Source organism: Varanus komodoensis, unplaced genomic scaffold, assembly GCF_004798865.1.
Source record: "Varanus komodoensis strain SLA01 unplaced genomic scaffold, ASM479886v1 scaffold1, whole genome shotgun sequence".
Taxonomy (NCBI): Eukaryota; Metazoa; Chordata; class Lepidosauria; order Squamata; family Varanidae; genus Varanus; species Varanus komodoensis.
The window spans coordinates 124098003-124170091 of record NW_025335268.1 but is presented as its reverse complement, the minus strand read 5'-3'; the positions used below and the strand labels follow the sequence as shown (position 1 = coordinate 124170091).

Here is a 72089-nt window from a genome sequence, read left to right as displayed (position 1 = left end):
TGCTTCTCCTCAAAATTTGTTTTTTGTTTTTATTTCTGGAGGTTTTATGTGAGTAATTGCATGTTTTCTCCTGCAGTGCAAATAACAGTTTCAAGGAAAAGGAGATTCAAATGGAGGGAAAGACCATTTTAGGGTACAATCTGCAGCTGTAGGATTTTTTTCCTATCTAGGCATGCATAGGATTGGCCCCTTAGTTGTGAAAAGAGTTTTAAAAAAACAACTTCCAGGACTGCAGCCACAATCTGAATGTTTCTCTCAAGGGCTGATACTAACTAAAAAGAGATGTGGGAGACCCTGATCACGAGCCTTCCAAGTCATGTTAGTGGTGTCCTTAGGAGTTGTTCTCAGCCTTGCCCAGCCTTAGTGTGCAAGCTCACCTGAGAGCACTTGAGCTTCCCTGTTGCTTCAGCCTCCCAGCAGCCCCTGTAAAAGGAAACAGGAAGAAGCTACTGGCAGGTTGGTCAACAGCTCTCACCAAGAGCACTTTGGCTGTTCCATAACTCTGTTGGCATCTTCTTCTTTTGATTGGAGCAGGCTTTACTTCACCCTACCCCAATGTGTGGTCCTCCAGAAATACTGGCCTGCAACTCTCTTCATCCCCTTCAATGACTGTGCTGGCTGGGAATGATGGGAAGCACTGTCCACATCTGGAGGGCGAGTGGGTGGAGAAAGCTGTGTCACCTGCTCCTGAATTCTGCCAACCGCTACTTCTATTTTTACTCTGCTCCAGCTGTGCAGCCTATAACTTGGCTTGCCCCTTTGAATCTCTCTTCAACATGGAACATGTTCTTCCACTGCTCCCTAACATGACATGGATTCTTATCCGAAGGAGCGCTATCTTAAGTAATTCCAGAACCATGAGCATCAATGCTTTGCTTTGGACTTCTTGTTTAATAGCTGACACATATACTATTCTTTGTGGGATGTCCGTGTAGTGAGGTGTGCCCAATGTTGTTTGAGTACTGGCTAGTTCTGCTTCAGCTTTGCACACTTCTGGGATAAACACACGTTTTACTCCTTTCAAATGAAACATGCAGGTGGTCAGTTGGGCTCGGTCTCTGGGTATCTGTCAATCACAGTGATTGGAACTGACAGTCTCAGTCTTGAAGAGATTGTCAGATTTTCAGGATTATCCTCATTCCATCATACTTCCCTGTGCACATTTTAATATATACATTTTCTAAGTGGTTTTTGTTACTTGGCTGCAGTTGTCTGCATTCCTCCTTGAAATATTCGCATTTGTGCACACTTTTCACCAATCTATGCACATTTTTTGCACATTTTCCCCCACAATGAGTGGCCTTCCAGGCTCAGAAAAGTGCAGATTTTGGGATACAACAATGTCTTGATTCACATATTGGTTCACGGCATATAAATTTGATGCATTCAGCCATTCCTAGCATAAATCAACTCCCAACACCTTCTGTTTCCAGCTGTAACCTATATAGCATTGTGAAAGAAAGCATTGCTCTTCATATCCTGAAAGGACATCATATCCTGTTAGCTGTGGTCTGAGGGCACAGTGCGCAGCAGCTTTCTGTGCTTTCAGTTCAGTGCATCAATGCACAACGGAGAAAAGAAGAATCTGTTCTAAGGCAGGAAAGTATTTTCCTTCCAGGACCACAGTGAGAAGTTGCAAACACAGCCCTCTTTGGGCCAGCAATGACACTTTGAAGACATATAAATTAGAGATGGTTGAGAAATTCACTCCATCATGCATTTTTCTTTTCCCTTTTTTAAGGATTTGTATAGTCTATATCTCCTGGAAACAAATGCAAACCCTAATACAATTTGTTGCAGTTGGAAACTTGTATATATCAGAACTTGCATTTAAAAACATGTGGGGGAAAGTGTATGTATTTCTAAAATGTACACAAATATGATTTAATTAGTGGGAGCATGTGTACAGAAATGCATATATTGGAAAAATGCCCACAAATAAAATAAACAAATAAAATGTCTGTGAGGAGTGAAAAAGAAAAAAACAGGACAGAACAAGCTTGGCAGTGGGAAAATGAGGACCTCTTTGAGAATGAGATTGACAGATCTGCCTGTCCCTGGGGAGCCCAGTACAGGATGAAACCTCCAGAGCATATGGATTTTAGGGGTAGTGTTTTGCATAAGGGTGTCTCTGAACATTCCATTTTCCAGCATGAAGGATATCACTGCACCAGCTGTGTCCTTTCAGAGCTCATTTTGGAGACGTGTCCAGCAGAATAAGAAGTGGCATTTTTCATCTATTTGAGCATTAGGCAAAATATGAGAAAATGTGCAGTACATGACAGCCTTCTCAAGCATAGGGAAAAACAATGCAGACTTGGTTCATAATCTAGTTAGGGATGAGGTTTTAATTTATTGATGGAAAATTTGTCTTCAACTGAATAGTTCCCCATTTTCCATTTGCATCTCCAGGTGTTAAGAAATGTTAAGTATGATGTGACATCCTCATAGAAAATAGCATGCATTCTTGTGTGTGTGTGCGTGAGTGCGTGCGCACATGTGCACACATGCACCTAATGTGATGGAAATCATAGACATTTTCTTACCCTTGAATATATAACACCACACATTACAGTAAGGCCTGGACCTGCCTTAAGTTTGATGTAATATCGACGAAATTGCACAAGAGATGAACTTTGCATCAAAGAGCCCAAATAGGATTTTCTTGTAATCATTATATTTATATACTGCCTTTTTTCCTGCAAGGAATCCATGGCAGCTTACCAAATCCTTTCCTCCATTAATTATCCTCACAAAAACCCTGAGTAATGCGTCAGGTTGAGAACCAGTGATTGTCCCAAAGTGAGCTTCGTGGCCAAATGGGGATTAAAAACCAGATCTCCCGAGTCCAACACTCTCCTTGAAACAGAACGAAAGGTGTATGGTTGGGGAGGACTAAAATGCCACATTGCTTAGCTTCTCTTTCTAAGATGGTAGGATGATGATGGAGCATATCGACTCCATGCGATTATGATCATGTTTTGATGCTTGCAATGCAGGGATGCATTTCCTGAACACAGACTTGCTAAAGGACATGTCCTATTCCGTACTATGACAGTGGAAAGCCATGGGCCACAGTCTACTGGCAGAATGGAATGACATCTTATCTGTTGGGATTGGGATGATCAAACTGCCTCCTGGGCTGCCTGTCTGCTCATGCGATGCATTAAAACTTAAGCAAGGTATTCCTTGCAAACAGAAAGAGATTATATAATTTTATATAATTCCCTGGAACTTTGTCGTTCTTTCTACAGGTAGAACATTCTAGGCCAATGAGGACACTGCAAATACACATAAAGAGATGGATGGCATTCCTACATGAAAAGTTATCTCCACATTGAAATGACCACATGAAGATTACCACACATGATGATTCCAAGAAAAACCCATGTTTAGCTGGGTATACGATGCCATACATGTCCAAAGTTTGTCATGTTTGAGAAGCTACGTTTCAGAGTCACTACCTCAATCTCGCCTAACTCACAGAGTTGTTGTAAGAGCTCCTTGGTGGAAAGGTTGGATTTAAAAGTAATAAAGAAAGAAGGGATGTGTCCAATATGGAAAAGCTTTAGATGTTGGTGTATCGCCATAAAAAGGGACCCATTTTGTCCAGATCAACTGAACACTGTTCCAGATGCCAGGATCCCTGGCCATACAAGACAAACTGCAGCTCCCCGTTGCCAGGCTACAAGTGGCCCACTGTTTCCTTGCTAAAAGCGCTCTCTTTCCCCATGGATCTTACCTCCCAGTGTTGCAAAGAAGCCCTCAATGGCACAGCCGGTGGGACCAAATATGAAGTAGCCATTCCAGGCCGTGGAGAAGGTGACGGTGAAGCCGAAGCAGGCCATGAAGAGGTCCGCTACTGCCAGGTTAACCAGGATATAGTTGAGTGGCTGCCGTAGCTTCTTATGTTTGAAAGTCACAACTAGGGTGAGGATGTTGATGGGCAGCCCGGTGGAGATGAGGAAGAAGATATAGCAGCAAACAATTTTGTATTTCCAGGGTTCTGCTAGGTAATATTGGGGATATTCAAAGGGGCTCCGCACCACCCCTGTTTTATTGGAGAAAGGCACATAGAAATTGATACCTTCCGTCCCATTCATGGTTTGCTTATTTAATCAACTGCTATGATGTTGTTTTGTCCTTCTTATTGTTCTTTTTAAGCCAATTCAATTTTGGGATTGTCTCCCCTTGCCCAACCTTTATTCTTTTATAATTCTAAAAAAATAAAAAATAAAAAAGAGAAAAGCCCCTGAGGGAACGCAGTGCTGGGGCATTTGCCTTCATCTACCTCCTGGGGCTGGCGAAGCCAGGATCCAAAGGGGTTTTTTTATACCCTCTGCCCACTTCTGCTGAAAGAGAGGGAGGAGGGAGGCGGGGAGGGGAGGATTAGGGTCTAGGCTAACTTTATATGACAAGGGCAATGGGATTGAGGGGCTGATGCTTTAAGCATCCTCTAAGTAGCTAGTTGGCCCCAAAACCTGCCCTAAGGCGTATTAGTTTCTATTAAGTGTTTAATATCACTTAAGGGGTTGGTTTATTTAGAAATAAGAGAGATACCTAGCCTAGCAATAGCTAATACAGAGGAAGGCTAGGAAAAAGAGAAAGAAAAAACTTTGCATCCATCTGAAACAAGATACCGTTGCTTCTTTGCCAACATCATCCAGGCACATTATTTACTTCAATTCATATGGCTATGATATTTGCAGTTGTGCCAGAAAAAAGCCTTAGTTCCAAAGAAGAAAATATGCATGTGGCTCTGAGCTTATATCCTAGTGGTTGCAATACAGTGGAGCATTTGAGATAGCACACTCAAGTACTTCCTGACAGTAAGGACCCCGAGGGTGTGGAATGAGCTTCCACAGGAGGTGGTTGAGGCCCCATTGGTGAGGGTGTTCAAGAATGGGCTGGACATGCACATGGTGGGCATATTGTGAGCAGAGCCAACTGGAACCGGAGGTCAGACTAGATGGTCCGGGAGACCCCTCCTGACTCACTCTGTTTCTATGTTCAGTTGAGATCTCAGCCAACCTTGGTTTCCCATTCAGTCCCCATCACACCAACTGCAGGATGGAGATGAGGAAAATAATAACTGTCTTATAACTCTGTTATAAGAAATACTGAGTTAAAGGATGTAAAACAACATTCCAAGGTGACAATCCTATGCCCATTTAACTGGGAATAAACCCCCACTAAACTCAACAGGACTTATTTCTATGTACTTCATACATGTAGTCATATATGGGAGAGGAAAGTACTATATAAATGTGAAATCTCCTTCTTGTTCTTCTTCACCTGCATTGCAGTCCGTAATCTGGAACTGAAGTGTAATTAGTAGTTTAAACAGGTTCTGCCCTGGATCCAGCTTAATAAAGTTTTATCCTTTCCATATCAAGTTGAAAATGTTATCCAAATATTAATTCTTGAGTGGTTCATAAAGGTTTTTAGAATTTCTCCAGCCCATAGTAGAAGAGCAGGGTACCCAACCTCTACAGACATGCTTTAAAAGTGCCATGTGGAATTTTTGGCCCATGTGTACTGAGGGAATTGTGCTTAACCTATCCTGCCCCCAACACACTATTATATGCTATCTATAAACAGAACCCACTGAAAACAGAGAGCATGATAGGAAGTGTTTTCTGGGGGAGGGGATGAGATCAGAGGATTTTGAAATCAACCCTAGTTTCTGGATAAATATAACAATGTTGCTAGAAATCCTGTGTTCCTTCAGAAGAATGAGTTTCAGTAAGTAAATGCAAAGAAACAACAAGGCACTTGGGTACCTTCATCCCTATTTCACATACACAACAATGTTTTCTATTTTCAATACCAAAGCAACTTGATCTACATGTTTTTCTCAATAGGGTAATAGTGGTATCTTGTTCTCCTTTCTGCCTGAGATTTCTTCATGACCTACTTCGGCATTTTATAAAGTGTTGCTGGCAAGGATCCGCTGTTTACTTATTGAGGATCTGCTTTCCGCTTTGTAATCTTATGCTTTGCTGCTTAGTATAATGTGATCGCCTAATTTAGTAGAAGTTGAATCTTTGGCAGAGGACTATAGGAAGTACATCAGAGATGGCCATCTTATTCACAGTCCTGAACTTGAAACAAGGGACAGACCAGCCAGGATTACTGCTTGTGAGCTATAGTTTCATGCAGTGCTGATTCCAGGTTTTGGAGGGCCTCAGGCAATCACCATCACTGGGCCACCTCCCTCCCTCTCTGAGTCCACCTTCTCACTGCCCTTGTCACCAGCTACTTTTGCTCATTATACTCCTTTTTGCTCCATCACTGGTACCACTCACTTGCTTGACAGAGAGCCAGTGAACAAGAAGGTAGAGGCATCTGTGTCATTCCCGTCCCACCATTTCTATTATCTGGGCCAGAGCAAAAGGCAGGGGAGCAAGCAGGTTGCCCCAGCAAAGAGGAGAAGCAAATCCAGGAAGTTATTGGCAGTGGGCCTTTGTTGGGGCATGGGCCATTGGCAGGTGCCCAGTCTTGCCTGTCCTTGGCACCAATTTCATCAATGGAACTCTGCAGTATTATATTTGTCATTTGGTTTCATGTAGCTCCCAGTGGTGAAAACCCTCCTCATTTCACTCAGATGATGATTGCAACTCTCTACAGATCCTGAAGAGAAGGACTCTGTTCCATATTTTGGCCTTCCCTCTGGAAAAGAAAAGAAGGTCACTGGGTTCTCTGAGGAAGCCCCTCCTTTCTTGGATGAAACTTCCACTCCAGAAATGGTATGGCAATCCCTCTCACAGCTTTGCAGGGATTGTGGGTGTTAAGGAGGCTCTTTAGCAACTGTTTCTAAAGCCATGTTGACAAGATGCCATTAAAGACGCAAGAAGGAAAGCTTTTCAATGCGACATTTTGTACCACAACTTCTTCAACCCATCATGCATGTCTGAATCTATCATTAATTGGTTTCTGAGTACTTCACAAACTTTGGAATACGTGTTCTTGCATTCTTGCAAGTATCTAGAAGGTCATCACTAGATCAGGCAGTTAGTTCAGCCTTCCCCAATCTGGTGCCTTCCAGCTGCTTTTACCTGAAGCTCCTATAAGCTGGCTGGAGTTCATGAGAGCTGATACTCCAAAACATCTGCAGATCAGCAGGTAGGGTAAAGATGAATTTGTGTTTAACACACTGCAACAAAACAGGAAATGTAATATAACTGATGCTGCAGGCATACTACCCAAGATTAGAAGGTTGAACTGAGAGCAGTGGGGAGGAAGGACAAGTCTGATGGACATCAGTTCTCCAAAAGAAACAAAGCATTAAAATGGAGATAATTGGGGAGAATTGAACTGGAGAAATTTATTGGGAATATAGTATGTCTAATGGGTACTAGGTGTTTCATCTTCAAGAGAAAAATGTTTGGAAACATGCTTTCCATGTGAACTACCACTGCCACAATAACTGGAACAAGATCTTTTCACCCCTGGTGAAAATAAAATGCCAGTATATACTGAGCACTCTTTTCAGGGCTCCAGGTTGGGCAAGGCTACCTTAATGAATGCCAGACTCTAAAATTATCGAAGCCTTGATGCCTTAAAAGCCAGAAACCTTGGAAAATATGCAGTGCAGCCCAGTGTTGAATGTCAGAAGAGCATTTGAGCATATTCCAGTTGCAGACAAACTGGGAAAAGTTGAGAGGAAGGCAACAAGGATGATCAGGGGACTGGAAGCAAAGCCTTACAAGGACGGACTGAAAGAGCTGGGAATGTTTATCCAGGACAAGAGAGGAGTGAGGGGAGACATGCTAGCACTCTTCAAGTACTTGAAAGGCTGTCACACAGAAGAGAGCCAGGAGCTCTTCTCAATCATCCCAGAGTGCAGGACATGGAATAACAGGCTTATGTTATAGGAAGCCAGATTCCAGCTAAATATCAGGAAAAATTTCCTGACTGTTAGAGCAGTACAGCAATGGAACCGATTACCATGGGATATTGTGGGCTCTCCCACACTAGAAGCATTCAAGAGACAGTTGGACAGCCATCCGCCAGGGATGCTTTAACTTGCATTGAGTGGGGAGCTGGATTCAATGGCCTTATAGGTCCTTTCCAACTCTGTTATTCTATTATTCTTGTTGTACACGTGCATTCTAGCAAAATGCATGAGAGGCTAACCATTTTGGTGGGACTGACAACTCAGAATCTGATGAGATGTGTGCAGAGGAAGCTGCCTGATCTGGCAGGACAGATAGCTCAGAATCTGATAATGAGAGGATTGTTGAAACGAACCCAGCTCCAGCTGTAGTCCAAGGCCCTGAGTACTTGCCCATGCCTGCTAGGAGAGAGATCAGTTCAAGGGCAGCCAAGGAAGAGCAACAACATCTTAGGGAAGAGTTTTAGAGATGGGGAGTCTATCAGATGGGGAACCCCTGCCTCCTAAGCAGATGGACCCAATAGCCTGGCATCACAGTCATAGGGTGGCCCAGCTGGAGTCTCTGAGGGAGGAATGCAGGCATGCCCGGTTCCACAGCATTCCTCATTCCATGGGCAGATGCAGAAGGATTCATAAGGAAAGCTTTGGGTGAAGAATGTCAGAGAGGGTTCAACATTTTGCTTTGTGTACATTTTGGCAAAGAAAAGTGGGTAAGAATATTACTGGCAGGAGAGAGAAACATAGCTCATGACAATTCTATGATCTCCCCATGCCCTTAAAATCAGAGATATATTGATCTCCATTTATAAAATCTACATATAAAATGATCTCTGCTAGCCATTTGAAACTAGCAGGTCCCAAATCCAGTCCCATATATAAGTCCTTTATGTTTAGAACACCTAGGTTCACCCTGAAATCTGGTTGAGGAAGGATCTGCCATCCCTATTATTTAATGTAGAGATGCCAGACTGGTAGGCACAAAACTTTCATTGGCTTGCATCACACATCATTTGAACAAACCTGCACATTTTCCATGGTCTATGGAATTTTGCCCAAACAAATCAGTCAGACAATCATGTGCTTCCCATGGCAGTATGTTTTCTACACTTCCCACTCAATCTTCCCACTCCTGCCATGAATCCTGGCACCCCCTGCAAACAAAACTTCTTTCTTTTCCCTCTTGTTCCCTATGGACCTCACGGTCCACTGAAGTTTTAAGGCAGTTTCTCCCTCTTCTCCCTCCAAGTATACCCGCATCTGTGCAAAGCCAGTCCAGTCACCAAAGTATTTTTTTTAATTGTAATAAACACTTTTGCCATGATTCCATCCTTCTCTGCCATGCACCTCCCCACTTCCTCCTTGTTTCTGGAAGTCAACAAGAAAATGGGCACATCGCTCAGTCAAGAGAAATGAAGTAGGTAATGCTGTGGTGTTGCCTGGATGTTGTAGATGCAGCACAGATTGGATGTCCAGAGCAGCCTTTTCTATTGCTGCCTTTTCCAAAAGTTAGTATGGTGTTCCAGACTAACAATGACAGGATGGAGCTCTCAGGTCCAGATAACTAGAGAAGGTCTGGTGAAGCATGGAAACCTTGATTCTCTCTGAGGTTTGGGGAAACTAAAGGTACCATCTATAAATGCCACCACTGGGTCTAGACAACTTGACAGATCAAAATGGCTCAGAAATCTTTTTTCTTAATGGCTTCTCCTGACACACTGACCCAGCTTTCGTTTGGACAAGAATGTCTATGCCTACTTCACAATACAGAATCCCAAAGCGTTTTGCTCAGTTAACAATTCCTTCTCCCAAGGTACAGGAAGATACGAGGGAAAAGAAAAAACATGAGATGCTCTATAAAATTCCTAAGTATGTGTTTCAAAGTTAAGATACCCTAAGTCTCAAGGGCCTCATTTCCACTTGCTACTTCAGCCTACCCCATAAAAGCCTAGTAAATTCACATCTGTGCAATTGAATAGAAATAAACAGGTGTAATTAACCCTGACGAGACTTTCCTGGGCTCTCTAACACAGTTTCAAAATTTCAGTTTCAAACTGATCATAGTTTAACTCAGAAAAATGATAGCATTTTCTAGCAGAGAGGCTCACTTTTTATGTCAACATGTTTCTTCTCAGTGTTGCTTTTCATCTGACATGGGAATTTGGGCCACCAGCGTTCATAGAAATCTAATTTAGTCTCATAAATAGTGGATGTGAATTGTCACTGATGGATGACATCAAACATTCACAGCTCCCTGTGGATTTCTACCTAATATTCACAGCAAACTAAAAACCTGAGCACCAACTCCCATCCAATAAAATAATAAAAAAGAAGACCCATTTAGATATTCAGCCAGTTCTGTGGCCTCATGCTGTTTTTGTTGTGAGCATATGAAGCTACAGTAGGGATGAATGGATCAATCTGCTTCATTTTCTGTGGCATTTGCATTTTTTCAAGCACACGTTCATTCCATTCCATCTCTGTATCTGCTTGTATATGCATTTGATGCATTTTCATACACACAAGATTTCCACGCACTTTTGTGTACAGTTTTCATAAATATACACAGTTTGTACACAATTACCTCAACATAACACCCTTTTCATCCTTGATTTTACCTCTTTGACCACAGACAAGTACTGTTCAGTAGTCTGTATATTCCACTGTAGAATCATCTCTAAATGTTGTTAGGCTTTTATTAGCATAATTGCATTTTCCTTATCTTAAGTAATTGTAATTTTAGAATTACTGTATTTTCCTTATTTTAACAAATTGTAATTTTGTGTTCTATTTGCTGGTCAATGACCAAATGAAGAATTGATTGATTGAACCTTTTTTCAAGCAATTTCTGCTAATACATGCTTCTTAATATGCTATTTTTCCTAACATACACAATGTACTACACATTTCCCCTAATGTGTAGAATCTTCTACACATGTTCTGGTCAAACAATTGCATCAGAACTTTTGGAGAAGTGGAAAGTTCACACAATAATTGCATTAGAGTTTGCATCACCATTCAGAAAATGCAAAATTGGCTGTTTTATATTCAAGTGCAAAGCAAATGAGTATCTGAGCTAGAGACAAAGATGGAGTGAGAGCTCTTTGGAGTTAAAGGCTGACCCTGTGATTCAGTAATGGAAAACTTGTGACCCTCCAGATGTTTTGGCTTGGAACTCCAATCATCCCTAATGGGCATAGCTTAAAGGGGAAGAGGGTTGCTGTTCTCACACGAATGGTATGCCAATGGGAGAGTCTCAGATATTGCAAGGTGTAGCGAAATAAGAAGTGAACCCCAATCATGCAGGAATGAAGGGAGACCCATCATAACCACACACCTGCTCTGTATTTTGATGAGGAGCTAGAGAAAATCTTTGTGAGCATGCAGGAAATTAGTCAAGAAGAATGCAATGCAAACTTTTTTGTTTGTTTCTATGCAAGCCAAATGCTTCCTGGAGGGAGGAAAAGTTCTAAGTACTCTAAGGACTTAGAACCAAGAGTAACCAGTAAAAGGAAAGAAACATGTTCCTGGAAAGTAGGGAGGACATTTGGAGATTATGTGCAACTTAAGCCTAGAAGCCATTTTGCATGACTTTAGCTGGCCTTTGAAAAAGGGCCAGACCAGCTGAGAAGGGTAAACCCAGATCAAGCCCAAGAAACTTACCGTGTGATACTATGCCTGTCTATTCAGAAGTCAACTCTATTGGCCTCAATGGGACTGAATCCCAGGTGAATGTGTGTAGGACTGCAGTCCTTCTCGCTTTATGCTAGTTGTAATAAGTGAGTATAGCTCTCCCAAGGAAAGATGGTATGAGCCTTTCTCATTGCCCCGTTCACTGTGCTGTGTCACCCATGTGTCTCTCTTTCCTCCCTTTTCCACCCCACCTTTGCAGGGCCAGTCCTACCATTAGGCAAAGCAAGGAAACTGCTTTAGGGAGCACATGCTGGAGGGTTACGGGGAGCAGCAGTGAGAGGTGATACACCTCCTAAGTTATAGTCTGCTGCCTTCACGTGCTGTTGCAGATGCTAGCCCATGGCCAGTTTCAAAGCAAGGTTCAGTTGCTAGTCTGGACAGCTTTCACACACAAAATAGGAAGAGGGGCACCTTCCCCCTTCCATCAGGCAGCAACTGCCTTTGGCCATTCCTGCTCCCTCAGTGATCCCCTGTAAGCTTTTCTTTTCATTATCACGCTCCAAGTAATCCTTGCACCATTTTTTATATATGTGAACCAGGACTGAGTGCCAGCCCCAAAGTCATCTGTTGCCTGCCTGCCACCTGCTCTTTTTCATTACAGGCTTTTCTGCAATGGGAGAAGGGTCCAAAACTTTTCAGTAACGATCTCTCTCTAATCTGCAGCGTACACCAGGTTTGCTTGCCCTGATCTGATAGCTTTGGAAGCTCTGGCCCCTTTCCTTTCCCTTCTTCTCTGCCAGGATGAAGAAGGAAAACATCAATGTCACGTACATGAAGAAACTAGCTTGTCCTCAAAGCTGTGTGAGTATTGAGCAAGGGTCAAAGGTGGTTTTAGCAGAGGCTGGAATTAAGCCTCAGAAGGCCAAGGGGTAGGAAGAATATCTTTATCACCTGCATGCGCTTATCCTTTAGCCATGGTATGAAAGATGCAGAACTAGGACACCTCTGATAAAGCACTGAATAATCAGGCCATGCCACTCAAAGCACAGTTCGCACCCACACACCACATAAGTTTCATACGTAATAAAGCAAGAGCGTAAGAACTCCATCATATGAACATGACTCACACACGTTCAATACATTGCGCTCATAAAATCTTAGAATACCAGGATTACATGCTCTGGATACAAGAGTTCCATAGTTCTCATGTCTCAATGCCATTAACAGAATCATGGTTCTTGTATTTGTCTAATCCTTTAAAAGAAAGTCTTCTAAGCTATTGGCCATCATCCTGTTGCAATGATTTCCGTATGTTGATTATCTTTTATATTCATTCGGTACCAGCTGTCAATCAATTTCATTTCATTAGATGCCTCTACATGCTTCATTTGCTCATAACAATTTTGGAGATTTCTATGGCAAAATTAATTTTGAATGAAAATGCCATGTCCCCTCATGTGTGTATTTAAATTTCAGTAGAGAAATTCAAATCAGAACATTAACATGTTACCCATGTTTGGAGTTATTGTCTTCAGAAAGCAACGTACACACCCAAAGCAATTTTTAATCATATTTCTTAATTCATAAAGTCTATGCATCCAAATAATTCTTGATCAAAATTCTATTCTATAATGGCACGGATGTCTTATTCAGATCTGTGCTTGTATCTAACAAATTTTGCATTCTTGCTTCTTCCATATGCTCACTTTTCAGTTACTAAGAGTACCAGTGGCATGGATGTCATTTGACACAGATTTAGAGGTCTCATCAGGTCTCATTGACTGTCAATGGCTGAAGACCTCAGCTAAACTCAGAACAAGGCAATGATACAGTGCTGGAGACTGGCTTTCCAGTGCATGTCTGGACATGAACTGCTTTTCCCCAACTTTCTCTCCACTAGTAACAGAGTTGAGAAGTGATAGCTTTAATCTGAAGCTTCTTGAGGCATATTCAAGTGTATATTTTAAAGACATTTGAGCCTGCTCAATAAGCCACTCTGTAGGTCTCATGTCTAAACATCTGCAACCATTTTGAACATCTGCTGGTTGAAGACTTTTTTTTAAAGCATGTAATAACAGGAATGGGAAAGGCAGAGAACTTTGAGGGAAGGAAACCAACCTACCACTTCTGCCTTCTTTGTGCTGCTGTACCTGTATTCTTGAATTGTTAAATATTTCTCAGAGGCAAGTAAGGCTGGCAATGAGAGCTGAGCAGGGAACACTCTGCCTCGTCAAATGCTCCAGTATATGCATAGTAAAAGAACTGAGTGCAGGCATGAGTCAAGAAGCATGGAGACAACACTGATTGTTTACCACTGCATATTCTCAAACTCCTTTTGATCCATGTACTGGAGATGGGCAAATGTCAGGCTTACTGGATCCACTTTGCATTTTTACAAGAAAGCTATCAGAGTCTCATGCAAAAGACATGTACTGAAAGACTCCTCAGTATGAGATTTATTTATTTTTCAGTGCTAGGACTAAATAGGGTTCAAATGCCTTCCACAAAATTCTACTCCTGATTTCTTCAAGCTTATTTCAATAGTATAATTTACAGTGAGAATGGAAGGGGAAGAATCACTCAGAGATACTGAGGTTCAGATCTACCTTCCCCCCACCCTGATCCACACATTTTGAAAGCTGGCTCTATCTATGCTAAGCTGCCACCTTTGTAAACTAACTTGAGGTTGCCAGAATGTAGAAAGTTGAAGCCAGTACAGAAAGGGGCATAGCTGGGCCACCATCCAAAGGCACTTTCCCCCACTGAAGTCACCTTAGCCTCCAGTGACAACAATGGCTCCAGGAGACTCCTCAAACAATGAACCCATCTGAAGAGCCACTGCATCCAGAACAGGTTGAGCACCTCCATCCATTCAAAAGATCCGCCCACTGACAGCATCCTGGTTTTCTCTGGACTGAGTTGTACTTTCTTAGCCTTCATCCACTTCACTGTTTCAGCCAGGCCCTAATTTAGCACATCCACAGCCTCACCTGATGAAGGCAAACAGGAAAAATGGAGCTTTGTTTCATCAACATATTGTTGACACAGCTTTCTAAAACTCCAGATAACTGTATTCAGTAGTTTTGCGTAAGTCTTGAATAGTGTAGGGAATGAAACTGACTCTTGCAGAACTTCATACTGGAGAATTCATGGAGCTGAGCAATCTTCCCCAAGCACTACCTTCTGAAACTGACCATCCACATAGGAGTGAAACCACTGTAATGCAGCTCTTCCCACACCAAGTTCAGATGGAGGGATTGCCTAAGAAGGATACCATGGTTGCTGGCAGCATAAACTACTAAAAGGTCAAAGACAGTCAACAGGGTCATACTCCCCCTGTGTCTCTCATGATGTAGGTCATCATACAAGGGTGACCAAGCCTGCTTCTGTGCCAGAACCCCAACTGGAATGGATCCAAATAATCAGTCCCATCCAATAACCTCTGGAACAGGTAAACTACTCACTCAAGGACCATGACCCAGAAAGGGGCCATTTGTCCCTTTTAAGATGCTCTAGACCCAGAAAAGACTGCTTCAGGAATGGTCTTACTGAATCACTCCTTTCGCAAGGAGTTATTAATCACAGCCCTAGCCCAGCCAGCTGGTCCTCATTGCCACTTAGTATAAAGCCAAGAAGGGCAAAGATCCAATATAGAAGTGATTGCATGAACCTGTCCAAGTAGCTTATAGCAATGTCCTTGAGGTGTAACTCATCCAAGCTAGCTGTAACTCATTCAAGAAAACTTGAGAAGGTAGTTATCTAGTTATCTTACCTGATTTCCCTGCTGTAATATTACATTATAAGTCCCAGTGGTTTCAAGAGATTTTGTCTTGGAAGTGTCTAGTACATGTATCACAGTGGGCTTCAGATGGATCATCAGTATCCTTAGGCCCAGGATTCAATAGTTTCAGCAAGATTTGTTTTGTTGCTGTCCCTGAATATACATGACCATAGGCACACTCTAGTGTTGCTTCATCACTCTCATCTCTGAACTATACCACAGAGCAATATGAAGTTTATTCAGGAAAGCCTACTGAAGAGCAACCAGGTCAAGAGCCTTGGGTATGTCTGTATTATACAGATCAAGCAAGGTTTCTACCAGCAGACAACCTGGTAAGTCAGAAACCTCTCCAAAGCCCTCTGGAAACCATCTAGACTCACTAGTTCCTGCAGTAAGCCATCTTGATAGGTTCCCACACTCTTAAAAGGTCCCTTGCTTATCCTTCAATTCATTGGTTTCTTACAGATATATTGCTTACCATTTTCAGAGCAAGGAACCTGTTCTGAAACTGCTACAGTGGGAAACAAATGATAGGAGCTTACATTCATGTCACCAGTTTAAAAATTAGTCTGGATTTGAAATTAGACTCTAGGACCCAGTTGCCAAGAAGCTGCATGGAGTAACAAGTTTGCCAAATAGTTTTAGTTAATTTTTCACTTCAAGATCATCACAGTGGACTTTAGAACAGCAACTTGATGCTAGTATATTGCATCACCTAACATGCAGCACTTGATGCTCCAAGTACAACTATTTGTTTGAACTATACGCAAACATTTCTTGGTATTCGCAAGGAATTCCCATCATGTAGCCAGCATAATAATTCACAAATATTTTCAAGAGTGAAATGAAATATGTGGAACAGGGAATGAATTTCCACTCAACTATTTTCGTGGAAGTGTTTTTTTTTATTATTGGTAAAAACAATTGGATTGAAAGCTTTGGGAAATACTTTTAATTAATTTCTGTACAATGTAATCACAGTTCTTGCTTTTCTCAAATGTAGGATAGTAGAGATTCAAAACTGACCTTTTCAGCCTGTAGGCCAAACACTTGTTTCAGCCTGAATTTCAGGATATGATTAATATTGCCTCCACACTCAAAAGAGTCAGAGGCAGGTCAAACCAGTCTTAATGACCTTAACATCCATCTCCGGGGGTGGGGAGGATGCATTATAATCTTACAAGATATTATAATGGATGGGTCACATCTCTCAGTGTGGGTCCACTGAGCTTTCCAAAAGTTAGAACTCAAGAGATAAGTTTTTTAGATTGGACCTTTCAAAATACTCAGCATCTACTAGGAAAGCAATTGACTATCCAGTTCCATCACCCAAAATATGTTGATGTTCCTTGGCCTTCTCCCATGATGGGCAGCTGGGACAACACTCAAGCCATTTTCTTGCCAGGCTTAATCTCTGCTTCTTTATTCATTGATCTGAATTCTTTCATGGCAGTCTTTCCAGTCTTGGAGTTGATTAAGCTACTGAAACTAGAAACACATTAAAATATTAAGATCTAATGATATTTCTGTATATCTGACTGAAATCTGGGAGGTATTTTTCAGGCCTTAAAAGTGTATTGATTCATAGATCTTTTCTACATAGAGTTGTTAGTTGTTGTATATACTATTGGTTTCATCACAGGACTGAGATCTCTAACTTTTCCCTTCCCTTCCCTTCCCTTTTCCATTACTTGTATCTAAGTGGCAGTGAGTCATGTCAGAATAAAGCTAATACAAAACAAGGAAATACTTCTTTTTTCCTTTCAGAATACCCCATTTTCCAACTCTTAAAAATACTTTTAAAAAGCAAAAGTAAAACAAGGGGATCACAACATATCTATAAACAACCATGATCATAAGGAATAAATACACCACTCATGTAAAAAAAGTATAAATTCTATTTCTCATTATATGTGCAGACTATATGTGTTTTCTTATATAAACTTCTTTTAAAACCCTCAATAAAAAAAATCTTAATTTATTTTTTAAAAGCTACGTAGCAGAATATTAGAAGGAGGAGATCTATCCATATGAAGTACAAACCCCTCGTCAAAAAGGAAAGGCTGACCAAGTTCATGAAGATTAATAATTTCATAGTTTTTTTAAAAAAATCTTTGTTTCTCGTGGTCCTTTCACTCCTAGGCTTTTTTTGCTTTCAGTTCAGAATCACCATCACATTTATCATTGTTAAAATGAACAGAAGTGTCACACTTGAACTTCCAGATCTCATTTCTAAGTCTTCCAATAACAGCAACAATGATAACCAGAGCTTATTACGAAATCCACTCAGTGTCACATTTTCCTATATTAAGATTTTCAGAAACAAACCTTCAGGAAGAGATAGCATATGATGAAAAATACCCTTTATACCATGAAATAAGCAATTGCTTACTGTGACAACTATAGAGACTTAATAATTTTATAAAATTAACTGTGAAACACTCAGTTTGGATCCTGGTAATTTACAGTCTCTGGAATGTATCCAACAGTGTTCTTCCAGAAACTCAAAGAGCAGTAGTGAAATTCCACTAACTCTGTTGCACAAGCAGTTGCCCATTATCTTTGTGCAAACAGTTACACAATGGGTCGTGCAAGAGGAACACACAGTTGCACAACAGTATGTTCAGCTGATGCACAAGAGTTGTCTAAGCTGGTTGTGTGAGAATCAACTACTCACTTAACTGTTTGTGTAATTGCACTTGTGCAAACATAACTTTAGTTGGATTCTCACAGTTTAGAAGTTTTCTGGCTTTGCTTTCAACTGCATTGCAACATCAGTGCTGCAGAGGTGCAGCATCTGATCCAACAGCCAGCACTTTAGAAGGGAAGAGGAAAAAGAGCGGAACGGGGTGCAACCTGGCAGAGCTGCCTGGCTCTGAGCAGCTCATTGCTGCTTCCAGGGTTAATTCCCACTTTGCATCCAGACTGTGAACCCTGAAAAACAGCATTGGCCCTTTCAGCCTGCGGGCTGACATCCATTTCTGAAAAGATCTTAGGGCCATATTCCAGTGGGAGTGGCAAATGGGGTGAAGGGAAATGGCAAAAATATCAGCATGCTGTAGCTTGAAGCTTTTATGGCCAGTAATTAAAACGTAAGCATTTCAGCTTTTTCATATGGAGGAGCAGGTTACTATATAGGAGTGAGAAACAAATGATTGATGCTTGAGGGAAAGGGGCATAGCCAACTGAGAAACCTTGGAAGACCAGAGGGCTGGATTTGGTCTTTGGCCCTGAAGTTCTGAAACCTGGAATACAGGTACTAGTTGGAGGGGTTTGGTTTGCAATGCAAGTTTTCCCGTTTGCAATGCCCAGCTATATCCCAGTGGAAGGATCCACATCCCCAGGTTCTCCTCGCAATGAGACCATCATGCAAGTCTAAAAAGAACTGTCCAAACTCATTTAGTCCAATCTTGTTGTCACTTTCCCTTTTCTCTTTTAGTCCAATCTTGTTGTCACCTTCCCTGGTGACAACAGTAACATTGTTAAAGGAGATCTGGCGACCCCACAGCAGCCTCGCATCTTCTTCCCACCTCCTGGGTGGTTGGCCATTTACACATTGCGAAGAAAGGAGGAAATACCTTGCCAAAACAGAAGATGGCAATTTGCATGCATAGGTACATGTTTTAAAATGAGATTTGTAATGTAAACAGGAATATACTACATAGTGAAGAAGACTGACTAGGTGACTTTCGTGCCTTGCTCAGCCTGCCGTCCAGCTGTTAACAGGCGAGAGGCAACTTCAAGGGCTCTGCTGCTCTTTCGTCTTTTCGTTCTTTAGCAATAAATGAGACACCAACAGGACATGTCTTCAAATAGAGGACTGTCCTCTGGGCACCCTACTCTGGTGCCAGGAACATTAGGTCCCTAGAGAGCTGTAGTTCTCTCTGCAGCTCCACCACCGGTGTCATCTCTGTAAAGGAGTCTGATGTTTATTGTATTTATTTATTTATTTATATCCAGCCTTTTTCCTACAAAGGGCTCAAGGCAGCTTACATCATTCTCCTCCTCCATCTTATTCCCACAGCAACAACCCTGTGAGGTAGGTTGGGCTGAGAGTCTGTGACTGGCCCAAAGTCACCCAGCTGGCTCCATGGCAGAGCGGGGACTCGAACCCGGATCGCCTGAGTCCCAGTCCCGTGCTCTTAACCACTACGTCACACTGGTTTACAGGTGAAGGGTCATTCAGATGTTACCTAGAGTACAGCGGGATTTCCCAAGTTGGAAATGGACTCTAAAAAGTGCAATTTTTCCTATCTTTTGTGGAAATAATTTTGCTTTATGTTTTTATTTGGGTATTTCTAACCCATCCAATTACTACACATCTCTGGACAGCTTACAGCAATCATTCAATAAATAGAACATACTAAAATCATCACATTAATAATAACCCAACATAATAATAGTACTAATAACCCATGACTTCAATAAAACGTAATTAACATATTTAAACTTTAAAATACTGGGTAAATAAATAGGTCTTGACCTGGCACCGGAAAGCATATAATGGCGCCAGGCAGACCTCTCTGGAGAGCACATTCCATAGTTGGGGAGCCACTGCAGAGAAAGCCCTCCTCCAGGTAGTCTGTCTTCTACCCTCCTACAAGGGGGGGTTCCCAGAGCAGGGCCTCTGCTGCAGATCTTCAGGGCATATAAGGAAAAAGATGTTCCTTCAGGTATCCCTGTCCCAAGCCATTTAAGGCTTTATAGGTCATAACCAGCACCTTAAACTGGGCCCGGACTTCAATGGGGAGCCAGTGAAGCTGATAGAGGACTGGTGTTATATGAGAATAAAGACCAGTCCCCGACAGCAATCTGGCAGCTCTGTTTTGAACCAGTTGAAGTATCTGAACCATCTTCAAGGCCAGCCCCATGCAGAGTGCATTACAATAGTCCAACCGGGAGGTTGCCAGAGCATGTGTCACTGTTGCTAGGCAGTGCTCATCCAGGTAAGGACGCAGCTGATGGATCAGCCAAAGCTGAAGGAAAGCGCTCCTCGCCACCGTCATCACCTGGGCTTCCAGGGACAGCTCTGGATCGAGGAGCACTCCTAAGCTAATCACACTTACCAAGCCTAATCACAGAATAGTAGAGCTGGAAGGGACCAACAGGACCATCAAATGCAACCCCCTGCCCTGTGCAGGACTTCAAGTTAAACCATCCCTCTCAGATGGCTGTCCAGTGGCATCTTGAATGCCTCTAGTGTGGGAAAGCCCACTAGGTCATTGGTTCTATTGTTGTACTGCTCTAGTGGTCAGGAAATTTTTCCTGATATCTAGCCAGAATCTGGCTTCCTGTAACTTGAACCCCTTATTCCCTGTCCTGAACTCTGGGATGATCAAGAAGAGATCCTGCCCTTCCTCTTTGTGACAGCCTTTCAAGCACTTGTAGAGTGCTATCCTATCTCCCCTCAGTCTTCCCTTCTTAGGGCTACGCATGCCCAGTTCTTTCAATCTCTCCTCAGAGGGCTTTGTTCCCGGTCCCTGGCTTGACCTTGTTGTCCTCTGAATCCTTTCCAGCTTTTCTGCATCTTTCTTAAACTGTGGTGCCCAGAACTGGAAGCAGCACTCCAAATGAGGCCTATCCAGTGCTGAGTAAAGGGTAACAAGTACTTCATGTGATTTGGAAGTGATACTTCTATTAATGCAGCCTTTTTGCAGGCACATCACATTATTGGCTCATATTCAGCTTGCGATCTACAACAATTCTAAGATCCTTTTCACCTGCAATATTGTTGAGTCAGGTATCCCCATCCTGTAATGATGCACTTGGTTTCTTTTTCCTGGGTGAAGAACTTGGTATTTGTCCCTGTTGAATTTCATGCATAATGAAGCCAAGGAACTTGGCCCATCACTAGTTTAGACATACAATTATACTGCACAGTATTGAGGTTTGTTAAATCTGAGCTTCTAACACAACAGCTTTGTAGAGATTGGGGTCAATGTGTTCCTTCGAAGGTCAAGAGCACTATGAGGACTGTAGATGTCTCTGCCCCGTTACAGTAAACTCCCTTCCTGCTGAAATGGTTGTTTGTTCTGCTGCTTCCAATCTGTAACTAAGCCATCTATCCTCCTTTGTCACAAACTTTGGAAACTCAGTGGCAGCACCTCCTCCAGTGCATAACCTCAGGCCACTAGCTGAAGGCTGACAATGAGAAAATGGCTTAGATGAAAGAAAAGGAGAGGAAGCAGCCAGCTTTGATGGAACAATGTGGTTTGAAAAGCAGAAAGCTCCTTGGTGAGCCAACCTTACTGGAGGTGATAAAACAATGCTATTTTTGGCCTGGCCCTGTGGTTCTGATGAGTCACTTGAGGAAGATGCATTGCAGTTTAAACAACAAAAAGTGATTTGTTAACACTTCCCAGCCAATCCCCTGAGCCTGCTTCCTACACAAATTAGGCCTACCCTTCCTCGCAGTAAATGAAAAATAGTCTCTCTGACTTTGCAGGGGATTTAGTAGTCCTGTAAAAATCCCATTTCACCATTTTAGAAGAGAATCAATGCCACCTGATCAGGGGGCAATTGGACTGGGCAGCTTTTCCATGATTCCAAGGGAATAACATGCCTATGCACACTTTCACATTTAGACATTATGCAATGCCCAGTGTCCACATCCTTAGATTGCAACACACAGCTAGTAATTCTAGAATAACCCCATAGAAGCATCATTTTACGCCAAAGGGACAAAGCTACCTTTAACCCAGCCTGTGTTCGGAATTATTTTTTGGCTCAAATTAAGGTGCTTCAGTCAAAAAGGTGTGTGGATCAGAATGCCAACTGATAATACATCAGACTTTAGAGTTGCATCCTATAGTGTACTTATACTCACTTCAGTACAAAAAAGCTGCCCATCAGCATTGGGTGGGAACTTGGAAACTAAATGGAGTTTGCTTAGAATTTTAGTTGAGAACAGGTAGAACTGATTGTGTGTTACATGTGCCACTGTCAAAAATGGCAACCCCATGACTGCCCTTCTCTACTTTCCTTCTCACTCATAATATGGAGGTGGGCACATTCTTCACCATCCCCATCGTTCTTCACCATTGGGTATGTCTGTTTGAAGTTGTCTGACAAAACATTTGGATGGTCACAACTTGCCCACCAGCGCTATAGACCTATAGGTGGAGTGTTCTTGAGGAATTATAAATTTTTCTTTGCGGATATTTAGTGTTTTAATCAAAGCATCTGCCTGACAATCATGGCTAGGAAGGATTTTTTTCTCAGATATTTACAAGGCAGGATGGGGCTCGGTGCTTCCTCACTGGCCTGAGCCATGTAGGTCGTGGGCTCTCCAACACTGGAGGTAGTCAAGACGTAGTTGGAGAGCTATCTGTCAGGCATGCTTTAAGTTGGAGCCCTGCACTAAGCAGGGAATTGGGCCCGTGGACTTCTTGGCCCTTTCTAACTCTAGTATTCTTTGATTCGATGCCCTATCTGCTCTGTGTGCTTATCATAAGCATATTTGTATTCTGCCTGTGGCACAGCATCTGGATTGATTGGGCTGATGAAGTCTTGGCAGCTGAAGCACTGATGACCAGAGAGGTAAAAATAATGGTCCTAGTTGTAGGGAAAGGCTTACCAGTCTTGTCTCAGCAACTCTGAGATGTACAACCATTGCTGTGCCATTGTACTCTGTGCTCAGCTTAGAAGAACTGCAACATTCCTATCATCTAGCTACCTTTCTGTACATCACCCTCTCTTCTCATAAGTTCTTGCTGATCTGGGCACCCAGAAATACTTGCAGCTCATTTCCCAGCTCTAACCTGCAAGATTAGCCACAATTGTGACTCTTCAGTTCCCCAGATCTCTCCACTCCTGCTAACTATCCTTTCTGCCTACTTACCCAGCACTTCTGATTCTCCAGACCACTTTGTCTCATACCATCCCTGAGTTGGGCAGAATCCCAGGCAAGTGTAGGCATGTGTGCATTCATGCTTGCACATACAGAGAGTCATCTCCGTCTAAACTATATGAGAACTGCCAACAGCACTAGATTTAATTTTAACAGTTGACTTTAATGAATTTCACTAATGCACACCCTTCAAAATACCTGACTATTAGTCGCAGGCACAGGGGAACAAAACCGTATGTTCTACGGCATAAAATGTTATCATGCTACTGGTCCTACAGTGGGAAGGGGATGCTTGAAAGCAAAATACTTGGCAAGACAGCAAAGTCTGTGAGATTTACCCAAGGTCTCAGTGGAAACAAACAGCAGCAAGACAAGAAGAGGGGCTGTCAGGCTAAACATTTGTCCCTAAGTGATGTCCTGACCCAAGACCTGGTTCTCAGAAAGTGTTGCTGCTTTCCTCCTGGGAAAAGAAAGGAAATCTCTTATTACGCCAGGCTTCACCAGCAGCAGCCCCCAATCCCACCTGCTCATCCTTCAATCCCCAGAAGTCTCACAGTGGTGCATAGCTGAGCTGCTTATCTGTGGCTTGTGAGCTCACCCAACAGGAAAGGGGTTAAATTGAGATAAAGCTGGAAAGAGGTCGGGACCATATGGAAGGGAAAGAAAACTCTTTATCCTGTAATTGGATTCATTCCCAGCAGCTCCTGGCTCAGGTGAGCCTGAATGGATGTGACAGGTCATGATCTGTGAATCGCTGTCAGCCGGGTTGCCCCAAGCAGGATGTGTGTGCACAAACTTGTAGATCAATCCATTAGAGTGGATCAAATAGATTTAAATGTGTGACAGAGAAGAAGTAGGACACAGATATATTTACAGTTCAGTTTCTTGGGATGTTGGGTGCTCAGGTTTTTTAAAGTCAAGATTAACTCTCCCTCAGGTAACTGTTCCAGCTGAATGCACTGAGCCCTCTGCTGGCTACAGGGAGACATTGCCCCACAGGACTGAAATAAAATATTGGAAAGGATTAAACAATGGGCTGAGCTGCAGTAGTGAATTGGAGCTCCCGCAAAAATGCACAAATGCTCATGGTCACAGAAACATCTGCATTTATTACATGTCTGTACCAATGAATAGCCACCACTCTCTGAGCAGTTTACAAAGATCAAATCCTTGAAAATACAACATAATGACGTACAACATTCTAAACAACCAGAGATAAAAAGATCCATTGGAAACCTTATCACATGCTGCTAAATGCCTCAGGGGAGTGAAAAGTCTTCACCTGATGCTGAAAGATGAACGTGTTGGAACCAAGTGGATCTTGCTGGAGAAAGAGTTCCATAACCAGGGCTCTCCCACTGAGAAGTTCTCCTCTGAGCAGATCTCAGAAATGGAATAGTTAAGCCTTACTTTACAGATGTGTGGAAGGAAGGCTGAAAGAGCACCTAAACTTGCTCCAGACAGTCCATCCATCTCTCTCTCTCTCTCTCTCTCTCTCTCTCTCTCTCTCACACACACACACACACACACACACACACACACACCATTGTTGGGGACAGTACTGCTGGTCAAGAACCCAAATTTATAGGCTAGTCCACAAACTTTTACTGAGCCTAGTGCAAACTTGGGGCCTAGATGGTGGGTTCTGGGAGTTGTAATCTAACACATCTGGAGGGCCCAAGGCTGGGAAAGTCTGTTCTAAAGAAGGCCCTGCTCCAATGTCTGTGAAATGGAAGTGCACGACTGGATCACTTCTTTGGGTAAGCCAGCCCACCTTGCAATGCTCAAAGGACTGGCCCTAACAGGGGGATGGAGGCCTTAAACCATATCTGTCTGTCAAGGCTAAGCGAATAATTGCCCCCCGTGATCTTCAGAAAAACATAAACACATACTCATCTTCAGTTGCAAATCAATGATAACATCAACAGCGTCAAATTTGGGGGGAGAAACAGGCAGCTGTCCCTTGAAATTGCTGATAAATCCATTGCATCCAAGTCTGTTTTAATCCAACTCATGTTATCAGTAAATCTCCAGGGATTTAACAGCATTGAGAACAGCTATTTCTTTTCATGGTACACTTCTCATATTGATAGCTAATCTCCTCTGACAAGACTGAACCAAAAAAAAAATGTTGAATCCAGGGCACCCTCACTTCTTAACCAAGCAAAATATCCATTGGCTTCTACAGTATATTTGTATGAGCAAGGAAATGTTGGCTGGGAGTTCAGGTTGGTCATTTTTATTTTTACCTGTTTTGAAAGTCAATTTTTCATTCTGTATCAGAGGGACTCAGGTAACATACATCATTGTCTTCCTGATTTGATTGTACAGAGGACTTACAAAGACATACTAAATGTCCTTCGTTGTTCTATAGTATTTTATATGGTTATGCTTAGCTCAATATAATTCTCTTATTTTATTTATTTATTTATTTAGGAGACTTCTATGCCACCCCATTCACCGAAGCCTCGGGGCAGCTCACAATCATAAATAAATAACAAATATAAAACAATATAATTTAACAGCATAAATTAAGTCGCCCTGGCCAAAGAATAAAATAAATAAATAATATTAACAATTAAAATAACGTTTGAATACAAAGGTCTTCATCTGGCGCCGAAAAACAAATAACGACGGCGCCAGGCGGACTTCTCTGGGGAGCACATTCCATAGATTGGGCGCCATCACAGAGAAAGCCCTCCTCCGAGTACTTACCCTCCTAATTTCCTTCACGGAGGGTTCCTGGAGAAGGGCCTCTCACGCTGAACTCAAGGGGCAGGCGGGCATATATGGACATAAGCGCTCCTTCAGGTAACCAGGACCCAAGCCGTTAAGGGCTTTATAGGTCATAATCAACACCTTGAATTGGGCCCGGACTTCAATGGGAAGCCAGTGAAGCTGACGGAGAACAGGAGTCATGTGAACATAACGCCCAGTCCCCGTCAGCAGCCTGGCAGCTCTATTTTGAACCAATTGAAGTATCCGGACCGTCTTCAAGGGTAGCCCCACGTAGAGAGCGTTACAGAAGTCAAGTCGGGAAGTCACCAATGCGTGTGTCACTGTTGCCAGGCAGTCGTTCTCCAGGTAGGGGCGCAGCTGATGGATCAGCTGAAGCTGAAGGAAAGCGTTCCTCGCCACCGCTGTCGCCTGAGCTTCCAGTGAAAGCTCTGGGTGGAGGAGCACTCCCAAGCTGCGGACCTTGTCCCTAAGAGGGAGTGCAACCCCATTCAGGACTAGGTTCAATTCACCTTCCCCAAAGCCCGATCTGCCAACCAACAGGACCTCCGTCTTGTCTGGATTGGTGTGGTGTGGTTAAAAAATGAACAGGAAGGAAAGGAGCCTAGGAGCTGGGAAAACAATCAAAGGGCACCAATGCACAAAGACTCAATGACTCCTCAGTGAACCAAGCTTGCGGTGGGGGGGTCAAAATGGACAGGTATCAATAATGGACAGGTATCAACTGAAACACCCCAGTTACTCAGGAATTCCAGGCGCTGACACTGGCTCTATCTATGCATATTAAATATAGTTCAGCCTGTACTGTGGAAGTCTTTGTGCAGCTGCAGAAGCATAGTGGAAAGTGTCCATAGTCAGTGAGAATTTTAATACATATTGACTTACATTAATGTTTGATGCCAATAGCAAAACTGTTGTATCACAAACAACAAACTAGGGTGATTTAAAAGGGTATACAGTGATGCAAAAGTGTTAGGTAATAGAGAAGGAAGATGATCAGGCACTTGGTCATCATCCAGCCCAATGATTAACTGACTGACATCACCCGGTCCCTTTAGGGTCCAGTCTATGGCTTGCGTCCCCACTGCTCACACACCTCAGAATGTGGCTTATGGACTTCCAGTGCAAGTCAGGAGGGGTGCTGGAGGGGACTGTTGCTTCCTTGTTCCTCCAGCTCTGCATTTCAGCTGCACAGCCAATTTTGGACATTCTCATATCCTGACAGCCCCAGTTTCTTCCCCTCTTCTTCCTGGCCCCTCCACTCATTCTACCTGGTCTTTGAGGTCAATTTTCCAGCCTCGGAGAAGCAGCTAGCACAGTTCTTTCCATGCCAGCTGCAAGAAAGAGGGAGAATGGAGCACAGATCCCCAGGCCCAAGGTTGGAACTCAGATCTGGGGGCCTGAAGTATCTCATTCCCCCTTAGATATTGCATAGGGTGTCTCACTCTCTCGAGTCAGTGAGTGTTTGTCAGGTTATCCAAAGAAGTCTTTACAGAGCAGTCTTTCCATAAGTAATTGGAGGTGAAGATACCTCTATGTAATGTACCATAATCGCAATACACTTGCACCATATGGGATGAAAACCACCCACCTCCTCTCTGCTTTATTCCTTTTAGACATTTAGGGCACCATCCAGTGGGGCTGCCCATAGCCCTTTGAACTTAGAGGAACACAGGTGTCTTACAAACAGTGGAGCAATGCAGAGGTGACTCTGCACTTCCCACACCCTCAGATCCACTTGGAGAGCTGATTCCAACCATCTAATCTTTCACCCCTGTTCATGAGGAGGAGGATCTGAGGCACAGCCAGGATTTCACATACCCCAGCAGAGCTTCAGTCATGCTGTTGTCCTACCACCACCTTCACCACCGGCTCCAAAGTCTCACTTGCAACTTCAGAGCCACAACTGGCATGGAAAGGACCATGCCAGCTATTGGGGGGGGGGGGGAGAACACACCAAATTTAGAACCCCAGTTCTGACCTCAGAGCACCTTTCTGAGCTCAGAGCTAGGACTCCAGGTTTTCCTTTCAACCCCAGAATGGCATCCTTAATGTCCAGACTTGAGTTTTCCATTGTACCATATTTCTTTCCCCCTCCAATTTCCAATGGACTGCACACAATAAATAAGGAAGAGTCTACCCTGAATACTGTCTCCAATATAAAGGGGGGATTTTGAAGGTCCTGCTTACCTTATGCAGAGTGAGATGCTACCTGCTATTCTACCCGCAGAGTGAGATGCCATCCCTTCTTATAGATGAAATAGATTTAAAAGGTGGTATTGTCCAACAAACGCTCTATTCTGTTTGTGAAAATCATACCCCCAATGCATGTTTCCAAAAGAGCAGAAATGTCTTCCTAAGATTATTTCCACAAAAATGATGACAAATAAGGTAACCCTATATCTACTGGCAGTTATGGAGACGCATCCCTTCAGCTCTATCCAGACAGCAACTTACTGCATTATTGGTTCCATGGTTTAGTACTAAATCAGATGTGCGGAAAGCAAGACCACATGTATGTTGCACCCACTTAGAGGCATCACAGCAACCAGAATCTGTGTACAATAATTTTTGCCACATATTATCTTCTGGACAGCCATCTGAGAGGGATGGTATAACTTGGTGTTCTGCACCAAGCAGAGGATTGGCCCTTTCTGGTCCCTTCCAATTCGACTATTCTATGATTCGAGACCTGGGACAGCCAACCAGTTTTCTCTGGGGATCCTACATAGTTTAAACTAGTTGTGGGGGTGCGGGGGAGAGACATTTGAAAACCAACCAATTGTTGTACACTGTCCAGAGAGCCTTGGTAGTGGGTGGTATAGCAATGAAATTATTATGAATAATAATGATATTAAGAATACATTTACAATGTAAGCCCCTGGGGGCAAGAACCCATCTGCTTGTACTCGGTTAAGTGCATGCACACTGACACGGAAAATAACAGAAACAGGACAACCATCATATAGTTGGCATCACGCATCATCAAAGGATTCTATGAGATAATCAATTGGCAATTGAATGTGCTGAATGTGCTTCCTGACAGACTCCCCCAAGTGGCAGACTGTTAGCAGACCTAACAGACCTAATGTTCCTGAACTATGAATATAGATTTATATGAAACACACCTGAAGCCTTATTGCTTCATTTCCTTACCAGTGAAACTGAGTACTTTGGTACTACGCTTTGGCTTAGTTGCCCTTCCATTGGTTGCAAGTGCGCTTGACTGGTCCTGTCTAACAAAACCTGTGCTTATCCTGCCCTTCCTCCCGTGTGATACATTTATTTGGACTAAAGGGCATTGGTACAGAATGGGTACTACTTCCATGTGGTTTGTAGGTGTCAGATGTACTGAAGAATTATCCCATGTAGACCACACGAATGTTGCACCCGCTTATAGGACAAAACCTCAAGCAGGTCATCCTTGTTTATCACATACCTGGAACATAATCACTCTGAACTATGGAAGGCACAGGGTAACAACTGACTTTAAGTGACTGCTACTGCTCTTTATCACAATCTGCAGAGCACTGAGATGCCTGATAGAATCAGTTCTTGCTGGAATCAGTAAAAACATTCCCAGTGGACAACCGGACTAAAATTGCAGGACTTTCAGCATCTACCTGGAAATGTAGGAAATGCAAAAGAGTGCAACACACACACACACACACACACACAAAGACCAAAACAAACAAACAAAACCATCAGATCCTTCATTACTCTGACACTACCAGGTCCAAGCCACAGTATGTGCTCTGTTTCCCAGGCCAAAAGCAGAGTACATAGCATGGACTGAACCCAGCAGGAGTTAAATCTTGGTATTGATTGTGTTTCCCATTCCTGCCATGCTCTAGTAAATTAACATGAATTACATTGCTGAGAAGTTGGGAGAAATGTAACCAGTCTGCAGGGAAGAACAGAAGCACAAGTTAAAGGCTGTGCATTTAAAATATTTATGCTGCAAATGAGCATGTGTTTAAACTCTCTGAATTTCAAATATTTATGTATGCAGGGGGACAAAATCTAATATTAAGAAAAATGTATTAAAAGTTGCTAAAGGCACTTTTCTTCATTAGCAAAGCTAAACGCCCACAGATACAGCAGCGGCTGCTATTGTCCGGAATGCATCTGCGCATTAACTGGAACCAGTCAGCAAATGCTGCCAGGATCAGAATGTGTTCTGCTTTACACCAGATAGTAAATACTTTTCAAAGAGAGTGATTGAAGTCATATCTTCTGTGGAGGCTGGGTGACACTGTTGCCCAGGAGGTCAAGTTTGAGTCCTCACTTGGTGCAGCAAACTTGGGATCCCTGAGACAAGACAGACACTCCTAGGACAAACCTCTTTTGGATGTGTTTGCATTGCCTAGAACTCCTGAGCAAGATGCTTGCCCACCATCATAAAAAAATAGGGCTCAACATTTTCCTTGGGTTTGGTCACAGCAGAGATGAGGAATATGGGGCCCTGTAGGTGTGGTTACATTCCAATTCCCAGCAACAAGTATAATAGACAAGGATTATGGGACATGTAGCCCAACAACATCTGGAGGGTGACCAGTTCCTCCTTTGACAGCTAGCTTCGAAACACCTTTCCTCAGAAAAGAGGTGGAATGCGGTTTTGCTCTTTCCCAAGCAGTTAAAGTGCTCCCAACTTTTTCACCTATTTCCAAGCGCCAAGTACTCAGGAAGGTAGAAAATTTCAGCCCATCCTCTTTTTGCTGGAACTTGTCTTTGACAACTGTCAGAAGTAAAGTTTTCTTTGAAAACAGAGATTTAAGCAGGGCAAAAGCAGGGTAACATACATACAAATGCCGTGTGTACACTTCCTCATCCACACTACCTCACCACACACTGAAGTCCCAGTTGTTGTTGTTGTTTTTAAAAAAGCACTACTTCTGACAACTGTCAGAGGAAGAGTCAGCAAAAAGGAAGCAAAATGCATTTTTCTGCTCCCTGAACAGCTAGTCTCAGGCATGGATGAAAAAGTTAGGGTCACTGAGATCTATGCTGGAGGAAAACAATAAAAACCCTGAGAACTTTGCTGCAAGGAGTGGTAAAGACACCTACACACTTTCATGTGTGAAGATCACTTGCAGCTTTGCACTCCCTTGACAGCTTTCCTTTTTAATGATCTGGTAAAATGCAAAGAAGGGGAAAAGAAGGGAAAGGTGCAGTAAAAAATGTGTAATGACTGTGGTAAGGAGAGGAGATAAGGCAGCTTAAGCCACCAAGTCTCCTAGGATACAGACTGGAGGACCACAGGGGAAGGAATGGGGAACAACCCACACTGAGTCCAACAACCCACCCACCATGGCTTATTGCCAGGGTGGGTCAGCATGATGTGTGAATGCACCCAGTCTCTCTGTGCCTCTATTCTCTCTATAGGCAATGGAGGTTATACCCAGAAGCATTTTGTGTAGACATATATCCAGCTGGGCCATATAGAGCAGGATTAGCTAGGGTCCCTAAAATTTTAGATAGGGATCTTTTGCATCACCCTAGATTCTAAGCACTGAAACTCCCACATGTTCAAGGCCAAATCTTAGCTCCGTTAAACTTAATCATGGTGTCGGTGATGAATTTTACGAACTCTACTTCTTCTTCCTTTAAAATACTATTAAATTAACTCTCACTTGTTGAAAATGAGAACCATCCCACTGCAGTCAATGGCTCCTCATCCAGCAGTTTGCATCAGGTGTGCCTTTCTTCTCAAGCATGGTGGTTTTGCTTTGACATCAGTTGCATACAGGCTGTGGAAACAGCATATGCATACTGAATTTGTCCTCTGACAACTAATTGATACAAATATGATTGATCTAACTATTTTCTTTTTATTTTTAAAATTGTCCCTTATGTTGCTGGCAGGCACATTTCTCTGGCAAAAAAGGGTGGGGGAGCGATATGAAAGTTTTGTGCTTTCAAAGAATGACCTTTCCTGATAATTAATTTGCTGTTCCCAACACCATCTGCTGTCTTGCAGCCACATCTATCATAGCCGTAAAAAATTAAAACTCAATTAAAATGAAAACTGGTGTCACACATTTGTCAGGGGGAGGCACAAAGTTCTAGGGAGCAAAGCTATTTGACCCCTCCTGGAGGTTTACAGCTGCGCCCACTTCACGGGATTTACGATCAGCTACCATAAATACAAAAGGCTCTGGGGAGTGCCTTAACTACCAGCACATTTTTAGGCAGTGTTTTGATCAAATGCAACATTATTGACTGGGATGATGGCTGGAAACTGGTCATAAAACTTGGGTGACATTCCACAGTTAGATGTGTTTGCGCTGAGAAGCAGCCAGCCAAAGCCGATGAGGAAAATTGACACAGAAATGAGTCAATTCTGAATTTTTCTGTTTCTGTTTCTTTTCCTTACTCTTTGTATTCTCCAGAAGCAGAAGTCTGTGGAACAATGTTAGGCCCAGGGCATTGTGAAGAATACAAAATGGCACTTAAGCCGCTCACACAACAAAACTTGTGTGTTTTCACTGTACACTTTGGTGGTAGCAGAACTGTCAGGGAATTTCTCCTGCACTGTGGGCAAATTCAGTGAAATCTCTCTCTCTCTCTCTCTCTCTCTCTCTCTCTCTCTCTCTCTCTCTCGCTTTCTCTACCTACAGATAGGTGCAGAAAATTGAGAGCTTCCATCTGTGTGTGGCTTCAGTTCTAACTCACCCATGTCTTAACCACCCCCATAGCTGATGAACACAGAAAATACTCAATATCCACTCATAGTAATAGGAACTTTCCTAGGGATGATGATCATCATGATAGCTTTATCCCACTCTTCAGTGGACTAAGGTTCCCAGAGTAGATTACCTAAAATCAAATACAGTCACAATCAAATAATTACAAAGAAAAAACAAGCAAACAGTGGAAGCATGGTGAGCTGCCTTATGCTGAGTCAGACCTTTGGTCCATCTAGCCTTGTATTGTCAACACTGACTGGCAGCATCACTGCACATTTTCAGGCAGGATTCTTTCCTAGCCAACCTGGAGATGCCAGGGATCAAACTGGAGCCCTTTTGCATGCAAAACATGTGCTTCTACCACTGAGCTATCATAATTTTAAAACAACATTATAGCCAAGATCTAAAAGGTTTTTAAAAACCATCATAAAATACATACAGCATTAGGAGGCCTGTGCAAATAAAATTTAAACATCTCCAGGAAAAGAAAATAAAGACAACACTGGAATTAATATCACCGCAATCATTAATCAAAAGTGAGAATCTCAAAATGGGTTTGTCCATAGTTTGGGCTTCTAACCATTATGCTTGCCTCTTCCCACGGGGATGAGCAACTGCAGAGAATCACCAGTGGAGACAGGCTGGGCTCCTCAGTCACATCAGACTCTGGGGCATGCACACGCCGATCCTCCCACATGACCAGGCCTTCTATACGCACAAGCTCTCAGAAGAAACATGCTGCCTTCACCCTTTGAAGCATTTCTCCACAGGCCTCAGGGCTATGCAAACCCACTTAGACTAATGAGAGGAAGAAAGCAGAGATGACAGTTTCAAGGATTTGGGCTTCAAAGAATGCTCTGAGTGTGAAGTACAGACTTAGAAGAACTTTGTGTTTATAGTAACTTTACCACATACAGTACAAAGCATTGAATCGAAAGGATCCATCAGTAATAACTGAAAGATATGTCTAAGCAAACTAATACATTAAAAACAAAGATCAGAATAACTCTGATGATTTGTTGAATTAGCAATGTTTATTTGCATATTCTACCATACGATGGAAGCAATTTGCAATATCATTTATGACTGTAGTAAATATGTAACTTTTAGAATCTCAGTATTTACATAATTACAGTGTGACACCTTAATTTTCTGTAATGCTGAAAATAATACAGATAAATGATGGGAAGTGCTTAAAAGCTATAATTTCCCACAATTCATGCAAATTGATAAACATCGAAAGACTTGCTGTAAAACAAACATGGATATAATGTCCACTGGCATGAAATCTTGTGTAGCCTAATTAAATGTAAAGATTTAGCAACTTAAATGGTACAAGAACCTGGAGGCAAAGCTAGATGCTGAACCTTTGACCCTCCAGCCACCTACCTCAGAATGGAGGGCAACAAAATTACTGGCAGTTCAGCCTAGAAAGCTGGACTACATTACATAAAGTACTTGAGGGTCTGACACCAACATTACAGTGTCACACTGTCATCGTGTAAATACTGAGATTGTGAAAGTTTAATCTTTACTACTGTCATAAAGAGTATACTCAAAAGAGAGCTGGAACCAAGACTAGTACCAATGGAACAGGCCTCCTTGGAAACGCAGACCTCTTACAAATCCCCACAAAACAGAAATGGCATGTGGAACAAAGCCACTTGTATATTCCTATGTATCTAGTCATCTGAGTCTCTTCATGGGCACTCACAAGGGCAGGTGATGTCATTAGGTGCTGATAGTGATGGTTATAAATAGGCCAATATGATCCACCAGGTGCATAGACTAGGCAAGAGGGTGCTCTGCAGCACTGAGCTACAGACAAGAGACAGCACATTTTCCAGGTAAGCATTCAACACATTCACTTCTGGTTCTTCAGATGGGAAGCAGAGGTTAGGGATCTCAAAAGGGCCAGAACGTTTCTCCTTATATGGGTGTTCTACTTTTTCTGTAGCACAGGAATGGTCTTCTGGGTTTTTCTCCTGCATCTGTTACTCTGTCTACTAAACCCATTTGCCTGGGCTTGTTGAACGGGTGTAAGGGGTTGTGATCTTCCAAGGGCACCAAGAAGGAAGCCAGAACAAGAAATGGTGCTTACAGATAAGAACACTGTCAAAAACTATGAATCAGCCAAAGCCAGAGGATGTAGTGAATAGAACATAACACGCATGGGTTAAGAACCCAATGTAATTTGATTTGAGCAAGTTACACTACAGCTTCTGTGAAATCAGATACAGGCAATTTCTATAGACAGTATAGGCCTATCCAGCACACACCTCTAAGATAGCCAGCTGCACTTGGGTGTAGTGAATGATGCTATCCCTTTGCAAGTATCAGAGTTAAAATAAACTATACATCCAGCTGGCTTCTCTAAATGGAGCAGAGTAGCGTGCAATGTTGTCTTCATCTGAGAGTTAAATTTCCCAGAGCAGCCTTGATATTTTTTTTAAATACAGTTAAGAGGCTGGATGACCACATATTGGGGTACTATAGTACTGTATTTCCTGTACCACCAAGAAGTTGGATTTCCTACATTGATTCCTTTTGATATCATCACCTAGAAAAGTGATGGTGAAACTTTTAGAGACCGAGTGCCCAAACTGCAACCCAAAACACACTTATTTATCGCAAAGTGTCAACACTACAATAAAAACTGAAAGCTGCAGTTTTAGTTTAGAAAAAACAATCCGCAGCCAGTCCAAGCGTATATATATATATACACACTTGGCAATGCACTGACCAGCCATATGAAAAATCAGACGAGTTGCGGCTAATGAGTTACGGCTCGTGATGTCATCACCTGGCACCACTACTCCTTTGCAAGCGTGCGCATGGCCCCTATGTGCACTGTTACCTGATGCTCGGCTGCTGGGGCGATGCTGGCGTGACTTGGCTCATGTGCCGACAGAGAAGGCTCTGCATGCCTACTATGCCAAGCGTGCCACAGGCTCACCACCACTGCCCGAACCCTACCCTGGTGTGCTCCCCTAGCCCTAGTATAGGGGTAAAATACCATTGAAAAGAGGACAAGTTTGAAAAATCCATCCTTGAGTAAATTTTTCTGCACTGCTCATCCTTTCTGTCCATTCTAAACACATTCCAACCATCAAAACCATGCCAGGGCACCTCGGTTTTCTAACCCTAACCCTGCCCTGGTGCACACCCCTAACCCTAATATAGGGCTAAAGTTCCATAGAAAAGAGGGCGATTTTGAAAAGGCCTTCCTTGAGTAGCTTTTTCTGCACAGCTCATCATTTCTGCCCATTCTAAACACAGTAAAACCTGAACACTGAGGTTTTAGTTTACAAATAACACCTCACAGCCAGTCTAAGCAAATATATATATATATATATATATCTCCTGACTGGCCATACAGAAGCTCGGATGGGTCATGGCTAATGAGTCGCAGCTTGTAACATCATCACCTGGTGCCGCTACTCCTTTCTGAGCATGCGCATGGCCCCTATGTGCATTGTTATCCAATGCTCAGCTGCTGGGGCAATGCTGGGGTGACTTGACTCGTGTGCTGACAGAGAGGGCTCTGTGTGCCCGCTGTGGCACGCGTGCCACAGGTTCACCACCACTGACCTAGACCAACTGAATACACTATGTATAGGGGGCAGAGTACAAGGGTGAGCCCTAGAAGAGTGGGGAGCTCCTGCTCAACCCCACAGTCCTTCTGTTCTGGGGTTTCATGTCTCCTTTTTAACATCCATATGAAGCTGTCTGAGCGAGTCATGCAGGGAATTAGAACAAACTGCCACCAGAATGTTGATGGCACCCAGCTCTACTTCTCCTTGTCAACCAAATCAGGTGAGGCTGTAACAAAGTTGAACCATTGTTGGGAGGTGGTGATGGGCCAGATTAGGGCCAGTAAACTGAAGCTGGACCATGACAAGACAGAGACACTGTCAGTAGATATTTTGGGAATCAGGGAAATGGTACAGAACCTGTTTTGGACAGAACCACTCCCAAAGAGACCAGGTGCTCACAGTGAGGATACTCCTGGATCTGGCTGTGTCAGTAGAGTTGTTCTTTCCAAGAACAAACAGATTACAAAGTAGGGATGAGTACTCACAGATTCAAGAGCAAAATTACATGTTAGATCTGCTAGCCCACATTCTCTCCCTTTCAGGTCAACTGACAGGTGAGGCTGGTGGTGGGGAGGCATTTTCACCAGAAAATAGCACAAGCAAAAGGACAGCCACCACTTCGCTTCTGTGTTCCCAATGTAGATTGGAGGCATCTGAAATAATATTGTTTTAGCATTAAAATCTATGAAAATGCAATATAACATATTTCAGCTATTGTCTAGTTGACTGAACTCTAGAGCTGATGTGTGATGTAATGTCATCGCGCTCAGAAATTCCCCTGCTCCAGTGCAGTGGACCAGATAAACAGTGAATACAATCATTTCATATTGTGCATCTTCTTTAACATTTCAAGCATAATCCAGGAGATGTGAATGGGTGGTAACCATCTGTTTATGATAACATGTAATTTAGAATGGCACTTTGCAAAATAAAAATACAAGTCCCCGCCCCGAGATGCTTACATTTGAAAAGATAAGGAAGAAATGAATGGGGAAAAAATAAATGAATGTTCAGTTCGACTTGGCTATAAAAATTGAGCAAGATGTTGGCTGATTTCAGCTCATCCACAGCAGAGGTGACTCAGGGCCAAACCAAAATGACATTTATCACACGGTTTGCCCTTCTGAGGTTGGTTTTATTTTGGTGAAGTGGAGGCGATCCCAGCCGTAGTTCCAGTCTGGCTTTCATCCCACCTGCATCAACTAGTTGTTGAAGAAAAATTAATAACACAAAGGCTGAGTTGGTCCAGAAAGGCAACTTGTGAATATTTTTAAACAATGAACCAAACCCTTGACAAACATTATGACCCTTAATGTGGGGAGGAGAGACTCTAAGACTTCTCTGCGTGAGGAATATAAACCAGAGCTTTAGCAAGCTGCTTCTTCCATTTTCTTTAGGGAAGGACTGGAGCATTGTTCACATGAAGTTCCCCGCCCCCCAGGGGGTGTCTTTCTCTATGTTCCATTACACAACAGCTGACCTTATACTATAGGTATACAACAGAATTGCAAAAATACATCAGGTTTCTGTATAGAGTCATCTAGGAAAATATCAGACTTTCCTTGCTTTAAAAAGAGCTGCAAAAATATCCGGAAAACTCAGGAGAGGGCCTGGAAGAAGATGATGTCATGAAAAGGTGCCACAAACTTCTGTGAGTGAGGGATCACAACCTCAAAATAAATGGCTTATGCAGAGAAGCCTCAAACCAAATGTTTAAACAAAAGAGAAAATGCTTCTGACATTTCTTCTGTGCCTCAGCACTTTCCCCCCATTTTGTACAAACATGAATGATAACAAAAGAGGTCAGCAAAAGAGGATAAGGCCCCAAAGCTGTCCAATTTTTAATCATACCTTTTTTGAAATATTACTAGTGAAGCTAGTTTGCAAAGAGCAAACTCTCCATTTGCCTAGGAGAGCATTAATGTACGAAAGATGTGCCCTGCTTGCAAAACAAGGATGGGGCATCAAACAAAGAAAAAGATGGGGATTTTTCCAAGAGCAAAGAAATATCAAGGTAAGGCAATCAGAAAGGAAAGATGGAACCAGGTTTGGAGGCCTGCAGTGTTACACTGGAATTATAAACACAGTAGCATAAAAGTATAATTGTGCAAATGTAACATCATATGAAATAAGAGGGGCAGGTAGAGTTATATGGTTCTGGGCAACAGCCTTTCAATAACAGCAAACCAGTTAATGTGATGAAAAATGCCAACCATTTGTCTTCATTCCTATTCAGGAATTTTCGTTTTAATATTTTAGAAACTGGGTGTTTTCTTTATGTGTCCAAGGACATGATGCACAGACCACTGTGCAATATCATGAAAACAAAATGCATCTACCTTTGGTTCAAAATATCCAAAATGATCATCCCGAACGGTCAAGTCCTGCAGGGAAAAAGCAAAAACAAACAAACAAACAAAAACACAACAAAGCACAGCAGCTGGAGAACAACCATTAGGGCCCCAGTCTACAATGAATTCAGATTACTCAAAATGTTCCAGCTAAGCATGGAAGGAATAAAGGAGGAAGCAATAGTTGTGCTAAGCGATTTACTAATAAGAGAAAATGCAGAATGAAGCTCGGTAGTGATTTACTACAATCTGTTGCTTTCCAATTGCAATGTGAGCGTATGCTCTAACTGACACCAACAGGCCATTACAAACTGAATGAGCAACCTTCTGTTTTTTCTCCCCCTGCTTATAAAGCTACAGATGCAGGTGCGCCAGGGTTCTTTATATATCTATATGGAAAGTGGAAGCAGTTACTAAAACTCAGAGCCAGCCCTATCATTAGGCTTGAGGCAATGATCAGCTTGCTCAAGGCCAGCTTCCAAAATGAGGGTTATTCTCCTCTGTTGGAGCTCAGAGCTGTGTGTTTCGAGCCATGTGCCTTGCACCCCAGTAGGCGAGCTACAGCCCTTCAGTGAAGTGAAGGAAGCTGCCCTATCCCCAGTGCTGAACTAAGAGTCAACCACTGGTCCAAGTGCAGGCCCAAGGAGGGGCACCTCGTCCTTCACCTCAGGCAACACAGTGCCTTGGGGCAGCTCTGGAGAAGCTTCAAGTCCTCCTTGTCAAGTCTTTGTCCGCTCATTGTGTGTGCCTCTTGAAGAGAGTCGAAGAATTTTACTGTTAATAGGAATAAAAGCTGTCTCCTCCCTGATATCCATTTCTATAAGATCAAGCTAGATGTTTCATGCACACACATGTAACAAATTCCCAGTGACCCTGAGAGGATCAGAACAGTTTATGCCACGTAATCTTGGGGAGCAATATACCTCCAAAGGATGCACTTGCCCGCCATTTTGCCACAAAAGGTTTGGGATCTTTTGTTGGGGTTTAACTCACTTTGCCAGAAAGCAGACCCTGGTTGTGCATTCACACATACACAGATGAACAGCTGCCCACAGATCAACAAGTTGTCCATAACTTAGGCACTGTTATACTCTGCACATGCACAAAGACATGAAAGGAAAACAGTCTCTCCTTGAGGCACCTCTCCCGTGCCAGCATGCCCATTTAGCGCACTCCGTGGCCACTGTGCATTCATCTTCAATGAGAAAGGGCCTTCAGGAAAGGGTAGGCAAAGCTGGGGGCACATTTGAAAATCGGAGAAATTGTTCTAGGTTCTTGACCTGCGAGGGTTGGCCAAGGAGAACTGGCATGCCCTAAAAACAAGAGAGACGTGGGATCTGGGGCCCAGCGCATGAAACAACTCCTTGGAACTCAGTTTGCAGCACCAACAAGAACAGACTTCATAGCTATCCTAAATGCCAGCAAGAAAAGTGGTGGAGTTTTAAGGTGAATTGCTGGGACACCTTGCTCAGTAGCAGGACAGGTGTTTGGGGGCACCTGGTTTCTGATAGCACCACGCTACTAACCCTGCCTAGGGCATGGCTGGTGGGATCACGGTCAGTGGCATGATCTCACACCTGCCTTCATCCATGATTATGAAAGGGCTCCTAAGGAGGCTGTGCCAAGCCAAACACTGACCTTTGCTCTTCCAAAGGGCAAACACTCTAGCACAGCTTCTCCAGCCTGGTGCCCTCCAGATGTGTTAGACTATAATTCTCATCATTCCTAGCCAACACTGCTGTTGGCCACATCTGTGGGGCACCAGGTTGGAGAAGATAAATCTAGGATCATTTGGCAAGGACGGTGAATTCAGCCAGAGAGTGACTGTAGCTCAAACTTCCATGACTAATTGAGGCTCATCTTTTAATCCCTTGTTTCTCATGACTAGTTAGCATCACAGAACTAAAGCAGCTCCTGGGAAACTGCCATATGCACATAGCCTTATAAAAGTACTCCCCAATCTGGTGTTTCCCAGAAGTTTCAAAATGTAACTGTCAGTATTCCTAACAACTGGTGGGACCTGATGGGAGTTGCAGCCCAAAACGACTAGAGGGCACCAGGTTGGGAAGGGCTGCCTTAAAGGCTCTACAATGAATGGAAGCCTTCGTTCTCTCTGTCCTAATCTGCAGGCATGTAGCTAAGATGGGCCCAGGTTTTCTCCATCACTCCTGGACAGGAGGTCCAATTAGACAGTGTTCAGCTCCAAAGAAAATCCAGTGCCACTGCCAAATTAGATGAAACAATATCTTTCTCTTGCTGCAGAATAAAGTTCCAGGAACCTGTCCCATGTTATAGGAAACCACCCCGTCTTCAGTTCTGAGTCAGCAGTCCTTCCGGAAGAACGCTATACTCACCATGTACTTGTCAATACTTGAAGTGGATCCAGACTTGGTCATGCTTACAGTAGTCCCACTGAAATCAAAGGGGCATGTTACTCCTAACAGACTTGACCCTTTGATTCCACTGGTGCTACTGTAAGCATCCCTAGTTTACAACAAAAGAACAAGGGCCAAATTAGATCTGCTGTCAGTTTCTTTTTCTCCTTAGAGGTACACATATGTGTAAGCAGCCACCTGTTGTGGCACATGTTCTTCTGCTGGGCTGTAGTTGGCTATGTGATTTGTGCTAGTATCTGGATGCTTCAGGTGTGGAACAGCAGCCTGGGACACACAACTACATCAGGAATGTCTCAGATCCCAGTTGTGCCCTTGTGCACAGCCAGCATCGAGTGCGCAAGGGAGGTCCAGTTCAGTATATACTGCAGTGCCATATTTCCTGCTCTGACACTCATGCACAGCTTGGGTTATCCTGCAGCACATGCACAGATGACTGCAGGCTCCAAGGGTCTGAGTGCAATAGCAGGTGGTGCTTTGGATGCCCGAGTTAAAGTGCCCCTCAAAAACTCAGCAGAGAAACATCATCCAAATGCCATGCGGCAGTTCCACTTTGTAAGTGACACCATGCGCTGCTCTTTTTCATCTCCCATGCCCTAATACATCTGGGCAATAAATGTGCCAGAAGAATTAGTTTTTAGGTGCTGCACAATATTAGTTTCAGATTCTGCACAATTTTATTGGTACATAAAAGGCTTAGTTTGGAGCTAAATCTGACCCAAGAGCAATATTTGAATAATGCCAAAAGCACTTTTTAAAAAAATTAATTAAGTCTCAGGATAAAAATGAGCATAGCTTCTAAGCACTTGGACCATGCTTCATTAAATTTGCTCACGAAAGAGCATTTAATAATTAAAGGGCTCTTGAATGTTTACATAAATCCTCCTTGTGATGTGGTATTGCTGTCCAGTCAAGTTGAAAACTGGTTTACAGCAGCTCCTTAAAGTCAGGCTCCCACAGAGCGGCAGTGACAAACCATGTTCTTAGCTCTGTACGACCTATCAAGGTTTATTAAGGCGTTCAGCACACCAATGGGAATTGGCCAGATGCGCTTATTAGGTCTCTTATAAAATTAGGGTCTGTGACACAACAGTCTGATTCTTTTTCCCCCTCTGTGGAGCTATGGAGGAAAGGGAAAGGGGGAGGTGGTGCTCGTGGTGACAGTGAAGCAATCTGTTTTCCTGCCAAAACTGGCAAATATTTCTTCTCGGGAAATGAACAGAAGGGAATGGGAAAGATGCAAAACTTCCATGGATGATGCCCTGTTGAAATGCCCAGTTTTACCACTATAAAGCTGTAGTGGGGCTTTGAGTGGAGCAAATCTACATAGCAGTTTAATACTTTCAAAAACTTGGTTACAAATGTAGCATGTCATTTCTTCAAAACAAGCCAATGATGTCTGTCAATGGATAGACAAGGAAACTTTCCAAACACCATGGCCTTTATTTCAGTTGAGGGAAAGAAGTGTAGTCTGGAATGCAAGCCCGAGGTTTGACAGGGTGGCTTATTTCGGGATTACACTGACAAGCCACGGTTTACAGGTTGGTTTGTTGCCCGAACAGCACTTGGGGGCAGCTGTCAGAGGCTTCCCTCACTGCCTGGTGTTGCAGTGGCAAACCCAGCTCACCTGTCCTGCCACCACAAGCCCTTGACAGCTGGCTGGGACACCCATGACTCCCCTACCCTCTCCCATTGCTGCAAGGCAGGGATTACTGTAAACAGGCTAACTACCAGCTAAATGATTGCTCTGCTCCTGCTGCCCAGTGTTGCAGCGAACACATGTAGTCCGTTCCTGCCAGGGGCAGCCAAGATTACTGCTGCTGACTTCTGAGACAGTGGTAGCAATCCCTGCTCTCCAGCCCTTCTTGGAAACCTCAGGGCTCCTCCATGGTCCCCTGGGATACCTACAGGAGGGCCAAGAGGGGGCAGGAGGGAGGGAGGGAGACTACCTACAATGTGCCCAATCATCTGTTGGGCACATTTTGGGTAGAGTGGCTTATTGGGTCCTAGCAACCTGGATATTGTGTTCCTCACTTATCGTGCCATTATGCATTCTGCCTACCATGAGCCTTCCTGTTTTTTACTTCCACATTTGGTAAACCGTGGTTTGTCCCTCCAGTTTCAAAGCTAAAGTCTGTGCTTGTCCACCAAACAAGAATTGGAAACCATGTTTGAAATGGATTTGTAATTCTAGTTGGAAGGGCAAGCACAATACTGAGTGTGTTGGTTCAGACAAGACAAGACAGACTGTGGCTTGCTTGAACCTGGAAGTGGGGGAGGAGCTTGGAACATGGAAGGGAAGGAGGGCATATGCAATCCCATAGGTGGTCAAGCCAAGGTTTGGCAATACATGTGAACCAACTTAATGGTATGGATTCAACTGTAATGATGGTAGCAAAAGTGAACATTCCCACTCTCTGCTTCCCAGTGCAGCCCCTGAAGCACCTGAAAAGGTTGCATAGAAAGTCAGAAGAACTGCCTTCTTACAGAAAGAAAATCCAGGCTAATTTTTGCAATTTTTGCTTGGAACATTCTTCAAACCAAGCTGGAGCATTCCCCAGAAGAGATCAGAAGTTGCTTGATGAGAAAATCAGTATCAGTTATGGCACACAAGTTTCTCTGAAGGACAATCTGTCCATCCCTTTCCACTGTCCCCTAAAATTAATTAATTTATATGAAATTATGTTTAGGCTGCCTTTGAGGGTAGAACCCTCCCAAGACAGCATAAAAATTCAATACAAGGCAATAACATTCAGTAAAAAGAGTGATTATCAATCAAATCAGTAAACCCAAAATTAAGATCAGTGAAAATGAGTGGGTATTCAGAACGCCTTCCTTCAGCTTCGGCTGATTAATCAGCTGCGCCCCTACCTGGAATACGACTGCCTGGCGACGGTGACACACGCGCTGGTGACTTCCCGCCTAGACTTCTGTAACGCGCTTTACGTGGGGCTTCCCCTGAAGACAGTCCGAACACTTCAATTGGTGCAAAATAGAGCTGCCAGGTTGCTGACGGGGACGGGGCATTATGCTCACATGACTCCAGTCCTCCATCAGCTTCACTGGCTTCCCATTGAAGCCCGGGCCCAGTTCAAGGTGTTGATTATGACCTACAAAGCCCTAAATGGCTTGGGTCCTGGCTACCTGAACGAGCGCTTACGTCCGTATATGCCTGACCGCCCTTTGAGATCTGCGGGAGAGTCCCTTCTCCGGGAACCCTCCATGAAAGAAATTAGGAGAGTAAGTACCCGGAGGAGGGCTTTCTCTGCGGTGGCGCCCAACCTATGGAATTCACTCCCCAAAGAGGTCCGCCTGGCACCGTCGTTACTGGTTTTTCGGCGCCAGGTAAAGACCTTTTTATTTAAACATCATTTCAATTGTTAAAACATATGATCTGGCCTGGGCAACTTCTTCTTCCTTCTCTTTCTCCTCCTATATTTTTATTTTATACTGATAATTTTAATTTTGTATTTGTAAATCAATGTATTTTTTGTATTGTTATATTTAATGGTAATTTATTATGTACTATTGTATTTCAATGTATTTTATCATGTTGTAAGCCGCCCCGAGGTTTCAGCAAGGGGCGGCATAGAAATGGTATAATAATAATAATAATAATAATAATAATAATAATAATAATAATAAGGACCAATAAAGAAAAGGCCTAATGAATCCAATAATGGAGCCACTACCAAAAAGGCTCCCTCCTTTCTATTTACTATCCTACCCATTGGTGGTGGTGAGAAGGGCCCCTGATGATAACTTCAGGGTTTGGGCAGGATGGAAGAGATGCAAGCAGCCCTAAATTAACAGCTGGAGGGAAGTGCTGGGTGTTTGAGGGCTGTGGTGGGTGGCAGGTAGAACTAGGACCATGGTATTTGGGCTTCAGCTCCCAGAATGCCTGACCATTGCCCATGCAGGGACTTCTGGCAGCTGGAGTACAAAACATCTGGAGATCTCCCTCATGTCCACCCCTATCCTAGGTGCACTTTCTTAAATCAGTTGTGTTCTCATATGCAGCCTTAGATGCATGCCCCATAGGAAACAGAAGGCTCCGCAGAGCTGGCTTGCATCTCATATGCCATGAAAATGACCCCTAGAAAGTGCAACTAGATTTCTCTAGGGGTCCCTTAACAAAGCAGCTAATGTGGAAAGGAATCCTTAAAGACAGAACGTTAGAAAGACAACGGTTTAGAGAAAATAGTCTTGTTCTCAGTTCAGAAAAACATGTTGTCTAATGGTCAGACAAAAAGGTTCCAGCTGCCTGTCAGAAGGTCATTGCTGGTTCTCAACTCATTAAAAAAAGCCATTTTGCATCATCTGGTCTAAAAGCTAAAAATAGAAAAGTAGTCCCCTGTTTAGACCATGACAAGCATTCTAAATGGAGAAAATATGATACAATGGCTGATGATAGATAAATACCTATTAACTATTCAGCTGGTCAGCTAAAATCATGGATACATTTGCAATTTATAGATTAAACTACATACCATTTGGAACCACTATTGTATTACTTAAGACCTTGCTGGCTGGAACTGAAATACTGAAGGAATGCTGAGTAATGAAGTACTGCAGCTCTAGGGATGAGGACAAACCTAGGCAGCTTTCAAGCATGGGAGTAGATAAATTCATGGGGAAGAAGGTGCCAGTAGGCTACAGGTCCTGATGGGTGCATTTTTCTCCACCATCACTACCAATTGCTAGTGAACATGTGCAAGAAGGTGCTATTGTGTTTGACTGCGGGCTGAAGCCTCTGGAAATTGTAGTCCAAAAGGGTGCAGAAGGCCGTCGTAGGCAATCTGATGTGACCTTCCATTTTCCGGATTTTTTTTCTTCCATGCTGCAGGATGGTTCCAAGAAAAGTGATGGCCACCTTTCTGCTTCTGTACATGGCAGCCATGCTGGCTAAACAGAGTGAAGGGTACATTGCCTTCTACAGTCGTGAGGACTTCAGAAGAATGCAGGTTAGACTCCTTGGAAATAACATCCAATGGGCAGCACATACCACATGCTTTACGTGTGAGAGGTCTCTGGTTTCATCTCAGATATCTCCATGCAGAGCTGGGGAAAAATGCTCTCTGAAATACCAGAGAGCTACTATCGATCAGGGTAATAAATTAATAAGCAATCTGACTCAGCCTGACAGTTTCCTCGGTTCCTGTGACAGGACTGGCACGAGGGCAGGAAAGTCCCATCCACCCCACCCCCCAATCCTGCCTTGATATTTATTTATTTATTTATTTATTTATTTATTTATTTATTACTTTTTTATACCAACCACTACCGCTATTTCCACCTCCTACCCTAACAATGTTTTCATTCTGTCCGTTCAAGGTCAATGGTCTATCAGCGGAAATATCCAGACTGCTTTCGATTTGTTTTAGAGATTAATAATCTAGTCTTGAAGTTAATACACTAGCCTTAAAACTGGCCTGAAATTCAACACTTGTTCATTTCAATGGGGTTTCTAGTAGTTCATATTTCAAAGCTGAGTTCAGCCTCCAGGAAGGCTGGCATGTAACCCAAATGCTGCCATGTAAGCCACCAAACCAACTCGAAGGTGACAAAAGATCAAGTATTCCTTTAGGTCACAATCCTACATGTTGTGCCCGTGATACCTGCAAGGCCCTCAGAGGCTTATGAGCATTGTATATTAAGTGGGAGGAACAGCCAAGGCAACCCTGGCTTCCCTGTTGCTCCCACTCTGTATTTTCACTAGACAGCCATTTTTGGCTTCCCAGATGAGACTCTTTGAAAAGGGAAGGAAGGAGGCTACAAACACCACCATATAGTTATTTGTAGGCCTCTGCAGTCTCCTTTCCTCCCCACTCACTTGACAGCCAGTACAGTTCTTTCTGGCACCAATTGCTGTGGAGAAGGAAATGGGGGTGCAGAGTCCCAGCTCTGAGGCTGGAGCCCAGTTTCTGACCTCAGATCTAGGAAATCACAGTTCCCCATGGTTCCCCTGATGATGCCCAGGTGTCATAGGAATGCTGTTTCTGTAAAAAGTCCTATAAAACTGCACAAATCAGAGGGCAGATTCTGAAATACAGACTTAATTATTTTTCTCAATATACCCTTCAGCCTATAAATAAGAATTTCCATTTTTATATGATGGTAATGGTATATCTATCATATTTTGGACAAGCTAGGAATTCAAAGGATATTACAGGACAGCTCTAACAGCCTAGAATGTTTGACTGATTGATTTTTTCAAGGGGTAACTCCCAGGGGAAAGCTATGCATTGTAGCTAGACCATGGATGAGGAAGGGTCATTGTAGAATAAGGTCCTTTTCCAGAAGCACAATCTGTCCGAATGAAATCAGTAAGACATCTGAATAAACACATGTGGAACTTGGATACAAAGAGAAGTTTTAACAAAAAATTCTGAAGGAAATACTATGGCAAGCTGGCTTTGCCTATCTTCTTTTGAAATGGCAACATTATCATTACCACTCTCTGATTTGTAGCCAGCCCTAATGTGGCATTCTCAATTATTACGTTTTCTGGTTCCAGGAGAAAGAGAAGAACCAAGCACAGAAAAAATCCTTGACTTTGGAGGAGCAATCAGACACAAGAGATTTTCCTGACTTTTCCGATGATGAAGGACAGGTCATCAAGGTACGTTGTTCTCTGGATTATGTCAACAAGACAAGACAGGGACAGAAGAACAGTTCCACTGGCATACCAGTCAAAACATGAAGCATGAAGTACCGATGGCCTGAGATTTACTTTCTCAGGCAAGAAATCTGCTGCTGTTCAACTTTTCTCAATCACTTTCTGTAGTTCAGCCACCCAAATTCTTGTAAAATGCTTTTGCAGAAGGTTGCAGCCATTTGATACAAATGCTATTGTTACTAGGGCTGTGCACCACCCCTCTGCTTTGACTTGGAGTTCAAACTGTTATTTTGAGAAATGGCTCATTTCTGTTCCATGGAAGTCAGAGGCTGCCTGCTTCAACTCAGTGCTAAGTATGAGCTGAAGTCTGCAAATTTGAGGGTTCATGCTTCACATTCACTATCATGGGAAAGCCCAAAATGACTAATGTTTCTACTTTTTGACAGATTTGGAAGATATTTGCAGGTAGCTTTTTAGGAGGGGATTCGCTTCCTCCTCCTCCTCATTATTATTTCAATTTATATGCCACCCCACTAACCATTGGCTCTCTGGGTAGCTTTCAGCATATTAAAATCTAACCATATAAAACAATACAAATACAATATAACATTTACTAAAAAAACCAATAATAATAGCAATAAAATGTATTGTTATTAGGTAAAATCTATTGCTTGAGACCATTAGCTGTAAATGCTAATCTACTTATAAGGGGGACAAAGTAAATTCTCCTAGCATAGAGTTTAGATCTTACATGTTCCAAACTTTCAGCTCTAACATAAGAATATAAGCAAGATCTCTTGCATCAGGATAATGCTTGTCCACATATTTGGGTTGGATATGTCATAAGATGCTGCAATATGTATCTTTGCAAAACTGTTGGTCTGTTACATCTAATTATGTAGGCTTTAGGATTATGCCTACCTAATATAAAAAAAAAAATAGGTCTGGGGTGGTTGTTGCAGAAGGACATACCTCCCTATGCTTCTTGTGCATAAGTGTTCTGGAAATAACCTGGCAGCCTACAAGTGTCCCCAAGAAACCTGCAAAGTATCTGAAGCCTAGGTGTAGTCGTTCAAGGGAAAGGGGAGTTTGGAGTTTATGAAGGGATTGGTTTTTCCTCCTTCCCTCCGCCTTTTCCCATATTTTTTGGGCCATTTGTATGAAAATGCCACATGTCATAGAGGTGTCCCTGGCAAGAACTCTGAAAAGTTTCAGAAGGGTGAATGCAGGTGCTAGGGGTTTATGATGACTGAAAACCAGTTTAAAGCTTTTCTTTTCCACAGTGGAATTTTGTTGGCAGTAATCGCAGAATAAGCATCTTGCAATCCCATCTTTGCTAGCCCCCAGTGCACAGTGATTGGCGATCCTCTGATAAAATGTGCCCTATGATTAGGAGGACCTGCCAGTCACTTAAAAATACTTCATTGTGCTCTCTCCCCCTTGATCAGCATTTGGAGAAATGAAAGCAGAAGATAGTATTTTTGAAGACACAGTGCCTGTCCTTCTGAAGCCAAATTGTGACTGAATTCTTGTGAGGGTCTAGTTCTGAGCCTAGTCATTTTGAAGGGAAGCGCACTTCACCTCTGGAAGCACCAGCAGGGTCCAAAGATGAGCTTTGATGAGCTTTGTCCAGATCCAATGCACATCCCTAACAGAATAAACATTTATATCACCTAGAATAGAATTTACTAGGGCTAAACAAACAGGTTATCAAAATAATAGTCAAATATATGCATTCATTTTCTCTCATTCATATTCTGGTCTTTGACAATATTCATATGATGTTCAATTTCGATTCATTTGACTCAGACTTTAGCACTGATGAGTTCACTATTAGGTTAAATTAATGAGAGAGCAAAAATCTACTTGTTCACTTAAAATGATACTAAACAATCTCAATGACGGGGGGTAGTGGGGGCAAGAATAGTCTGTGAAATCTCGGTTCATCTGATGTTCAGGCATGAGCACCATTACTTCTGTAGCCAAAACGGCACCGCACATGTGCGCACATGCGCATGCCTGTGGACAGACAAGTACACACACACACACACACACACACACAGGTAGGCTTAAGATGAACCCAAATACTTCAGAAGTACAGACAATCTTCTGAAGAACATCCAAGATCACAAAGACCACATTGAAGAATGAGCAGCCACGGAATGATGACTGTGGAGGGCAGAAATAGAAAAATCAGTGGAAGGGGAAATGGAATGGAATGGCTGGCTGGCTGGCTGGCTGGCTGGCAGAAATGCTGGACTGAACAAGAACACTCCACACTGCACCATTTTGTTACAGTCATGCTTGTATTTATTGAATGCTATGCATCCATACAAGGCTGTGCATTTTTAAGACAAGTGCAGAAACTCAAACCCAGGATCCAAATCCCACTTTCTCAGATTCCCCAGATGGTCCTACTCTCCCCCCCCCCCCCCCAACTGTGGATCATTTAGTAGTTTCCCACATCTTCCCCTCTATTTGAAAAAGCTGACTTGCCTCACCTGTGGGTTAATCACTAAAACTAGGGGCTTTCAGCTAAAACATGCTGGTGTTTTAGCCCCACCCCTTTTGTCTTTGGCTGTGTCCACCCTTGAAATTCAGCCCCCAAGAGCTCATTCAGAATGGAATTTGGTTCTTGGGACAGAAGAGTTTCAATCCCCTTGTCCTAAGACATGGCAGGACAGAGTGACTAGCCAACCAATCACACTGAATAGACTGATCATCACAAAGGCTTTGACAGCTGTTCTCTATACCTACCAATGTGCATGAAAACTTGTAGAACTGAAGAGTTCCTGTGACAACTGGTGCATCTCTCACTTGTTTCTTGTTTTACCATCCCTCATAATCTCCAGTACTTTTTACATTCACACATTGCAATCAGAGGAAGCTTTTATTAATATCGCCAGAGCTGGCACAGTCACATTTATGACGAAGCTCAGAATATATTACAGTTGTCCAGAGTTCCAAGGACTCCAAAGTTCCTTCTTCCCCTGCTGCTTGGTTGGTCCTACTGCCACCAATAGCATTCTCAAAAGTTCAGCTGATGACCAATATTCAATATCAGCATACCCCAGTAGACTGAATCCTCTGGGCTATGGAATTATGCAAGTTAAACTTGATTAGCCTCTCAAAAGTTGCTCTCAAAAAATGATGAGCGCTCCCTACAAAATCTCTGTACCACTTCATCCTTGTTCCATTCCTTCCAGCCAAACTGCCTAACGGAAACATTTAAAAATTGTACAACCAAGTAACATAACCAAACATAGAGTTCATTTGATTTGCATTCTCATTTGTAAACTCTTACAGTTACACTGAGATCCTATTTTTAGGAATTTCTCTGCAGACCTGGGAACTAGATACTTGCTTATGTGAGAACTCACCATATTTAATTCAAGACTTTTCAATCAATCACACTCCATAGTTTAACTAATTTCAATCACCATATGCATGGTGCATTGTCATGTGCTGGTCTGTAGACTCAAGCTTTTAAAAAGCTGATAAATTGTGAAGACTTGCAAGATCAGAAACATCAGCCATTGACATTTGCAACTGCACTTTTAAAAAGCAACTTAATCTTGCTGCATAGGTCACATCCTCAAAGACTAAACCACTGGCTCAGGAAATCCCTTTCTGCAACAGCAAATTATTTACTACTAATGACCCTGTTCCCTTCAATGTGCATGATGTAAAATGTGGTTAAAATGTTGGTTTTCCTCGCTTCTTAACTCTGTTTTCCTTCACAGCTGATTGTTCCTGTAGAAATCGGAATACATCTAAACCCCAGACAGCTGGGAAAATACCAAGATGTCCTGGAGGAATTCCTAACAGAGATGTTACCAGATGCTCAGAAAGGTATTATGGGGTCTTACATTTTTCCTTGGCAATCCTCTCAGTGCTACAATTCCAGGAATGGATATGTGTCCTATTACTTATTATTTGTTTATTGGATATTTATCCTGCTGCATTGGCCAATAAGGTTCCTTAATAATGGCCCATTGAAGAAAGTTCCTTACCAAAGATCATAAATCCTTCCTCTGTCACTACTGATCACAGCCAACAGGAAGCACGCCACAACCACATTTGCGCAATGCTTGCACAAAGTGCACTATATTTGATCTTCCAGAGTGAACCGAGCAGGGGAAGCCTCACTGCAAATGAGATAACCTTATATAATTGTGTTTCAAAGGATGGGAAGGAAAAGCCATACTACTTACTGGGCATCCATCTTAGAGAGGGAGGGATAGAGGTATACAATCCAGTACTGGAATGCAAGGGCATTCACCCTTTTCCTGACCTAAAGAGAAGGAAAATGGACAAGATTACCAAAACAGGGAGATCAAATTGACAGTACTCATTTTCAGTGAAATTGAAACCATGTAGATGTGAGAGGAAGAGACAGGGGAGTGCACAGCCTCCATGCCTTTCTGAGGAAATAGTCACATTTTTTAGAAATAATACATTGCTGGGAAACATTTTGAAACTTGCATCAGTAAAATTGGTAGGCTAGTGTAATTGCTCCATTTCTTGGCAGTTTTTCAGCTTCCATAAAGTTGTATGTTTGCGGAAGGCCAGTTGAGCTGCATTCATTTTCATCAGTTGTTGAGCTGCTGTTTCACCAAAGAGACTACAACACACAATGAACTGAGGGATTCTTCTTCAAACTGGATACTACATTATTCCTTATAGGAGTGGCTCCTGAATCTCCCTGGATGATATCTGCCCTGGAAATAGATTGAATTGTAGACTTTTAAACATTCTTATGTTCCACATTTGTTGCTGTTAATACCTCTTTATGTATTGCTTATCTTTCTGCCATGAAATCAAAAAGAGTTTATGTCCCTGGGCATGCTAATGAAATTCTGTCTCACTGAAAAGAGTGAGACCAATGGAGTTATCTTAAAAACAGAAATGAGAAGTAAAATATATGGGATTATACTGAATAACTAAAGATTTTTGGCTATCCTGGAGCAAAACCTCTACATCAAATCACCTCTGCGTCTATAACTGAAGCTAGATATTCAAAGATATGTGCCAAGTACATATGAAAATTCAAATCAAATTTCACACTTAAGCTGCAATTTTCTACCTTCTTACCTGGCTGGGAATAACCCCATTTAATTCAGTGGAGTTTACTTCAAAGTAGACATGTATAGGATTGCCCAGTTAGTAAATAATAATCAGAAATGAAAATAATCTGATGAAATAGAATTATACTCAGTCCTACACATCAGTAAACAGTGCTTCCTACTGTAATGGAAAAATATGGATCTCTTTGATACCATATTTTAAGTAAAATTGGTATAATAATCTGCCTGACTTCAAACAGCTTTTGTTTTGTTTTTTAATGTGAAGATTAGGAAGATCAAAGCTTAAGCTTACACAGTATTGATTCACAAACTTACATTCTTGTCATTTTTTCTCTTTGCAGCCAATTGATGTTCTAATAATTGGAAGATAAAAAAGAGAGACTACATGCAAATTTGCAAGACTCCTCTTAACGCAAGGGCTAACTGTCAGACTCTGTACTTCAGGAAACACATATATACACATACACTCACACTTATGAAAGTCAATAAAAATGAAACTTAAATATATGATTAGTTTGTTCAAAGTTCATTTGAAAGGATTTAGAATAATAGCCAAGAACATAAAAGGAAGATGCCACTACACAAACCACTCTGTATCTGTAAATTAAATCTCATCCTCCAAATACCTTGTATGACCAAAACAAGTAAGACTGGAGTCCTATACATATATACCTGAGAGAGTAAACCCTTACCTGAGAGTAAGTCCCACTGAACTCCAGGGTGATTACTTTAGAGTAGAAATGTATAGATGTGCGCTGGTGGACCATGTCCTCCTTACCATTCCTCGTATTGTGCTTATGATGGTAGGGCACAAAGCCCCTAGTGCCAGGGACCCTTATAGAGGAAAACCTGTCTCCAGCCAAGCGCACATTGACAGTTGCCCTTGTTTGCCAACACTGGCTCGGCAAAGCTCGTGGCTCACAGGGCAGAATCCTAAAGCAGTCCTCCTCATCCTGGCTGGGGCATGCTGAGAGAGGCAGTTCAACACAGCTGGAGAACACCAGGTTGGTGAAATCAGCCTTAACCTGTGCTTTATCCTAGACAACTCTGAAAGCAGAATACCTGTTTTCCAGAACTCTCATCATCCTTTGCAAGTATTTTCTATTCCAGTTAGAACATGGATGGATGTTTTGCAGAAACTTCATAATGTTTGCTGCCAACAACCCATCCCTGTCCCTTTTCACTATAGAGTATAGAGCTCCAAAGCAGTTTAATTTCATCCTACCTTTAACCCAAGCATTATTAAAACTTTTATGCTGCAGCACAGAGGATGTTAAAAGGGGGCAAGGGAACTCTCAGAATTATGAAGAGATCCTCCATCCTTCAAGAACAAGAGATTCCCAACAGCCCAGGCTTAGAGAACTCTCCCTCAAACAGTAAAGGACACACATTTGCCATCTGGTCCTATAAGCCCCATGCATCAGCAAATACCTGCCTATGCTATGCCTTATCTCACCTCCTTAAAGACCTGGTGCAGCAGAGAGGTGAGAATATGAAGCAGAGTACCTTCAGCCACAGGATGAAGGGCACACACTGTTCTGTGATGCCAGTACAATCATATATGCTAATACTAGTTCCCCAGCAACAGCCACCATCACAAGTTGTGGCACTGCAGTCTCATGCAAAGCTTTTGCAGAGAGAATACCTGGATGGAGATGGGACAGGATGGAGCTGGGAATAGACTCAAGCACCATTCCGATTCCCTTTCTGAAGATCTGCCTGCCGTTATGAAGCGAGCAATTTCACCACAATCCTTCTCATCGGATGGATGGATGGACGGACAGATGGAGCACATGTTTTGCATGTATAAAGTCCCAGGTTTCATTCCTGCCTTCTCTAGGTAAATTTAGCGAAGAATCCTGCCAGAGACTCTTGACTGCCACTGCCAGTCATTGTCAATAATAGCATATCCAAGAGTCTGACTTTGTATAAAGCAACTTCCTATGTAATCAGTGTGACCCCACAAAAGGTACAGCTGATGAAAAATAAAATAGCGGGGCATGCTTACCCCAGCTGCTTTACATGTAGGCACACACCGATCGAAACATCTGCAGTTTCACAGTTATGTGCATCTATAGAACTGGGATGTGTTGTTACATGTGACCCATCTTGTCTGTGTAAACCACCAGACTATGAACCCTGTTATCATCATAACAGCTTCCCAATCTCCCCATATCTGCTCGGTTGAGTGGTTTAGGACACATTCAAAATATTACAAACTGATACCTATTTCAGTCTTGTGAACAAATCTGCTGGGAAAAAACTTTACTTCAATCTTACATTAATTGCCAACCACTTAAAGGCCTGACATTTGATGAAGAGCTGTCACTCCCTAGGTGACACAACTCTTAACAGCAGCAAGGTTTGAAAAGGAGAAAAAAAGAAGCTCTGTGACAAATGATATGTGTGACACAGATTCAATTCCAATCCAATTTCGCACTTCCAAGTTAATGTGAATTCTTCTGTCACTCTGAATCATTGAGAGAGCTGGAGCACTGCTGCCAAAACAGCACACACACAGTTCAGCTTTACGGTTTGGTATGAATGCCAGTTTCAAAGAGACTAATTGGTATCTATGGTCACTAATGATGGGCACATTTTCCATATTACTGGAAAAATCATTCAACAGCATTCAAATTTGCTGTCACTCTCTATAACAATCCAAGTAGAGGTAATATGCATCAGCCATACCCCAAGCCTGATGCCTTCCAAATGTTTTGAACTTCAGCTCCTATCAGCCCCAGTTAACTTGGCCAATGATCAGGAATTCTGGGTGTTGTAGTCCACACTACCTGAAGGGCAGCAGGCTGGGGAAGTCTGATATACCTGAAAGGAAGAGATAGATGTTCAGCTGTCTGCTGGAACTAACTCGCAAAATTTCAAGATGACATCGTATTATATTTTACCAACATGGCATCATTCTCGATTATCAATTTGGTCTGCATGTCAGTTGTGAGAGATGCAGACTTTCTGCCAAGGACACATTGATGTTACAAGGAAAGCACATTTTCCAAGTGTTCAAAATACTGGAAAATGCCTTTTTCCCCAATTCCATCTACACTGAGCTTCCATTGCAAAGATTAATACTAGGTGCACTGTGACTGCACCAAAGCATAGGTGGGCAACCTGTGAGCTACTTTTAACTAGCAGAGCCTACATTGAGATTGCTGGGGTGATGTGGGGAGGTTTTGGGTGAGACACAGAGAGGAGGAGGAGGAGGAAAAGGAAATGAGGGCATGGATAGAGGAGGGGAGGGAGATACCCAGCCACTCTTTGCTTTTGACCCAAGTAGGAATGTGGCACTCAATCCTGAAAAGCTTGGCCATGCTTGATCTGTTGAATAGTTCTCATGCCACTGTATGTTTCCAGCATCCCTTAACTTGATACATCTGTGCCATCTGAAATTCTAGTGTGTATTTCTAACTAATGTTAATGTTTTTAACTTCTTCAAAGACTCTAGTGCTTTTCTTGCTGAAATACCAATGCTGGAAACACCAAGGAATAATTTCCAATTGTTTGGCTACAGACAATCTCTAACAGACTAGAACCAGGCTGGCTTGACTCCACCATAAAGCATTCATGTCCTTTCAGTCAGATGTGCGTATATAAAAGCATGGCTTACTTTTCACTTCCCTTAAAGTCCTGCCATTGCCTGGCTCTGATGCATCCTCTGTAGTGAGCCAGAGCAGAAAGAAGACTTCAGGCCAGCGTGTGGTTTAGAAACCCTTCTCAACCTCCACTCTCACTCCCAGTCATCAGCACTCAATTGTCCTCTATCAGTTCTAATCCTCTTTTTTTTTGCCAGCAGTAACTCATCCAGTTTCTGGGACAGCAAACTCCATTAAGGAGGAAAAAATGGAATAGCTTCACACTTCAGCTGTATATTTTTATACTGCATTATATAAAAGTATAAAAGTGCTATTTGTTATCTTTTATGTAAACCTCTTTTATATATAAATATAATTAATAATTGAAGTCTTTGGATTGGTTCCTTCATCTGAAAGCACCTAAAAGACAAGCACATCATCTGCTTGAATCTACACAAATAAGATAAGAAAGTGTTACTTCATTGCATTTATAAACTTTGCTGGTTTAACCTAGGCTGGGCAATGTAGACTGAAGGCCTTAGACCTAAATATTGTTATGAGTCTCAGGGACAGGAGGAAGAGGTGCTTTAATTCTATATTTATATTACATATTGTTCCATATTATTAACTGTCATTTGTGTTTTCCAGTTACACAACATACAAATTTAGCTCTCCAGCCAGAAACTCCCTTAATGGGCCCACTGGCCTCCATTATATGTACTCTTGTGTCTGCTAAACAGATTAAGAAATTGCAGTGTCATTTGCAGCCGCCTCTTTTAATAAAGAAAGCAGAGCATGGTTTGATCTGATGGCCTAAATTAGAGTAAGTGATGAGAGCAAAGTGGTTTTGAAAAGAGGGCACCAGGAGGCAGAAGTAGCACAACCAACTTTTTCCTGCATTTAATGCATTCATTAATATCAAAGGCACAATCGCTCACTGAAATAGCACAAAAAAGCATCTTCCCATCAGCTGACACAAGTCTATAATGGCTCGATGTTCTTCCCTTCTGACTGCACCCAGCAGAATCCAGATGAAATTTCTCACACTTCAAAGATCTCTGTGCATCTTAAAAGGGAATATAAACTGCATAAATGAGGGGAGGAGGGTTTCTCTACTGATGGGACCAACCACACGAGGCTTTTATGTATGAGCAGTGTAGCAACACCCTGTCAGCTAATACTCTGAGTTGCTCTGATGACTCCAAGGGGGTGCTACAAAAAGCTAAATAATATATGTACCACATACAATCCATTCCCTCTCAAGCAGTACTTGTAATTATTACAATTTATAGAACTTGGGAGAATGGACAGAGGCTGTATAAAATGAATGTTCAGAGCGGATTGCGTGAAATGAGGCAACATGGCCCGCTGTCATGTCTCTGAAATTGAAAACATGTCCAAAATACAAGGCTTCCATTTTTGACTTGGTAAGGACCAAGTGCTAAGCTTTTGTGGTTGTGCAGATAAGCTCTCAGGCAACCTTCACTTAGCATGAATGACAAACATTCTGCCAAATATCACACTTCACAACAACTAAATGACTGGGTAGCTTATGGCTAGAGCCTTCCTATTCCTTGTGTGGGGGGAGCAGAAGTAAGAACTTACAAGGAGCAACTACTACAGCACTGAGCAGCAGTACCTCTTAATTCCTGTCTGTTGCATCTATGCAAAACTGCCCAGCGGCTTTAGGATTAGGTGAAGAGCTGCTTCCTCCCTTCTCTGCACTCAAACCAGTGTTAGGGGTAGAACCATCAGGCATGCAGCATTATGAAACCCATGCATATTACAGAATTGATAGCATAACTGGGGATACTCATCAAATGTACGTGTGTATGTATGTATGTATGTATGTGTGTGTGTGTATATATATATATATATATATATATATATATATATATATATATAAATGTGCATTGTAATAGGAAGGAGGATTCCATGTGGAAGCCTGAAGCTTACTTACTCAACTGCAAGGCTGTTCTCTATGTGGTCTGCTAGGACTAGGCTAGTTTTAAAATTAAAAGGAGACTTGTATCAGCAAAGTGGTTTTATTCTACTCACAAACACTTAGTAGTCTTGCATACCTGGTTAGCACATGTAGGCACTGCTAAAGTCCATTGGAGTCAACATGCTGGAGGAGAGCCACCCACACAGGCCTTTCTTCAAGTAGGGTCAAGGAAGAGAAACAGATCTTATCTCCAAGATAAGATTCACAGGGTGTGGTCAGTCAAACATGCAGGTCAATGCCTGATATTCCCATTAACCCATTCGTCTCCCCATGACTTCAAGCCAGGGGTCAGTAACCTTAAACACTCAAAGAGCCATTTGGACCATTTCCCACAGAAAAGAAAACACCAGGAGCCACAAAACCCTTTTGACATCTAAAATGAAGATAACACTGCATATATCATTTTTTACCTTTATGCTATGTATAAAAAAACTATAGTGTGTTGCATTTATGAAATCAATGAACTGCTACAGAGAAAACCATTTTTTGTTTCTGCATGCAACAAAAACATCTTGAACTCCAAAAAAAAGACGCTGGGTTGAAGGTTACTTTCAAATAAAATACTCAGTGTCTATTTGAGTCCTCCTCATATTTATGAAATAAAAAGCCCAACTTAAATTATGATTTTTGCTCAGATCAACCTTCCACATCAGTTCCGAAATGGCTTTTTTTCTCTCATCTCCATTAGGATATTTTTCAGCAAAGACTGTGTATTTATTCTGGAAATGTCTTGCAACATTTGACTTTTTGTTGTTTGCCAATATCTCACCACATATTAAGCATACTGGTAAACCAGTCTCATCAGCAGTGAAAGCAAATGACTCTGCCCACATACCATTAAATGTTCTGTTTTCTTCTGAAACTTTTCTTTTCTTGGATTTATCCATGGGTGGCCTACCGGGGGTTGAAAAGCTCAATAAATCGCGTGCCGGCGGGTGTCACACACTGGCAGTTGTGACGCATATTTTGAGCGACAGGGAGCCGCAGCAGAGGGATGAAAGAGCCACATGTAGCTCCAGAGCCATGGGTTGCTGACCCCTGCTCTAAGCAGATGCTATTACTTAAATATCTAGCACTTTATTCTGGAGGTGCCAGCCTGCAAATGTTTTGTCTCAGAATCATTCTCTTAAATGCTTTTGTTTGTCAGTCAATTACTATTTCAAATACATCTGTATACAAAGCAACATATAGTTCCCCAACAGTTCTTTTTGCTAAGCAGAATTTACAGTCAGAGAAAGTAATGAATAGCACATATTTACATCTTTAGCTAATATAAAGTAAGGAAAAAAAGGAAATGCAATTTAATGGTTTTAGGTTATTTATTTTTTACAGTTTGTCATGCAGTGTTGACATTTTGTGTTTTACAGCTCAGACCACAAACAATGACTCATGGTTCACGGATGTAATGGTTTTTGTGAAGAATAGACTTTGCCATTCTCAGCACCTCCTATTACCTAATAATTATTATGGGGAGTCCATAATTCTCATCAACTATAAACATGTAAATTTATAGAAAAAGAACAAGATACCCCCAAAATAATCCTATGAATACGTATAAAACCTGACAGTTAAAATGAAGTTTCCCCAATTGTGATAGATAGATAAATAAATAAATAAGTGGGGGACCCTTCTAACCATAATTTCTTGCAGTTTAAGCACCCTCCATGAATGCAAATGGAAAAGACGCTTAAAGCTGGTCATTTATCAGAGTTCTGAAGAAGTAAATCTATAAAAGACAAAAAGCTTAAAAACCAGGATTAATTTATATTATTGGCCAAATTTATACCAATGTGTAGCAAGCACTGCACATTGTAGCAGTTAACGTTGCTTTAGAACCAGCACAGAAGCACCGCTCACTACGGCAGCCAAGTGACCCTGCCCAGTCCTATGAACAGCAGCACAAAGGCCTGGTGCCTCCTCTTGAGCAAGCTGTGGCACAGTACCAAAGGCAGGAGCCGGCCAAGACTGGCAAGTGCTCAGCAGAGGCCATCAGCATTAGTGCACCCGGAACTACAAGAGGGAACATCTGCACCTCCAAGCAGCTGCCATCCCTCAGTCACCTGGATCAAAGGAAAGTCTCATAATCCTAAACATCTGAGAGGGATGGAGAGCATTGCACAGTTCAGGGATAAGGCCAGTCATATCTGAAGTGCAACTCTAAGTTGAGTAACGTTCAGTGAGTTCAATGGGATTCATCTCCTCCGCCCCTCCAGTAACTGCAACTAGGTGTCACTCATTATGCTGCAACAACTAAAATTGAACTGATATATGAGGGCTGGGTAGTGACAAAGCTACTCAGGGTTTTTTTTTTAAATACATCATCTGACACAAGCCTGGTTAAGCTATAGTAACTATACTGGGCTAACAAAGAGTACGGACCTGGGAGGGCTGATGGATGCCTCACAAAAATGCCTCACAACTGACAAAGATGAGGATCACACTGCTCCTCCAGGAGAAAGACAGCCTTCCTCTCATCCCCAGAGGATGAACCTCTGGCAGAACCTCCAACTCTCCAGCCTCAGAGACCGAGCGTCCAAAATCAAGTGTGGTTCCTTTAACAGTCTGGCCAGCTACTCCAGAGCAAGTGGAATTGACCACACCACAGATCGGGTTGCCTACATAAGAGTTCAATTGGCTTTGGCTTGCTGCTGAGACAACAAACCTCTCTACATAAAGCATTTATGGTTTGCTCATGATTCTTTACTTGTGGTAGCTTGTGTGGCTTTATACCACATCAGCATCTTCCAATGCCTTTCCCATTTTGCAGCCATTTTTGCACTGCCTTTTAGAACAAGGATAATGAGCTTTTTTTTCCATCATCCAATGCTAACATGTGGTTGTGTACATGACATCTAGGAAGACAGAAAGAAATAGTCACCTGTAACAGACACAATCTTCTTATTGCAATGAAACAGAAGAAGCTACTTTAGCGAAGTGTCCAGCTAAATGCTGCCTTCCTCCTGTGGTGCTGGCAGAGGAAAGGTCCAGTCTGGGCTATTCATGGCCTTCCTTCTGCTGCTCTTTATGCAAGCGGGCTTCTGCCTCTACTAGCCTGCTTACTTACCTTGACTGGATACACCTTACCTGGCACAACTGCACCTGCCTGGATGTGACTGTTCCTATCTGAACAAGACTATCCTTTTTCAGATCTAGCCCTGTGATTGATTTCCCCCACAAACCTCAGTTAATTGCAGAAAGAGACAAACAGTGGGGGGAAGTCCATTAGACATCATCCTAGAGGGATTCTGAAACCCCACAAAGTGTGTAGTGTCCATGCAACCTGATTTGGAAGCCTGACATGTAATAAGCAGCAGTAGATGTTTTGCATTAAAATAACTGCATTGCAGATAGAACATGCATCACTTTCCTTGCAGAGATGCAGAGCAACAGTGCAATTCTGTTTCACAAAGCCCATAACAAAGGCCTGAGTTTGAACTTTGTGAATTAGCTGCCCTGGGCCTGCCTGCCTGCTCGCTTGCTTGCTTAATACATTTATGTCTCAACTTCCTTTCCTTGTGGAACTCAAAACTGTACATGGTGATCATAGAGTCTTCCATCTAAACACTGACCAGACCACAGGGATGGATGGATAGTTAGATAGATGCCTTGCTCACAAACAAGGAATTGCTTAATTTGTGAAGGGGGACACATTCAACCACAGTCTGCTGATTATGGTTTGGGGAGCTTACACAACCCTCCAGATGTTATTAACCTGTAACTCCCGTTAGTTTTAGGCAACATAGCCAATGATAAGGAATGATGAGAGTTGTAGTCGGACACCATCTGGATAGCCACAAGTCACCCATCCCTGTCCTAGCCAGTGAAAACAAAAAATGGAATTCTTGGACTGGTGCAAAAGCAAGGAGTGGCCCGAGTACCACCTCTGTGGGAAGGCCTGCCTCTTATCTCACAATCCTAAAAGGGAAAATCAGTGGTCAGAGACACCCCACACACACACACACACACACACACACACACACACACACAAATAGGACACCAAGTGCCCTAGGTGCATTTAAAGATTCTTATATTGTTGCCATTATGAGGAACATTAGTCACTATTTCTGCATTATCTTTAATTAAACTCAAATATTAAGCAGCAATATTTCAGCTGTTTTCATTTATTTTTTATAGAGAGCACCAGGGAAAAGCAATTACTCTACATCTCTGATGTGCTAAATTTAATTTTCAAATCACAGCTTTTTTCTTATTCTTTAATTATGAGCAGCTAATCCCTCCCCCCACCCTACATTTCAGCTTATTCCTGTTCCACTTAACTTTGGTGTTTCATGATCAGATGTTTCAGCAGTGAATTAAAGGAGAAATGGATCAAGGTGACATGAGTTCAGAATTCCACACCGAGAGGGTCAGGAGATTTGTAAACTGACCATGGAATTAAGCAATATATCAACAAAAGCCTACATTAGTGCTGAAATTATCTTCCCTCATAAATCGTCTTCAAAAACTCTCACTGCAGGTTTTGTGACTGAATGTCTGCTGAATACACAATACTAGCTCATGCCAGTAATTGATATCAGATGTGTTTGATACACAGCATATCATATCTGACACTGAATTAGTCATGGGCCATCACCTGCACAGGATAAGCACAAATTATCAATGCTTTCCACCAGAAACTTCACCTCACCAGAAATGTCTGGTTAGTACACATGGACTGTTTAGAGATGAATGGAGCAACCCTATGGCCTCTAGACAGTGTCTGAGGGGCCATAGGAGATTTCCAAATCCTAGCTGTTGAGTCAGAGACTGCACTCTGACCTCCATGGGTGGAATCAGAGATCTGAGCACCCCACCAGCTAACACGGAAGAAACTGAACCAAGATAGGAACTCAAACTTGAATATGTTTTTTGTGGGTAAGGAGGCTGGGCAGGCCAGGATATGAGATGTCCTGAGCATCTTTCCACCTCCTTCTCTCCCCCTCCAAAATACTTTTACTAGTTGGGACAAAGCAACCCATCTGGTGAAAAATGCAGAACAGGAGGGCAGGAAGATGCAGATGGCCTCTGCTGCTCCTCCTGCCCTGCATAGGATAAGCCTACAAGTTCAGGGATGTACGATAATTAAAGATGCAACCCATAAGCCAGTGCCCTAAATGGGGAATTTTGATGCATAATAACTGGCAGTGGGACTAGGAAAAATTCTGGCCTCAGTAAATAATCTACATAGAAGTGAAATCTGGAAAGCTTTTTGACAAACATGATAGGCACATTTTGCAGTGGCTGCCTCCAGATGGAAGGCTCCTAACAGCAGAGGTGCTCTGTACAAATAAAGTGTAGCAAGACAGCATTTAGTTTTAGAGGCAATGAACACAAGCTAGAGGCAGTTTGGTTTAAAAGAAGCTCTAAATCAACTTACTTTCATTAGTCCTTTCATACACATTCTTACAGAAAGCTAACATGGAGGGGACCAGGTTGCTTGCTTCTTGGTTGCAGAGGAAGAGAGAAAGAGCAGAAGGAAAAAGACATTCTTGCAAGTTACAGGATGCTAAGGGGATGCACTGAATATTCTCCATCACACCTTCATGCCTAGCAGCATGCAGAGGTTTTTGTATCATCCACTGCAGCCCAAAGGCATTGTGTGACTATTCCATCCTTTCTTACTTACTGTTATTTGGGGGAGAGGGAGGGGGAGGGGGGAGAGAGCTTGGGAGGTGTTTTGCTTGTTTGGTTTTGTGGGAGGAAGGATGGTAAAATGGTGGAGAAATGTGGGAAGATTATAAATGGAAAATAATGCCATTTGGGTAACCCCCACCTTGGTAAATTCTTTGTTTGCAGCACAGCAATAGCATTATTAAAGACCTGTCTGGAAACACCCAATGTCTGCTCTGCTTTTTGCTGCTGCTGCTGCTGCTGCTCTCCACCCCTTTTTTGCATTACATTATTGATCTGTACAGGGTGGTTTAATTCCTCTTGACCCCAATCTAGGCAAAAAGTATGGGAGTCATAGCTGCAGGCTCCTAAGCTAGCAGAGTACCCTGCTAAAGTACCCTGACATTAAACATTGCAGGAAATTTTGTGAAGGACTGCTAGCCCAAGGTAAGGTGGGGTGCTGGCTACTTGAAAAGTAGTTTGCAGGCAGTGGAATGCAACACTGTAATAAAGGGTCTCATCCAAAAAGCACTTTGTTCCCCATATTTGACTTGTTATGTGACTGCTAAAAGTGTTTAATGCAGGTCCTCTCTACTGCACGATACATAGTTTTGCTACACATCAGGGGAAGGGAACATTAAGGGCCAATCCTGCCCTGGACGGTGGTCATACTCCTCTCCCTAACACCAACCATTTCTGCCAACAACCAGTCATTTGGAAAATTCCAAATTTCCGTGCAATTTTTCCCATTCTAAAAGGCTGAAATGTCTCTAAGGCTTAGTTACTGGCTGTAGGAGCATTAAAATATGCTGGCATTGTTAGCATTATGACTCCCCCCACCAATGGAATCTGTTCTCCAAGAACCTCTCCAAATTAAATTTCCTGCTCAAGCTGAAGGAGGTTCCCTACCCCACCATGCTTGCTGATTATTTTTTAATCTTAGAATTGGCATCCAACAGCTTATATTTACTTACTTGGTGATGTACATATGACATCCACATTTTAAATGAAAACTGCTATGGTTATGCCAAAAGATGTAGATGATGAGATCACAATCTATAGGAAACCTCACCTTATGAGTATCTTTACCTTTAGATTATTGAAGTTTTGTTTTGTTTTTTACTATGATACATTTATGCTTCCCTTCAGTGGATTGGTCCTGTAGTTTCTGGGAATTGTTTGTTCCTGGGATGTTCACTAGATTTGACACAATACATTTCACATGATTCCATAGACTGTGCAGATTTGAAAAGGAAATGAAGATAATCAGAATGACAGAGAGAAAAGAAAGAAATTAACCAAAGAGCGCTCTGTCTGCTCCATCATTGACAATTCCAGGACAATGGCAGTACCTGTCTTCGAAAGTGCCACAGGCATTTAATATGCCCACACTTCCTTCTGTCTCAGATGGATAGAGCACTAGGAAAGAGCACGTTTAACAGCATGCTTCAGTGATACAAGCCAGAAAGAAAGATTAGAGAGCTCTTTCACTAGCAGAAGATCCTGTGGTATTACAATATGTAGTATTGCAGGATCTCAAAACAAATAATATGAGATTCTAGTGAAAAATGATACATACTACAGGCTGATTATCTGAGAACTGTGACAAAATCAAAATGCTTTGTATGGGGTGGACTTGCTGATAGTCTGTTCTAAGATAGTGAGGCAAACATTTGACTGTATCATGAAAGAGTAACCTTTTTTCAGCGATGTATTATTTCTCTGTTCGTAGAACAAACCAGGAATATGGATACCCTACACTGCACAATCCCTTGCCGTTCTAAGGAGAAAAGGAGATAAAAGAAGAGGAGTCCTTCTGCTTCCTTTTAGTTCCCTTTAAGTTCCTTATGTTTCTGGCTGCCTAGTTTGTATTTATAGCCAGACACGGCAGTATGGCATGTATGAATTATATATTAAAAGGGATAAAAGCTTTCTAGATTCTGGTACCTGTCCCTGGGGACTAGTTTCATTTCTTCTAAGCACTCTGAATGCCAGAGGCCAAACTCAGTTTTTTTTTCTTTTTTTTTCATTTAAACTTGCATAGCATCATACCCTTACTCACCAGTGTTGGGGACTCAAGTCAAGCAACTAGCTCCCAATCCGACTCAAGTTGTGTGAGCAACTTGACTTGGACTTGACTCAGGAGCAATGAGCGAGTGACTTGACTCAACCTGAGACTTTGGTTGTTTGTACAACCAAGTTACCTTTTGGCATGAGGGAGGTGGTGAAAAGGAGGGACAAAATGGTAGAGGTAGGGGGATGGCGGTTGCAATACAGGTAATGCCAGGGCTACATACTTATGAACATGCAGACTGCCATAAACTCCATATGAATATTTCTGCCCAAAAGCTGTGAATATCTCCAGGGAACTACACAGCATGCTTGGTGACATGTCACAGTGGCCACCTAGTTCCCTAGAGATATTCATGGCTTTTTTAGAGATAGAGATTTTTTAGAGATATTTACAGCTTTTCATTCTGCAGCTGTGTGTTCATTCAGTCTGTGTGTTTTGGGGAACATGTAGGGCCTTCAAGGATGAATCAGAATAATGGTGAACAGTTTCTGAGAAGGGCAAAAGCAGATGACTTCCCTTTACTCCTCTGTTGTCATTGTTTTAAAGCCTGAAATCCTGTTTTTGTTCATAACTTCCTAATCAATGAGTTAACATTAAGTGTAAAATTAACTAATGATGGTGAAAATGGACCTGGTGCTGGAGATCCATCTTAATTGTACTGGAATCACATTCTTGAAATAGGCAGCAAGGGTTGGTTGTATAGCCATTTTCTTTTTCTCATCATAAATGGCCTTGTAGCAGCTGATGGCCTGGTTACCAAGGCAAATACTAAACATAGAAACAGGGCAAGTCAAAAGGGTCCTCCAGGCCATCTAGTCTGACCCCTGGTTCTAGCCAGCTCCACTCACAACATGCCTAAAGGGGAACTAAATCAGTATTAGCATGCCCATACTAAAGATGGGGAAATGATGCTGAATTGACAGCATCATTGAATTGTCTGAGTAGAATCTGGCAGGCTTGATCCCTTCCAAAGTGGCCAACAAACCTGCAAATATTACCCAATTCTATCAAAAGAAAGAAAGAGACCTGATTATTTTCTTTGTTTTAGGTTTGGTTTTGTATGGAAATGTGGCATTTTATTATTCTTATGGTTTACTATAAATTAGCAGAGCAACTCAGAAATATATTCAGAAAATGAACGAACGAGAAGAACAAAGTACTTTAAAGTGCTCAAAAGGCTTCATATCCATGATCTAGTTATAATCTATGCAAGAATGATAGTGAACTAGCTTAACTCTGTAAGACACTGATTTGAAATAATGATCTGAACTGTTTTAAGAACTATTTCTTTTATTTGTTTTTTTACAATACAGTATACTTATGCACATACATATTCTCTCTCTTCGGCACCTGTAGTTACTTTATTATTACAATGCTGCATTGTGCTCAAGATGTTTTAGTGAATGTCGAAGTGTTTTTCAAGTATTTTATATGCATAGAAAAGTAAAACATATACATATACTAAGACAAACATTTGGCTTACTCACGTGCTTTGACTTACATACAAATTCGACTTCAGGATGCTTTCAAGAACAAAACACCATAACCCAGATACTACCCATGCTTCAGCTCTTTTTGGCAGGTAGCACAACAGCTTCTTTTGCCTGCTGCCTCTGCTCTGTTCCTACACATTTCCAGGAGAATAGCAGTGCCACGCTGGGGGCCAATTGTGTCGAGAAAATCATTTTTCTAAATTGCAATCTTGATAAATTTGAATAAAAGCACAGCTGTGTTTAAATAAATCATGGCTGAATAAAGGACTTCAGTGCATCCCTGAGAGAAGTGCAGATGGGAATGGGGGGGGGGGTCTAGCTCTCCTACTCGTATGCCCCCTCCCCCCCCACACACACATCCCACCATCACCTCCTATTTTTTGTTAAAGTTGGCTCTTGAGACTCAAGAAGAGACTTGTTTCGAATATTTCTTGCAATAACTTGAGACTTGACTCAAGGCTTGGAGTAAAGGACATGAACACATCACTGCCATTTATAGTTGCCAGATGCAGGAATTAAGAATGAAAGCATCAGCTCTCAACCCACAGAGGTCCATTAGTTTCCAGCAGTGCCTGAAAGCATTTTCTTGCAATGCTGTTGCTGGACTGTTGCTTAAACTTCCCCTTACTGTGCATGTATTTATTACTGGATTTATTTACCGCCTCGCAGCCAATGGAGCTCTCTGGGCGGTTTACAATTTTTAAAAAATTACTCAGGAGTAATTGCTACTGTGCTCAATACGGCTTACTCTAAATCAGGGGTCTCAAACTCGTGGCCCGCGGACCAATTGCGGCCCATGGGATGATATTTTGTGGCCCCCACTTGATATCAAAGTTTAGTGATAGTGCGGCCCGTGTGTCTCTCACACGCACCTGCGTGAGTCGTTACCCTGGGCGCAATGTTCCCTCTAAGCTGCGTGTCAGGACGCCAAGGCTGACCACCGCAGTGGTAGTGGGCCCCTCATCCCGTGTGGCTCCTGGAGGCTGGCCGGGCGCCGCCGGCGCTTTGAAGGCCGCAGGGCCCCGGGCCTGTCCCGGCGCGCAACTTAGAGGGGACATTGCCTGGGCGTTTTATATTTTTTGTCACCTGTGGGCTATCATAGCTCAGGATCGTGACAGCAACGCAAATTAACAACGTTAGCCACTTGAAACGTGATTCGGGAGTGTCACCGAGTGAAGGGAAAATATATCCTGTCACCCAGTGCAAATACGTTTTTTTTTGTCACCCAGCCCCAGTCATGTCTTTCTCAAAACCTGCCGTGAAGAGAAAGGTTGGCAATGAGCACAGACAATTTCAGGAGAAGTGGGAGATGGAATATTTTTTTGTTGAGCACAGGGGCATCCTGATGTGTCTTATATGCACAGAGAAAGTTGTGGTGCACAAGTATACCATCAGACATCATTACTCAACTAGACATGCTGAGGAGTATGCAAAATACCAGGGAGATGAGAGAGAGGACCGTGTCGCCAAACTTAAAACATGTCTACTGAGGCAACAAGATTTTTTCAAGAAAGCAAGCAAAGAGAGTGATGCGGCAGTCAAAGCCAGCTACGTAGTGAGTGAGATGATTGCTAAGACAGGAAAGCCATTTAAAGACGGCGAGTTCATCAAAAAGTGCATGTTACAGGCTGCAAGTATAGTCTGTCCGGAAGAAAAGGGTCAGTTTAGCAACATCAGCCTCTCAGCCAACACAGTGGCAGAGCGCATTTCTGACTTGTCAGGTAACATTTATGATCAACTGCGTGAGAAAGCTAAACATTTTCATGCATACTCAGTCGCTGTTGATGAGAGCACAGACGTCACTGACACTGCGCAGCTCGCAATGTATGTCCGTGGTGTTGATGACAACTTTGAAGTGATGGAGGAGTTACAGTGATTCCAATGCATGGCCAGACCACCGCTCAGGAGATATTCCGCCAGCTGTATGATGCCATTGCAGATGCCAGCTTACTATGGAAGAGTTTTGCTGGAATAATAACCGACGGAGCACCATCAATGACTGGAAGAAGAAATGGAGTCGTGGCACTTGTTCAAAGAAAATTGGAAGAAGAGGCTGTGGAAGAGGCCATTGCTCTGCACTGCATTATCCATCAGCAGGCCCTTTGCAGCAAATGCCTGAAGTTTGACAATGTGATGTCTAACGTTGTGAAATGCATCAACCATATCAGATCCAGGGGCTTAAAGCACCCTGGATGCGCCTTTTTAGGGAAATAGAGTCAGCATATGAGGATGTGCTCTACTACACCGAGGTACGTTGGCTTAGGAGGGGAAACGTCTTGAAGAGGTTTTTTGAGTTGAGAGCAGAGGTGAAAACCTTCATGGAGAAAGATGGTATGGCTGTTCCTGTACTAAGTGATCCCAAATGGCTCATGGACTTAGCTTTTCTTGTTGACATCACACAGGAGCTGAATGTACTGAACAAGAAATTACAAGGCCAGGGGCAGCTTGTCAGTGCTGCCTATGACAATGTCAGAGCATTCTCCACAAAACCTGTGTTATGGAAAGCCCAGCTTTCTCAGACAAACCTCTGCCATTTCCCAGCATGCAAGGCACTCATGGATTCTCGCACACCATTCAGCAGTGAGAAGTATGCTGATGCCATTGTAAAGCTACAGGAAGAATTTGATCACAGGTTTGCAGATTGCAAGACACACAGAGCCACTTTTCAAATTTTTGCTGACCCCTTCTCCTTCGATGTGGAACATCCCCCCTCTGTGCTTCAAATGGAGCTAACTGACCTGCAGTGCAATTCTGAACTCAAAGCCAAGTTCAGGGAGATGAGTGGAAAAGCAGACAAGCTTGGACAATTTTTGAGAGAATTGCCCCTTACCTTCCCTGAGCTTTCCAGGATGTTCAAGCGGACCATGTGCCTTTTTGGGAGCACCTATCTGTGTGAAAAGCTCTTCTCCACCATGAACTTTAATAAGTCAAAGTTCAGGTCCAAACTTACTGATGAGCATCTTCAAGCCATACTGAGAGTCTCAGTTGCTTCCTCCCTCAAGCCAAATGTGGCTCAGCTGTGCAAGAGGAAGCACTGTCAGGTCTCTGGCAGCAAGGAGTAGGAGGAAGTAAGAGAAGCCTATGTTCTGAAGAACCGTTCATGTTCTGAATTATTATTAGTAAAGATTGAGAAGATTGGATCAGTTGTACTTTTTTTTTGGAATACTTGAAATCCGTTTTTTGTGGAATACTTGATGCGGCCCAACCTCACCCAGACTCTACTTCCAGCGGCCCCCAGGTAAGTTGAGTTTGAGACCCCTGCTCTAAATTAAATATCAGCAGGATTGCATCTTTAAGAGTCTCCTTTGCACTGCGGATTGTTTTAAAACCAAAAGTAAATGACTTCTTTCAAAATTTATATTAAAAAGAGGCCAAAAAAACTTTCAGAGAATTAAGCCATGGAGGAGTGTGCAGGTGGGGGGGGGCCTTCATTGTGCGGTAAAATTGGAACGCAAATATGCGCTTGAAGATTTCGCTGCAAGAGCTCTGTTAACGTCTACGCGGCTCCTAAAAGCAAGAGGCTCTCAACTGACCTTCTCAAGATGGCAGCGCTCAGAGGTAAGGTCAGATACCGCCTCGACCTTTATAAAATGGCAGGTGGACGCGAAGCTGTTTGCCTCTACCAAGATGGCGGTAGTTCTTCCTAGTTTGAAGGCTACCACTTCCGGCTGGTGTTTCTCCTGCCTGTCAGCTATGGCCGCAGCGGGGCTCTCAGATACAGAACTGCGGGCGGAGCTGCTGGCCCTGGGCTACCAGCCGGGCCCTATTACTGATTCCACTCGCAAGCTCTACGCGAAGAAGCTCACCCGTCTGCGGGCTGAGGTGGCCGCTGGACAGAGGAGCCGCGGCAGCAGCACCCGGGCGCACCCTCAGGTCCCGAGCGGCTTGACGAGGCCCAAGGGGTCGGCCGGTGTCAGCCCCAAAGCGACTCCTCGGGCCCCCGTCTTGATTAGGAGGGAGAGTGAGGAGGAGGAGGAGGAGGAGGGTGAGGAGGAGCAGGAGGGGAGTGACTACGAGCTGCCTCGCAGGGAGGTAGCGGCAGGGAGTAGAGGGCTGTCTCACAGAAATCACTGGAGGACGGACACTGGATTCACCCCCGGGAGGATCCATTTATCAGCTGGGGAGAGAACTGTATCAAGCAGCCCCTGGGAGAGAGGTGGTGGATTAAGCTCAAGGAGAACCCACTTGGAGACAGGAGTGGGCTGTACACCCTCATATCAAAGTGACTCTGCTGCAGATCTATTAACAACCAGCACCTCGTGGTGGGCAAAACCCACAGGAAGAGAAGTGGGGTTAGGCACTGGCAAATGGTGGGAGGAGGAGCGGAGCTTGAGCCCTAGTACTTCGTGGGAAGCAAGATCAGGAAAAAGCAGCTCGGGATTCAGTAACAGAGCCTCTTTAGAGACAAAAAGTGGGGTAACCCCGAGTTCCTACTTGGATTCAATAGCACAAGGGACTAGAGGAGAGTTAACCTACAGATCCCCATGGAGAGCAGAGAAAGAGGCTGGATTAGCTTCCAGAAGTTCCCACATACTGAGGGGGGCTGGAACAGGCAGAGAACTGAGTCAAAGAACTCGTTGGGATGGGACCCGCCAACATATAGGTTTGAAATCACAAGCTCAGGGCACAGGAAGAAAAGGCAGGGGCTTAGAATTTTATCTCTCCTGGTTCCTGTGGTTGGCAACTTTAGGA

General features: G+C 42.8%; 3 protein-coding genes across 3 annotated transcripts in view; 2 read left to right on the top strand and 1 right to left on the bottom strand.

The window, feature by feature from the left end:
• The window catches only part of LOC123030404 (green-sensitive opsin), a 17429-nt gene extending 13326 nt beyond the window's left edge, over positions 1-4103 (bottom strand). Inside the window, exon 1 of the mRNA XM_044444304.1 lies at positions 3743-4103. Coding sequence (XP_044300239.1) covers positions 3743-4103 — 361 coding nt within the window. The remainder of the gene's footprint in view (positions 1-3742) is intronic.
• A 30303-nt stretch (positions 4104-34406) lies between these two features.
• Positions 34407-52986, top strand: MLN (motilin). Its single transcript, XM_044425084.1, has 5 exons — positions 34407-34429; positions 45769-45886; positions 47440-47544; positions 51285-51393; positions 52970-52986. Exons 2-5 carry the CDS (start codon positions 45770-45772, stop codon positions 52975-52977), a joined length of 339 nt encoding a protein of 112 aa, XP_044281019.1. The 5' UTR covers positions 34407-34429; position 45769; the 3' UTR covers positions 52978-52986.
• Positions 52987-71072: 18086 nt separating this feature from the next.
• Positions 71073-72089, top strand: part of LEMD2 (LEM domain nuclear envelope protein 2) — a 17377-nt gene continuing 16360 nt past the window's right edge. The window contains exon 1 of the mRNA XM_044444292.1: positions 71073-72089. This exon is cut by the window's right edge and continues 76 nt beyond it. Coding sequence (XP_044300227.1) covers positions 71091-72089 — 999 coding nt within the window. The 5' untranslated portion in view covers positions 71073-71090.

Bases quoted from the DNA above. Each gene is read 5' to 3' on its own strand.
- MLN (XM_044425084.1), top strand. From the start codon at position 45,770: ATGGTTCCAAGAAAAGTGATGGCCACCTTTCTGCTTCTGTACATGGCA. The intron at 45,887-47,439 runs GTTAGACTCCTT...TTCTGGTTCCAG, and splicing joins AGGACTTCAGAAGAATGCAG to GAGAAAGAGAAGAACCAAGC. The intron at 47,545-51,284 runs GTACGTTGTTCT...TTTCCTTCACAG, and splicing joins ATGAAGGACAGGTCATCAAG to CTGATTGTTCCTGTAGAAAT.